The sequence below is a fragment of the Triticum aestivum genome, chromosome 2B (assembly GCF_018294505.1).
Source record: "Triticum aestivum cultivar Chinese Spring chromosome 2B, IWGSC CS RefSeq v2.1, whole genome shotgun sequence".
NCBI lineage: Eukaryota > Viridiplantae > Streptophyta > Magnoliopsida > Poales > Poaceae > Triticum > Triticum aestivum.
The window spans coordinates 609074329-609146417 of NC_057798.1; the positions used below are offsets into that span (position 1 = coordinate 609074329).

The 72089-nt window shown below is 43.2% G+C and overlaps 2 protein-coding genes and 1 long non-coding RNA gene across 5 annotated transcripts; all 3 read left to right on the forward strand.

The window, feature by feature from the left end:
• Window positions 1-26505: 26505 nt before the first annotated feature.
• Window positions 26506-28595, forward strand: LOC123046282 (60S ribosomal protein L19-3). The gene is made up of 3 exons (XM_044469599.1): window positions 26506-27182; window positions 27816-27938; window positions 28023-28595. The coding sequence occupies exons 1-3, from the start codon at window positions 26966-26968 to the stop codon at window positions 28205-28207; spliced, it is 525 nt and encodes a 174-aa protein (XP_044325534.1). The 5' UTR covers window positions 26506-26965; the 3' UTR covers window positions 28208-28595.
• A 1290-nt stretch (window positions 28596-29885) lies between these two features.
• On the forward strand, window positions 29886-31950 carry LOC123046283 (uncharacterized). 3 transcript variants are annotated; one of them, XR_006422097.1, is made up of 4 exons: window positions 29886-29946; window positions 30029-30141; window positions 30945-31035; window positions 31170-31950. It is a non-coding gene; the product is annotated as an uncharacterized lncRNA (long non-coding RNA). The 3 variants fall into 3 exon arrangements; XR_006422098.1 differs by having other exon boundaries at window positions 30029-30137; XR_006422096.1 differs by lacking the exons at window positions 29886-29946; window positions 30029-30141 and having other exon boundaries at window positions 30655-31035.
• Window positions 31951-49781: 17831 nt separating this feature from the next.
• On the forward strand, window positions 49782-50563 carry LOC123041768 (uncharacterized). Its single transcript, XM_044464330.1, has one exon. It carries the CDS (start codon window positions 49942-49944, stop codon window positions 50287-50289), a length of 348 nt encoding a protein of 115 aa, XP_044320265.1. The 5' UTR covers window positions 49782-49941; the 3' UTR covers window positions 50290-50563.
• The last annotated feature ends 21526 nt before the right edge of the window (window positions 50564-72089 follow it).

The following is a 72089-nucleotide window of genomic DNA, read 5'->3' on the forward strand; positions in this document are numbered from 1 at the left end:
GTAGCAGAAATTCAAAATTTTCTACGCATCACCAAGATCAATCTATGGAGATTCTCGCAACAAGAGAGAGGGGAGTGTATCTTCATACCCTTGAAGATCGAAGCGGAAGCGTTACAAGAACGCGGTCGGTGGAGTCGTTCATGAAGCGATTCAGATCGCGACCGAATCCGATCTAAGCACCTAACAACGGTGCCTCCGCGTTCAACACACGTACAGCCCGGGGACGTCTCCTCCTTCTTGATCCAGCAAGGGGAGAGGAGAAGTTGAGGGAAAACTCCAACAGCATGACGACATGGTGGTGATGGATCTCGTGGTTCTCCAGCAGGGCTTCGCCAAGCACAATGGAGGAGGAGGAGGTGTTGGAGGAGGGAGAGGGCTGCGCCAGGGGAAGAGTGCGGCTGCCCTCTCTCTCCCTCACTATATATAGGGGGAATGGAGGAGGGGGAGGCGCCCTAGGGTTCCCTAGGGGAGGGGCGGCGGCCACAGGGGAAACCCTAGATGGGTTTGGGCGCCCCCACCCCCTAGGAAACTTGCCCCCCAAGCCGGGAGGGGCGGCTGCCCTAGGGGTGGCGCCCCCACCTCTCCTGGTTACTTGAGATGGGGTGGGAGGGGCGCTCAGCCCCTTAGTGGGCTGATGTGCCCTCTCCACTTGGCCCATAAGGCCCCCCAACGCTTGCTGGGGCCTCCGAAACCCCTTTCGGACACGCTGGTCATCACCTGGTACCCCCGAAACAATTCCGGACTCCAATACCCTTTGTCCAATATACCTATCTTCACCTCCGGACCATTCTGGAGCTCCTCGTCATGTCCGAGATCTCATCCGGGACTCCGAACAACCTTCGGTAACCACATACTATTTCCCATAACAACTCTAGCGTCACTGAACCTTAAGTGTGTAGACCCTACGGGTTCGGGAACCATGCAGACATGACCGAGACGTTCTCCGGTCAATAACCAACAGTGGGATCTGGATACCCATGTTGGCTCCCACATGGTCCAAGATGATCTCATCGGATGAACCACGATGTCAAGGATTCAAGCAATCCTGTATGCAATTCCCTTTGTCAATCGGTATGTTACTTGCCCGAGATTCGATCGTTGGTATCCCAATACCTTGTTCAATCTCGTTACCGGCAAGTCACTTTACTCGTTCCATAATGCATGATCCCGTGACTAACTACTTAGTCACATTGAGCTCATTATGATGATGCATTACCGAGTGGGCCCAGAGATACCTCTCCGTCATACGGAGTGACAAATCCCAGTCTCGATTTGTGCCAACCCAACAGACACTTTCAGAGATACCCGTAGTGCACCTTTATAGCCACCCAGTTACGTTGTGACGTTTGGCACATCCAAAGCATTCCTACGGTATCCGAGAGTTGCACAATCTCATGGTCTAAGGAAATGATACTTGACATTAGAAAAGCTTTTAGCAAACGAACTACATGATCTTGTGCTATGCTTAGGATTGGGTCTTGTCCATCACATCATTCTCCTAATGATGTGATCCCATTATCAATGACATCCAATGTCCATGGTCAGGAAACCATAACCATCTATTGATCAACGAGCTAGTCAACTAGAGGCTCACTAGGGACATGTTGTGGTCTATGTATTCACACATGTATTACAGTTTCCAGTTAATACAATTATAGCATGAACAATAGACAATTATCATGAACAAGGAAATACAATAATAACCATTTTATTATTGCCTCTAGGGCATATTTCCAACAGTCTCCCACTTGCACTAGAGTCAATAATCTAGTTCACATCACTATGTGATTGTAATGAATTCAACACCCATGGGGTTTGATCATATCTCGCTTGTGAGAGAGGTTATTAGTCAACGGGTCTGAACCTTTCAGAACCATGTGTGCTTTATAAATCACTATGTCATCTTGTAGATGCAGCTACCACGCTTTATTTGGAGCTATTCCAAATAACTGTTCTACTATACGATCCCGGTTTACTACTCAGAATAATCCGAATTAGTGTCAAAGTTCGCATCGGTGTAACCCTTTACGACGAACTCTTTTACCACCTCCATAATCGAGAAAATTCCTTAGTCCACTAGCTACTAAGTATATGTTTGACCGATGTCTTGTTATCCATTCCTGGATCATTATTGTACCCCTTAACTGAGTCATGGCAAGGCATACTTCAGGTGTGGTACACAGCATAGCATACTGTAGAGCCTATGTCTGAAGCATAGGGGACGACCTTCGTCCATTCTCTCTCTTTTGCCGAGGTCATGTCTTGAGTCTTACTCAATACTCACACTTTATAACACAGCCAAGAACTCCTTCTTCGCCGATCTATTTTGAACTTCTTCAAAATCTTGTCACGGCATGTATTCATTTGAAAGTATTATTGAGCGTTTTTTATCCATCCTTATAGATATTGATGCTCAATGTTCAAGTAGCTTAATCCAGGTTTTCCATTGAAAACACCTTTTCAAATACCCTATATGCTTTCTAGAAATTCTATATAATTTCTGATCAACAATACATCAACAACATATACTCATCAGAAATTCTATAGTGCTCCCACTCACTTCTTTGGAAATACAAGTTTCTCATAAACTTTGTATAAATCCAAAATCTTTGATCATCTCATCAAAGCATATATTCCAACTCCAGATGCTTACTCCAGTCCTTAGAAGGATTGCTGGAGCTTTGCATACTTGTTAGCATCTTTTAGGATTATGAAAACCTTCTGGTTGTATCAGATACAACCTTTCCTCAAGAAAATCATCGAGGAAACTATATTTTGACATCCTATCTGCAAGATTTCATAAATAATGCAGTAGATGCTAATATAATTCTAACATACTCTTAGCATCGCTACGAGTGAGAAAGTATCATCGTAGTCAACTCCTTGAACTTGTCGGAAAACATCTCAGCAACAAGTCGAGCTTTGTTAATGGTGACACTTACCATCATTGTTCGTCTTCCCTTTTAAAATCCATCTGTACCCAACAGCCTTATGACCATCAAGTATTTCTTCCAAAGTCTACACTTTGTTTTATACATGGATCTTCTCTCGGATTTTATGGCCTCGAGCCATTTTTCGGAATCCGGGCCCTCCATCGCTTCTCCATAGCTCGTAGGTTCATTGTTGTCTAGCAACATGACCTCCAAGACAGGATTACCGTACCACTCTGAAGCAGTACACGTCCTTGTCGTCCTACGAGGTTCAGCAGTGACTTGATCCGAGGCTTCATGATCACTATCATCAGCTTCCACTTCAATTGGTGTAGGTGCCGAACAACTTCATGTGCCCTGCTACACACTATTTGTAGTGACGGCTCAATAACCATATCAAGTCTCCACCATCCTCCCACTCAATTCTTTTGAGAGAAACTTTTCCTCGAGAAAGGACCCGTTACTAGAAACAATCACTTTTGCTTCCGGATCTGAAATAGGAGGTATACCCAACTGTTTTGGGTGTCCTATGAATATGTATTTATCCGCTTTGGGTTCGAGCTTATCAGGATGAAACTTTTTTTCACATAAGCGTCGCAGCCCCAAACTCTCAAGAAACGATAGCTTAGGTTTCTCTAAACCATAGTTCATACGGTGTCATCTCAACGGAATTATGTGGTGCCCTATTTAAAGTGAATGTGGTTGTCTCTAATGCCTAACCCATGAACGATAGTGGTAATTTGATAAGAGACATCATGGTATGCCCCATATCCAATGGGGTGCATCTATGATGTTCGGACACACCATCACACTATGGTGTTCCAGGCGGTGTTAGTTGTGAAACAATTTCCACAATGTCTCAATTGTGTACCAAACTCGCAACTCAGATATTCATCTCTATGATCATATCATAGACATTTTATCCTCTTGTCACGATGATCTTCAACTTCACTCTGAAATTACTTGAACCTTTCAATAATTCAGACTTGTGTTTCATCAAGTAAATATACTCAGCATCTACTCAAATCATCTGTGAAGTAAGAACATAACGATATCCATTGCGTGCGTCAGCACTCATTGGACTGCATACATCAAAATGTATAACTTCCAACAAGTTGCTTTCTTGTTCCATCTTACTGAAAATGAGGCTTTTCAGTCATCTTGCCCATGTGGTATGATTTGCATGTCTCAAGTGATTCAAAATCAAGTGAGTCCAAACGATCCATCTGTATGGAGTTTCTTCATGCATATGTACCAATAGACATGGTTCACATGTCTCAATCTTTTCAAAAATGAGTGAGTCCAAAGATCCATCAACATGGAGCTTCTTCATGCGTTTTATACCAATATGACTCAAACAGCAGTGCCACAAGTATGTGGTACTATCATTACTATCTTTTATCTTTTGGCATGAACATGTGTATCACTATGATCAAGATTCAATAAACCATTTATTTTAGGTGCAAGACCATTGAAGGTATTATTCAAATAAACAGAGCAACCATTATTCTCCTTAAATCAATAACCGTATTGCGATAAACATAATCCAATCATGTATATGCTTAACGCAAACACCAAATAACAATTATTTAGGTTTAACACCAATCTCGATGGTAGAGGGAGCATGCGATGCTTGATCACATCAACCTTGGAAACACTTCCAACACACATCGTCATCTCACCTTTAGCTAGTCTCCGTTTATTCCGTAGCTCTTTTATTTCGAGTTAGTAACACTTAGCAACCGAACCGGTATCTTAATACCCTGGTGCTACTATGAGTACTAGTAAAGTACACATTAATATAATGTATATCTAATATACTTCTGTCGACCTTGCCAGCCTTCTCATCTACCAAGTATCTAGGGTGGTTCTGCTTCAGTGGCCATTCCCCTCATTACAGAATCACTTAGTCTTGGGTTTGGGTTCAACCTTGGGTTTCTATACTAAAGCAGCAACTGATTTGTTGTTTCATGAAGTATCCCTTCTTGCCCTTCCCTTCTTGAAACTAGTGGTTTCACTAACCATCAACAATTGATGCTCCTTCTTGATTTCTACTTTCGCGGTGTCAAACATCGCGAATATTTCAAGGATCATCATATCTATCCCTGATATGTTATAATTCATCACGAAGCTCTAGCAGCTTGGTGGCAATGACTTTGGAGAAACATCACTATCTCATCTGGAAGATTGATTCCCACTCGATTCAAGTGATTGTTGTACCCCAGACAATCTGAGTACAAGCTCAACGATTGAGCTTTTCTCCCTTAGTTTGTAGGCTAAGAAACTCGTCGGAGGTCTTATACCTCTTGACGTGGGCACGAGCCTGAAATTCCAATTTCAGCCCTCGGAACATCTCATATGTTCCGCGACGTTTCAAAAACGTCTTCGGTGCCTCAATTCTAAATTGTTTAACATTACTGAACTATCACGTAGTCATCAAAATGTGTATGTCAGATGTTCGCAACATCCACAGACGACGTTCGAGGTTTAGCACACCGAGCGGTGCATTAAGGACATAAGCCTTCTGCGCAGCAATGAGGACAATCCTCAGTTTACGAACCCAGTCCGCATAATTGCTACTATCAACTTTCAACTATATTTTCTCTAGGAACATATCTAAACAGTAGAACTAAAGCGTGAGCTTACGACATAATTTGTAAAGACCTTTTTGACTATGTTCATGATAATTAAGTTCATCTAATCACATTATTTGATGAACCCCCACTCAGATAGACATCCCTCTAGGCATCTAAGTGATACATGATCCGAGTCAACTAGGTCGTGTCCAATCATCACGTGAGATGGACTAGTCATCATCGGTGAACATCTTCATGTTGATCATATCTACTATACGACTCATGTTCGACCTTTCGGTCTCTTGTGTTCCGAGGCCATGTCTGTACATGCTAGGCTCGTCAAGTCAACCTAAGTGTTTCGCGTGTGTAAATCTGGCTTACACCCGTTGTATGTGAACGTCAGAATCTATCTGATACGTCTCCAACGTATCTATAATTTTTTATTTCTCCATGCTACTTTTATCTACTATTTTAGGAAATATTGGGCTTTATTATCCACTTTTATATTATTTTTGGGACTAACCTATTAACTGGAGGCCCAGCCCAGATTTGCTGTTTTATGCCTATTTCAGTGTTTCGAGGAAAAGGAATAACAGACGGAGTCAAAACGGAACGAAATCAACTGGAGAAGTTATTTTTGGAAGGAAAGCAACCTGATGGACTTGGAGTGCACGTCAGGGGAGTCCCAGGCTGCCCACGAGGGTGGGGGGCGCGCCCCCCTGGGCGCGCCCCCCTGGGCGCGCCCCCCCTGCCTCGTGAGCATCCCGGAGGTCCACCAACGTTCTCCTTTCACCCATATATACCTACGTACCCTAAAACTTCCAAAACAGAAGATAGATCGGGAGTTTCGCCGCCGCAAGCCTCTGTAGCCACCAAAAACCAATCGGGCCCCTGTTTCGGCACCCTGCCGGAGGGGGATCCCATCACCGGTGGCCATCTTCATCATCCCGGCGCTATCCATGACGAGGAGGGAGTAGTTCACCCTTGGGGCTGAGGGTATGTACCAGTAGCTATGTGTTTGATCTCTCTCTCTCGTGTTCTCTCTCGTGTTCCCTCTATGGCACGATCTTGGTGTATCACGAGCTTTGCTATTGTAGTTGGATCTTATGATGTTTCTCCCCCTCTACTCTCTTGTGATGAATTGAGTTTCCCCTTTGAAGTTATCTTATCAGATTGAGTCTTTATGAGAACACTTGATGTATGTCTTGCCGTGATTATCTGTGGTGACAATGGGATATCATGTGCCACTTGATGTATGTTTTGGTGATCAACTTGCGGGTTTCGTGACATTGGGAACCTATGCATAGGGGTTGGCACACGTTCTTGACTCTCCGGTAGAAACTTTGGGGCACTCTTTGAAGTACTTTTATGTTGGTTGGATGAATCTGAGATTGTGTGATGCATATCGTATAATCATGCCAACGGATACTTGAGGTGACAATGGAGTATCTAGGTGACATTAGGGTTTTGGTTGATTTGTGTCTTAAGGTGTTATTCTAGTATGAACTCTTTTATAGATCGATCCAAAAGAATAACTTTGTGGTGGTTTCGTACCCTACCATAATCTCTACGTTTGTTCTCCGCTATTAGTGGATTTGGAGTGACTCTTTGTTGCATGTTGAGGGCTTGTTATATGATCTATCTATGTTATTATCGTTGAGAGAACTTGCACTAGTGAAAGTATGAACCCTAGGCCTTGTTTCCTATCATTGCAATACCGTTTGCGCTCACTTTTACCACTTGTTACCTTGCTGTTTTTATAATTTCAGATTACAAAAATCTATATCTACTATCTATTTTGCACTTGTATCACCATCTCTTCGCCGAACTAGTGCACCTATACAATCTACCATTGTATTGGGTGTGTTGGGGACACAAGAGACTCTTTGTTATTTGGTTGCAGGGTTGTTTGAGAGAGACTATCTTCATCCTACGCCTCCTACGGATTGATAAACCTTAGGTCATCAACTTGAGGGAAATTTGCTACTGTCCTACAAACCTGTGCACTTGCAGGCCCAACAACATCTACAAGAAGAAGGTTGTGTAGTAGACATCAAGCTCTTTTCTAGCGCTGTTGCCGGGGAGGTGAGTGCTTGAAGGTATATCTTTAGATCTTGCAATCAAATCTTTTTGTTTCTTGTTTTAGCACTAGTCTAATTTATAAAAGAAAACTACAAAAAAATGGAGTTGAGTTTGTCTCATACGCTTCATCTTTTTAATGTCTTTCGTGAGTATGATGGAAAGGAAAATTGTGCTCAAGTGCTAGAAGAAGAATTACGTAGAATACTTGGCATGAAATATGTGAATGATGAGCATGATTGCAATGTTGTTAGTATTAATTCCTTGAATATCCATGATGCTAATGATATGCAAAGCCACAAGCTTGGGGAAGCTATGTTTGATGGAGATGATATTTTTTGTCCCCCAAGCTTTGATGAGCAAATTTACTATGATCAAAGCATGCCTCCTATCTATGATGATTATTGTGATGACACATATGCTTTAAAGAATAATGATAACCATGAAACGTGTTATCTTGATCTTAATTTTCAATCACATGATAGTTATTTTGTTGAGTTTGCTCCCACTACTATTCATGAGAAGAATTTTGCTTATGTGGAGAGTAGTAAATTTTCTATGCTTGTAGATCATGAAAAGAATGCTTTAGGTGATGGTTATATTGTTGAATTCATTCATGATGCTACTGAAAATTATTATGAGGGAGGAACATATGCTTGTAGGAATTGCAATAATATCAAGTTTCCTCTCTATGTGCTTAAAATCTTGAAGCTATGTTTGTTTTACCTTCCTATGCTTGTTGATTATTGTTCCCATAAGTTGTTTGCTCACAAAATCCCTATGCATAGGAAGTGGGTTAGACTTAAATGTGCTAGTCATATGCTTCATGATGCTCCCATTATGTTTCAATTCTTATCTTTTATGTGAGCATCATTGCCATCATCATGCCTAGCTAGAAAGGCATTAAAGAAAAGCGCTTGTTGGGAGACAACCCAATATTTACCCTTACTGTTTTTGTGTGTCCACATGATTATGCTACTGTAGTAATCATGTTTTATAGCTTTTGTTTCAATAAAGTGCCAAGTAGAACCTTTGGGAAGACTTGGGTGAAGTTTATATGATCTTGCTGTAAAAAACAGAAACTTTAGCGCTCACGAGATTAGCTGCCATTTTTTACTGGAGAGTGCTTTTAGGTTGATTATTTTTGCAGATGATTAATAGACAAATTAATCAGGTCTAGCAATTTATTTCATAATTTTTGGGGTTCAATAGTTATACGTTTGATACAGATTACTACAGACTGTTCTGTTTTTGACAGAATCTGTTTTCATTGTGTTGTTTGCTTATTTTGATGAATCTATGAGTAGTACCGGAGGGTATGAACCATAGAGAAGTTATAATACAGTATATATTACACCAATATGAATTTAGAATGAGTTCATTACAGTACCTAAGTGGTGGTTTTATTTTCTTATACTAACAGAGCTTACGAGTTTTGTTTTGAGTTTTGTCTGGTTGAAGTTTTCAAGTTTTGGGTAAAGATTCGATGGACTATGGAATAAGGAGTGGCAAGAGCCTAAGCTTGGGGATTCCCAAGGAATCCCAAGGTAATATTCAAGGACAACCAAGAGCCTAAGCTTGGGGATGCCCCGGAAGGCATCCCCTCTTTCGTCTTCGTTCATCGGTAACTTTACTTGGAGCTATATTTTTATTCACCACATGATATGTGTTTTGCTTGGAGCATCATTTTATTTTGTTAGTGTTTGCTTGATGTTAGTTAGAATAGTGTTTTGCATCTTTAGGTTCAATAAAAAAAAGTCAAGGATAGCCTTTGCCATGCTTATTTTGCTAGTTTGCATGTTGCTGTTTGAAAACAGAAAGTTTACCGCTGTTGCAAAAATTCCCTAGAAAAGTCAGAGAATGGTATAACGTTGAATCTTTTTGCATATTGAGATCTGATAAAATTGTTACAGTGGGAATTTTAGTTCATAATTTTTGGATTCAGGGAAGTGTTGATACTCTTGCATTCTTTACAGACTGTACTGTTTTGATAGATTGCTGTTATGGTTGCATTGTTTGCATATGTTTGCTTGTTTAATGATTCTATTTGAGGATAGGAGTATTAAATATACAGAGGCATTTAGTATGCAATGTTGAATAATAATTTTAGTGATTTGTTACAGTAGAAAATGATAAGGTTTTGCATTGGTTTATACTAACCTATCTCACGAGTTCTTATTGAGTTTGTTGTGAATGAAGCTTTTGATAAAAAGAGAAACCATGATATGAGAGGAATTAAGGAGACACAAAAGTTCAAGCTTGGGGATGCCCAAGGCACCCCAAGATAATATTTCAAGAAGTCTCAAGCATCTAAGCTTGGGGATGCCCCGGTAGGCATCCCACCTTTCTTCTTCAACAACTATCGGTTAGTATTGGTTGAGCCTAAGTTTTTGCTTCTTCACATGAGTTGTGCTATCCTTGCATTGTAGTTTTCTTTAGCTTTGCTTGCTGTTTTAATAAAGTATCAAGATATGAATTCTTTAATGAGAGAGAGTCTTTGCATAGTTGCATAATTATTTAGCTACTCATTGATCTTCACTTATATCTTTTGGAGTAGTTTGTCGGTTGCTCTAGTACTTCACTTATATCTTTTAGAGCACGGTGGTGGATTTGTTTTAAAGAAACTATTGATATCTCATGCTTCGCTTAGATTATTTTGAGAGTCATTAATAGCATGGTAGTTTGCTTAATGTTAATATACTTAGTGTTCAAGATATGTGAAACTTTCTTTTGAGTGAATTGAATACCAAGATAAGTTTGATGCTTGACAATTGTTTTGAGATATGGAGGTAATAATATCAAAGTCGTGCTAGTTGGGTGATTATGAATTTAAAGAATGCTTGTGTTGAAGTTAGCAAGTCCCGTAGCATGCACGTATGGTTAAAGTTGTGTAACAAATTTGAAACATGAAGTGTACCTGGCTTGTGCATCCTTATGACTGGCGGTCGGGGACGAGCGATGGTCTTTTCCTACCAATCTATCCCCCTAGGAGCATGCGCGTAGTACTTGATTTTTGATGACTTCTAAATTTTTGCAATAAGTATATGAGTTCTTTTGACTAATGATGAGTCCATGGATTATACGCACTCTCACCTTTCCGCCATTGCTAGCCTCTTCGGTACCGTGCATTGCCCTTTCTCACCTTGAGAGTTGGTGCAAACTTCGTCGGTGCATCCAAACCCCATGATACGGTACGCTCTATCACACATAAACCTCCTTATATCTTCCTCAAAACAGCCACCATACCTACCTATCATGGCATTTCCATAGCCATTCCGAGATATATTGCCATGCAACTTCCATCATCATCATCATGACATACATTACTTTCGTCATATTGCCATTGCATGATCATGTAGTTGACATCGTATTTGTGGCAAAGCCACCATGCATAATTTTTCATACATGTCACTCTTTATTCATTGCACCATCCCGGTACACCGCCGGAGGCATTCATATAGAGTCATATCTTTTTCTAAGTTTGGAGTTGTAATCCTTATGTTGTAATCAATAGAAGTGTGATGATCATCATTATTAGAGCATTGCCCAATCAAAAAAACGAAAGGCCAAAAAAAGGGAAGGCCCAAAAAAAAGAGAAAATAAAAAAAGGGCAATGCTACTATCTCTTTTTCCACACTTGTGCTTCAAAGTAGCACCATGCTTTTCATGGAGTGAGTCTCATAAGTTGTCTTTTTTGTACTAGTGGGAATTTTTCATTATAGAACTTGGCTTGTATATTCCTACGATGGGCTTCCTCAAATGCCCTAGGTATTCATGAGCAAGCAAGTTGGATGCACACCCACTAGTTTTCTTTTGTTGAGCATTCATAGCTCTAGTGCATCCGTTGCATGGCAATCCCTACTCCTCGTGTTGACATCAATTGATGGGCATCTCCATAGCCCATTGATTATCCTCGTCAATGTGAGACTTTCTCCTTTTTTGTCTTCTCCACACAATCCCTATTATCATATTCTATTCCACCCATAGTGCTATATCCATGGCTCACGCTCATGTATTGCGTGAAGGTTGAAAAAGTTTGAGATTATTTAAGTATGAAACAACTACTTGGCTTGTCATCGGGGGTATAGAAGTTGGGAACATCTTTGTGTGACGAAAATAAAGCATGGCCTAACTATATGATTTTTAGGGATGAACTTTCTTTTGCCATGTTATTTTGAGAAGACATGATTGCTTTGATTAGTATGCTGGAAGTATTATTATTTTTATGTCAATATGAACTTTTGTCTTGAATCTTTCGGATCTGAATATTCATATCACAAGTAAGAAGAATTACATTGAAATTATGCCAAAGTATCACTCCGCATCAAAAATTCTTTTTTATCATTTACCTACTTGAGGACGAGCAGGGATTAAGCTTGGGCATGCTTGATATGTCTCCAACGTATCTATAATTTTTTATTGCTCCATGCTACTTTTATCTACTGTTTTAGGCAATATTGGGCTTTATTATCCACTTTTATATTTTTTTTGGGACTAAGCTATTAACCGGAGGCCCAGCCCAGATTTGCTGTTTTATGCCTATTTCAGTGTTTCGAGGAAAAGGAATAACAGACGGAGTCAAAACGGAACGAAATCAACTAGAGAAGTTATTTTTGGAAGGAAAGCAACCTGATGGACTTGGAGTGCACGTCAGGATAGTCCCGGGCTGCCCATGAGGGTGGGGGCGCCCCCCCCCTTGGGCGCGCCCCCCTGCCTCGTGAGCATCCCGGAGGTCCACCGACGTTCTCCTTTCACCCATATATACCTATGTACCCTAAAACTTCCAGAACAGAAGATAGATCGGGAGTTCCGCCACCGCAAGCCTCTGTAGCCACCAAAAACCAATCGGGCCCCTGTTTCGGCACCCTGCCGGAGGGGAATCCCATCACCGGTGGCCATCTTCATCATCCCGGCGCTATCCATGATGAGGAGGGAGTAGTTCACCCTCGGGGCTGAGGGTATGTACCAGTAGCTATGTGTTTGATCTCTCTCTCTCTCGTGTTCTCTCTCGTGTTCCCTCTATGGCACGATCTTGATGTATCCCGAGCTTTGCTATTGTAGTTGGATCTTATGATGTTTCTCCCCCTCTACTCTCTTGTGATGAATTGAGTTTCCCCTTTGAAGTTATCTTATCAGATTGAGTCTTTATGAGAACACTTGATGTATGTCTTGCCGTGATTATCTGTGGTGACAATGGGATATCATGTGCCACTTGATGTATGTTTTGGTGATCAACTTGCGGGTTTCGTGACATTGGGAACCTATGCATAGGGGTTGGCACACATTCTTGACTCTCCGGTAGAAACTTTGGGGCACTCTTTGAAGTACTTTTATGTTGGTTGGATGAATCTGAGATTGTGTGATGCATATCGTATAATCATGCCCACGGATACTTGAGGTGACAATGGAGTATCTAGGTGACATTAGGGTTTTGGTTGATTTGTGTCTTAAGGTGTTATTCTAGTATGAACTCTTTTATAGATCGATCCGAAAGAATAACTTTGAGGTGGTTTCGTACCCTACCATAATCTCTACGTTTGTCCTCCGCTATTAGTGGCTTTGGAGTGACTCCTTGTTGCATGTTGAGGGCTTGTTATATGATCTATCTATGTTATTATCGTTGAGAGAACTTGCACTAGTGAAAGTATGAACCCTGGGCCTTGTTTCCTATCATTGCAATACCGTTTACGCTCACTTTTACCACTTGTTACCTTGCTGTTTTTATAATTTCAGATTACAAAAACCTATATCTACTATCTATTTTGCACTTGTATCACCATCTCTTCGCCGAACTAGTGCACCTATACAACCTACCATTGTATTGGGTGTGTTGGGGACACAAGAGACTCTTTGTTATTTGGTTGCAGGGTTGTTTGAGAGAGACCATCTTCATCCTACGCCTCCTACGGATTGATAAACCTTAGGTCATCCACTTGAGGGAAATTTGCTACTGTCCTACAAACATGTGCACTTGCAGGCCCAACAATATCTACAAGAAGAAGGTTGTGTAGTAGACATTATTATCGCACCCGATCATCACGTGGTGCTTCGAAGCAACGATCTTTCGCAATGGTGCACAGTTAGGGGGGGCACTTTCTTGAAATTATTATGAGGGATCATCTTATTTACTACCGTCGTTTTAAGCAAATAAGATGCATAAACATGATAAACATCACATGCAATCAAAAAGTGACATGATATGGCCAATATCATTTTGCTCCTTTTGATCTCCATCTTCGGGGCTCCATGATCATCATCGTCACCGGCATGACACCATGATCTCCATCATCATGATCTCCATCATCGTGTCTCCATGAAGTTGTCTCGCCAACTATTAATTCTACTACTATGGCTAACAGTTTAGCAATAAAGTAAAGTAATTACATGGCGTTGTTCAATGACACGCAGGTCATACAATAAATTAAGACAACTCCTATGGCTCCTACCGGTTGTCATACTCATCGACATGCAAGTCGTGATTCCTATTACAAGAACATGATCAATCTCATACATCACATATCATTCATCACATTCTTTTAGCCATATCACATCACATAGCATACCCTGCAAAAACAAGTTAGACGTCCTCTAATTGTTGTTTGCATGTTTTACGTGGCTGCTATGGGTTTCTAGCAAGAACGTTTCTTACCTACGCAAAAGCCACAACGTGATATGCCAATTGCTATTTACCCTTCATAAGGACCCTTTTCGTCAAATCCGATCTGACTAAAGTGGGAGAGACTGGCACCCGCTATCCACCTTTATGCAACAAGTGCATGTCAGTCGGTGGAACCTGTCTCACGTAAGTGTACGTGTAAGGTCGGTCCGGGCCGCTTCATCCCACAATACCGTCAAAACAAGATAGGACTAGTAACGGTAAGCATATTGAACAAAATCAACGCCCACAACAATTTGTGCTCTACTCGTGCATAGAATCTACGCAAAATACCTAGCTCATGATGCCACTGTTGGGGAACATAGCAGAAATTCAAAATTTTCTATGCATCACCAAGATCAATCTATGGAGATTCTAGCAACAAGAGAGAGGGGAGTGTATCTTCATACCCTTGAAGATCGCGAAGCGGAAGCGTTACAAGAACGCGGTCGGTGGAGTCGTTCACGAAGTGATTCAGATCGCGGCCGAATCCGATCTAAGCACCGAACAACGGTGCCTCCGCGTTCAACACACGTATAGCCCGGGGACGTCTCCTCCTTCTTGATCCAGCAAGGAGAGAGGAGAAGTTTAGGGAAAACTCTGACAGCACGACGGCATGGTGGTGATGGAGCTCGTGGTTCTCTGGCAGGGCTTCGCCAAGCACTACGGAGGAGGAGGAGGTGTTGGAGGAGGGAGAGGGTTGCGCCAGGGGAAGGGTGCGGCTGCCCTCTCTCTCCCTCACTATATATAGGGGGAAGGGAGGAGGGGGAGGCACCCTAGGGTTCCCTAGGGGAAGGGCGGCGGCCACAGGGGAAACCCTAGATGGGTTTGGGCGCCCCCACCCCCTAGGAAACTTGCCCCCCAAGCCGCGAGGGGCGGCTGCCCTAGGGGTGGTGCCCCCACCTCTACTGGTTACGTGATATGGGGTGGGAGGGGCGCTCAGCCCCTTAGTGGGCTGATGTGCCCTCTCCCCTTGGCCCATAAGGCCCCCCAACGCTTGCCGGGGCCTCCGAAACCCCTTTCGAACACGCTGGTCATCACCTGGTACCCCCAGAACAATTCCGGACTCCAATACCCTTCGTCCAATATACCGATCTTCACCTTTGGACCATTCTGGAGCTCCTCGTCATGTCAGGGATCTCATCCGGGACTCCGAACAACCTTCGGTAACCACATACTATTTCCCATAACAACTCTAGCGTCATCGAACCTTAAGTGTGTAGACCCTACGGGTTCGGGAACCATGCAGACATGACCGAGACGTTCTCCGGTCAATAACCAATAGCAGGATCTGGATACCCATGTTGGCTCCCACATGGTCCACGATGATCTCATCGGATGAACCACGATGTCAAGGATTCAAGCAATCCCGTGTGCAATTCCCTTTCTCAATCGGTATGTTACTTGCCCGAGATTCGATCGTCGGTATCCCAATACCTCGTTCAATCTTGTTACCGGCAAGTCACTTTACTCGTTCCATAATGCATGATCCCGTGACTAACTACTTAGTCACATTGAGCTCATTATTATGATGCATTACCGAGTGGGCCCAGAGATACCTCTCCGTCATACGGAGTGACAAATCCCAGTCTCGATTCGTGCCAACCCAACAGACACTTTCGGAGATACCCGTAGTGCACCTTTATAGCCACCCAGTTACGTTGTGACGTTTGGCACACCCAAAGCATTCCTATGGTATTTGGGAGTTGCACAATCTCATGGTCTAAGGAAATGATACTTGACATTAGAAAAGCTTTTAGCAAACGAACTACACGATCTTGTGCTAAGCTTAGGATTGGGTCTTGTCCATCACATCATTCTTTTTTTTGAGAACTGACGACAGTGGGGGAGGTCCCCACTGACTTTATATTAAATAGTTAAAGGGTTAGTACAGTCCCAAGAGTCCAGTCAAGTCAGCCTACAACCCTAATACACAATCACCACTACATGGAAAAGGAGGGGCAGGAAGAAGAGTTACAGAAGGTGATATCCCCCTAATTACAAGGCAGCTACTATGGACAGGATATAAGGAACATGCTCCTGCTTGGCCCTATGGACCAACATAGCAAAATCATGCTTGAATCTGTTCTTCCAGGAAGTGAAGGACGGCTGGATCCCTCTGAAGTGTTTATCATTCCTTTCCTTCCAGATCCCCCAGGCCACCACTGTGAACACCTCCATGAACATGTGTCCATTCCAAGTGTTTTTACCAGTGTGCAATAATGCGAGCCTGCAGTCCCCAACTGGCCACTGAATCCCAATACTGTCCCAGCATCGTTTACTAAAAGGACAGTTAAAGAAGAGGTGAGCAACATCCTCTTCAGGTGGGTTTTGACAGAGCAGGCAGGCATAATCATCATTCTGGATTTTATAGTGCCTCCTTCTCAGCATATTTCTGGTGTTCAAACGATCAGCCAGCAGCAACCACGCAAACATTTTCCATTGCATGGTACATTTGGTCTTCCAAATCCAGCAAAAGGCCTCATCCACCTGCACATCCTTGAAGCAATGCTCATAGAATTTTGTGGCTTTAAAACCACTCCCCCCCACACACACTTCCAAGCATCATCCCTGACAGTCAGAGAAACATCCGACGTGGCCAGCTGCAAGTTGGTCACCTCAAGCCGAGCTTCCAACGAGAGTGGGAGGTGAAACACATCTCCTAACCTCACCGAGGAAAGCAGCGACTGGACTGACACATCTTGATCTCTGGCAAAGGAAAAGGCTCTCAGGAATGTGTCCTGGAGCAGGCCATCTTTCCATTCATCCTTCCAGAAGAGGATCGAGTCACCCGACCCAACAATCGCCCTACTAACCCCTATGTAGACATCAGACAACTGCATGAGATCTTTCCAGCAGAACGAGCCACAAGGGTCCATTGCATGCGGGGTTTGATGGTTGTAGTACGAATTCCAGACAAGCTGAACCCATGGAACATCTTGCTTGTTGTAGAATTTATGAAGTTGTTTCAACAACAGGCCCTGATTCTGAATTTTGAGGTTTATGATTCCCAAGCCTCCTTTGTTCTTCGGCCTGCAAACCATGTCCCAAGCTGCTAGGGAATTGCCTTTGGTGCCGTCCTCAGTTTTTCTCAGCCACAGACAGGATCTTCGGAGTTTGTCCAGGTGTTCAATGATCCGGGGGTTTAACTTGATGGAACACATTGCATATATCGCGAGCGATGTCACAACTGAGTTCAGAAGAGTCAGCTTGGAACCATAGTCAAGCAAGGAAGCTGCTGCTGGAATTTTTCTCTGCACTGCGGTGACCATGGGCAACAAATCAGTAACCGTGGGGCGGGTTGTTCCCATAGGCAACCCAAGATACGTGAATGGCATTTGTCCAACGACGCATCCAAAAGTCTCTGCCAAGTCGCTCGTTTCCGCCGGCTCCAGGTTGATTGGGACAATCGTTGATTTGTGAAAATTGATTTTCAGGCCAACAGACGTAGCGTAGTCCAGCAGTATTTTCTTGAGGACACGAGGTTGATTCGGTCAAGCTGGGAAGACCAGGATCGTGTCATCGGCATACTGAATAACAGGGTAGTTGTTATCGTGTGATGGAATCGGCAGGTGTAGTTGCCCATCTCTGCAGGCCTCATTGATCGCCGCTTGTAAGAGGTCTGCAGCGAGAACGAAGATTAGAGGCGAGAGCGGATCTCCTTGTCTCACTCCACAGAGACAGGGGAATTGCTTCCCCGGGGTACCATTGAGCAACACGGAGGAAGTGCCCGAGGAGAAAATGCTTCTGATCCAACCAATCCACCTCTCATCAAAGCCCATGTGCCTCATGATCTCAATCATGAGTTCATGCTGGATTGTGTCAAAAGCTTTTGCAAAGTCTAACTTGAGCAGACAGCAAACACGGCCCGAAGCTTGACACTAATGGATGTATTCGAAGGCCCAAGCCAGGCAGTCCTGAATTGATCTCCCTTTAAGAAAACCGTATTGGTTTTTATGGATGATTTGGAGAATTACTTTCTGCAACCGATTAGCCAGGATTTTAGTTATCAACTTCATATAGCAGTTCAGGAGGGTAATGGGCCTGTAATCATTAGTAGTCTCAGGCGAGTAGGATTTCGGGATTAAGGTAATAAACCCCGAGTTTAGGCTCTGCAGGTCCAAATTTCCATCATAGAAATCTGCACAAAGGGTGTAAAAATCATGCTTTATGATATGCCAGCATGATTTTAAAAAGCACCCATTAAAACCATCTGGTCCAGGCGCACGGTCGGGAGGCATTTCTTGGACTACTTTATCGATCTCCTCATGTGTAAAAGGTTTTGTCAGATCCTCTAGCCCTTCCACTTTTTTAATTAATCGAGACAGATCAAACTTCATGTCATGTGGTTCCGCCCTGCCCAACCTATTTTTGTATGTCTGGTAAAGCTCAAGCGCTTTCCCTCCATGGTCAGAAACAATCGATCCATCAGATAATTTCAAAGAGGCGATCGAGTTTCTCCTGAAGCGCTCACTCGCTGCGGAGTGAAAGAATTTAGTGTTGTCCCCCCCCCCCACTAGAACCATCTAACCGTGTACCTCTTCCTCCAGTATTCTCGTTTATAACCAAGGAGGACAACCAAATGTTCCTTAAGAATAGCACGGAAGTTCTTCTCTAGGATCGTGAGAGGCCTCAAATCCTCAATCCCATCCAATTCAAGAAGAGCCCAATTGGAGTTATCAATACACAGATTCAGTCTGGAGATATTCTTGCTCCACTTCTTAAGAGCATATCTGAGATGCTTAAATGTTTTGCACAACATGGCATCCGAGTTATGTGCAAAGCAACTTTTGTTCCAACTGGACTGCACAACTTCAAAGAACCCAGGGTGTGATATCCAGAAGTTTTCAAAACGAAAGATTTTCGACTTAGGACAGAAGTCTCAATTGAGATCACACACGACACATGATCCGAGACAGGTTTTGGGAGAGGTGCAACAGTCGTGTTGGGGTAACTAGAGGTCCAATTGGCCGAGGTGAAGAACCAATCAAGCTGCTCTAGGAGTGGATCTGTCTGTATGTTACTCCATGTAAACCTCCTCCCTTTGATCGGCAGTTCAACTAGGTCTTGCGATTGGATGAAATCATTGAAGGTTAACATGTCATTAGCACTCCCACCTGGCTTGTTGCGATTTTTTGGGGCCCTTATATAGTTGAAATCTCCGCATAACAGCCAATCCTCATTGTGTGGAATATCTAGATCAAACGGCCAGGAGGTAAAGGTTGTCCTAACAGGGCCATCACATGGGCCATATATATTAAACAAGTTCCACGATTTGGCAGTTTGCAACGAAGTAAACTTAATACCCAAAGCAAAAGATTCAGAGCAGATAAGATCGCCAATAAAGATCGAGCTGTCCCATAAAGTGATCAGGCCCCCAGAAGCCCCTTGAGAGGGCACAACTTCAAATTTATCGAACCGTTTTGGACAGAAAGTTCTTACAAAAGACTTATCAAAAGAGACACGCTTAGTTTTAGATAACCGAGCACCCACTACTATCAATTGCATTGCGCAACGCCAAAAGTTTCTGATCGGAGTTGATCCCCCGCATGTTCCAGCACAGCACCTTCCACGCCTTATGCATCAGCCTTGAGATCGCCACGCTCCTGCGCCGCCAAGGACGCGAGCAGTTTCTGCTTGCTCAACTGATTTGGGCGTAAGCCACACATATTAGTACCAATAGATTGTATGGTAGAAATAGGTGTGGGAGGGGGGATCTCACTATGTACCTTGTTGTTCTTATCTGAAGCATATGGCACTGTGGCAGAAGAAGAGCATTGCACTTGAGGAACTTTGTGTGGTTTCACTTTGGACTGCACTGGCTTCTTGTCAGACATCGGCGGCACTTTAAAGCCGTCGTACTTGTTAGAACGCGCACTCCGGCGCAACAGAACAGTATCCACATGTGCAGGTTCATTAGCCAGCAGAGAGCTAATGTGATCAGCAATAGAACCAGATCTCTGCATGTTCCGCTCATCACTAGAAGAGGTTTCAACAGAAACAGAAACTTCCCCAACATCACTGCAGCAAACATCCATGAAGATACCCTCAAAGGAAGAAGCAAAAATGCGGCCAAGAACATCAGCTTCAGGAGAAATTGAGTCCATCAAAGCACGGGCAAACCCATGTAGTTGCTGCTGCAGGAAAGTAAACAGATTGAGCGGCAAATAGGCTCCATCAGGGTGGTCAGCAGGAAGTAGCGTCTTTGTATAGATCCTTTTGAGCATGCCTCCAATCCACCGCAGCAGTTCAATGTCTGCAGTTATAAGGAACGAGACAGATTCCCCCCCAGCCCGGACAAACGCAAACTGAGCCGAAGGGACCCCATTAATAAAGTTGTCAGCCAATTCTTCAACCTGAGAGAATTCAGACCAGACATCCGACAGATTGTCCACAATGTTATTCTCTTGGTGCACTCCATCCATGAGGGAGGGACCATCATACTCAAAGAACGTCCTGAAACTGAACCCAGTGAAAGGAGGTGGGACTACCGGCCAAACAGCCCAGCCATTTTCCTGAACTTCTTCTTACACGTGACCAACAGCATTCCATATCTGCTCATTGGCCGCATGTTGGGCCTCCATCTCATTTATCCTGGCTTGCTGCATCAGAGTATAATAAGGGAGTTGATAAGGGTGGGGAGATGCATTGAGGAGGGGTGGAACATCCTCATTGTCAACCAGCCCAGGCACTGTGTCTCTGCCATTCATAACATAAACTGGGACTGACCAAGAATGGCCCAAACCTGGGAGCATGCCAACTCTAGACACTACCAGACTGTGCGGCACCTACGCTATATCCTTAATGTGGCACTTAACTAAAACTCTGGCTTTGTTCTCATTGGGCCTTGGCCAAGCTATCAACTTCCCAAAGTTAGATACAGCCTTATGGACATAGTGCTCTGTCATGTAATCCATCGGAAAAGCTAAAATCATGACCCAAACTTCATACTGAAAAGCGGGCATCCTCATATTGATGCCTTCATCATGGGGAGTGAGGGTGAAATAGGAGTCCTCATCTATAGCATGAGGACCATCTCTAATGGCCTCATCTCTGCTTTGCATATCTTCAAAAGCAACGCAACCAATGCCAAACGGATATATAAACTCATCTGAAATCTGATACTCCAAGTCCTGTCTAATGATGCAGCAAATCTCTTCCAACCAGTAACTCTTCTGATGATCGGGAGGGGGAGGCTGAATCGAGATGATAGCGTACATGTCATGGTTTAATGGCGGGTCATCCACCACCATGACACTCCTCTGCAGCCGATGATTTGGCCCCCTCTCAATGTTGGCACCGAGCGGAGCAAACGTGAACGGTCGGACCGGAAAGTTCGCCATCTTGTCACCGGAGGAGGTCGCCGGCGTAGCAGAGTTCTTGGATGGAGATGGCGGAGCGAGTTTGGAAGGGGTAGAGGGGGTTTTGGAAACAGAGGAGACTAGACGGGATTGGGTCCCCCGGGCGGTGGAGTTGACAGCTGAAGCAGGGGGGAGTCGTATCGGCAGGCAATGAGAAGATGACACGTCAACACGTGGTGGGATTTTCTGTTTCACTTGCCAAACTGAACTCCGATTATATTCCCGTGCGTTACGATTTCCATGATTTTGTTTTTGGGCACAAGTCGGAACACACAAATCCATATCATTAACCCCAATGCTACCCGAGGCGGGTACGGGCAGCCATCTGAACTTGGGACAATGTTGCTGGTGTTGCAGCCCATGAGCTGTGTGCCCCAAAAAGCCACAGGAGGCACAACGAATAAGGCCGGGGCATTGGTTAACTTGGTGATCACTTCGACGGCATGCAGTGCATGCAGAGTTACGGCCCAGCAGGCATGCAGCCTCCATCGAACGTGTCACAAGGCAGGTGCACTCATGTAACAGGTTGATGCATCTTTCACAAAATTTACCTGGGCAATCCCCAACCAGATGACCATGGCGCAAGCAATTCAAGCATTTCAGAAGCCTGGCATCAATGTAGTCCTGAGTAGGCACATCTTTGATTTGCACCATAACTTTAACCTCATTATCCGAATACCCAGCTTGCCAACCATCCATAATATGAAATAATTTTTCATCCGGGAGAGACTGCCAGTATGATTCCTTGAATTGGGGGCCATGAAAAGAAGTACGAGCATTATGCCGGAAATCTTTCTGCTTGAGAACAAAATCCTCCAATCGAATATGCATATCCTGATTCGAAAAAATCGGGAATTCGAACTTGCCAAACGGGATACTCGGCCCGGCCGGTGGGGTATACATCCTCGCCGCCGGCAACTTTGTGGATCGAGAGTTAACCATTATTTGCTGCTCTCGAAGCCAATTAGATCGTATAGCGATCGGCCTAACCTTAGGAAGATGATCATCTACATGCCAGCTCATATCAGAATAATCCACAACAGAAAGATCACCACGATAGAGGTGGAAATGACAAATAAAGTCAGGCCAGATGCGGTCCCTAAGACCATAGATGAAATGACCAACTATCAATGACATCCAATGTCCATGGTCAGGAAACCATAACCATCTATTGATCAACGAGCTAGTCAACTAGAGGCTCACTAGGGACATGTTGTGGTCTATGTATTCACACGTGTATTACGGTTTCCAGTTAATACAATTATAGCATGAACAATAGACAATTATCATGAACAAGGAAATACAATAATAACCATTTTATTATTGCCTCTAGGGCATATTTCCAACATGAAGCACAAGTAGTATTTCTACTTGGTGCAAGGAATTTGGCTAGCATGAGGGGGAAAGGCAAGCTCAATATGTTTGGAAGGTCAATGACAATATACTTTAACTGAGACGCCGGAAAACATAAACCATTACGTTGTCTTCCTTGTCCAACGTCAACTCTTTTAGCATGTCATACTTAATGAGTGCTCCCAATTATAAAAGGTGTCCAAAATAATATATTTATATGTGAACCCCTCTTTCCTTATCACTTCCTATTAATTGCAACGATGACCAAGGCTAAGTTTATCAACTCTCAACATTTTTTATGCCTCATACTTTCTATATGTGAAGTTATCACTATCCATAAGATCAATATGAACTCTTTTATTCTTTCTACTTTCTCAAGATCATAGCAACATAGCAAAGCCCTTGACTCAACACTAATCTTTATTATAGATAGCTCGCGGACTCGGTTACATAAAGAGATCACAAAGCAAAACTCAAACTACTTGATATCAAAACTTCAATCTACTAGATCAAGATACTACTAAAAGGATCAAACTAAATAAAACGGTAAAGATAGGAGTGTGATGGTGATACGATACCGGGGCACCTCCCCCAAGCTTGGCAGTCGCCAAGGGGAGTGCCCATACCCATGTGATTATGTCCTCGGAGGTGATGGAGGTGGTGATGATGACGGTGGATAATCGCACATCGAGCGTAAAAGCTCCTCCAACTTGCAGATAATGCCCTTGAGTCCAGCGATATGATCCTTCAATAGAATATTCTCCTGTGTAAGATACTTGTTCTGTATGCGAGCTAACTCAATCATCTTAAAAGCTTCGATCTCTGTTGGAGTGAAAAGGTTAGGTAAAGGTTGAGGGATGTCTTCTTCTTTCACCGTCGGAGCTTGAACCTCCGTGGCCTTCTTGATCCCTTCATCCCTGTTGATCTCTTCTAGTTCTTCTCTTTTCAGCTCTATCTTCAATAGCCAAGCATCCTTGTCTTCGCTGTTGGTGGAGGGTGAAGTCATGGTGCTTTAGATCTGCAACGAAAACAGCTTGAAACGAAAACATGGGATATTTGCATGATACGGTGGTCAAAACCTTCGGGAGTATATATAATGAATTTTTACCGACCAAAATACGTAATGTGCAAGAAAACGGAGTCCGGGAGGCACACGAGGTGCCCACAAGACAGGGGGGCGCGCCCAGTAGGGGGGCGCCCTCCACTCTCGTGGGAGCCTCATGTCCCTTTCGGACTACTTCTTTCTTCCTAAAATTCTGAAATATTCCAAAACTGATAAAAATTGCCTTTGGAGTTGTTTTGTAGTCGGTTTACTTACCATACCACATACTATAACCTTTCGGAGTCTGGAACGTTCTGGAAAGTGTCCCTTATGTGTTCCTCAGGGGTTACGGTTTCAATAATATTAGTTTCAACATTGATAGGATGACCTGAAATATAATGTTTAATTCTTTGACAGTTTACCACCCTTGGACTCATGCCTTCGAAGTTGTTGATTTTTATGGCACCAGAATGATAGACCTCCTCAATAACGTAAGGACCTTCCCATTTCTAGAGAAGTTTTCCTGCAAAAAATCTCAAACGAGAGTTGAATAATAATACATAATCTCCTACGTTAAACTCACGCTTTTGTATCCTCTTATCATGCCAGCGTTTGACTTTTTCTTTGAATAGCTTGGCATTCTCATAGGCTTGAGCTCTCCATTCATCAAGTGAGCTAATATCAAATAACATCTTCTCACCAGCAAGTTCGAAGTCATAATTGAGCTCTTTAATAGCCCAATATGCCTTATGTTCAAGTTCAAGAGGTAAATGACACGCTTTTCCATAAACCATCTTATATGGAGATATACCCATAAGATTTTTGTATGCAGTTCTACAGGCCCATAAAGCATCATCAAGTTTTTTGGACCAATTCTTTCTAGATCTATTCACAGTCTTTTGCAAAATTAATTTGAGCTCTCTATTTCTCAACTCTACTTGACCACTAGACTGCGGATGATAAGGAAATGCGATTCTATGATTGACATCATACTTAGCAAGCATCTTACGGAAAGCACCATGAATAAAATGTTAACCACCATCAGCCATAAGATATCTAGGGACTTCAAACCTCGGAAAAATAACTTCTTTAAGCATTTTAATAGAAGTGTTATGATCATCACTACTAGTTGGAATAGCTTCTACCCACTTACTAACGTAATCAATAGCAACTAAAATATGTGTATAACCATTGGAGGCAGGAAAAGGTCCCATATAATCAAAGCCCCAAACATCAAACGGTTCAATAACAAGAGAGTAATTCATTGGCATTTCTTGTCGTCTACTAATGTTACCTATTCTTTGACATTCATCACAAGATAAGACAAACTTACGAGCATCTCTGAAGAGAGTATGCCAATAAAAACCAGATTGTAGTACCTTGTGTGCAGTTCTATCTCCAGCGTGGTGTCCTCCATAGGATTCAGAGTGACACTTATGTAGGATCTGTTACTATTCATGCTCAGGCACACAACGTCTGATAACACCATCTACTCCTTCTTTATAAAGGTGTGGGTCATCCCAGAAGTAATGTCTTAAATCATAAAAGAACTTTTTCTTTTGCTGGTATTTGAAACTAGGCGGTATAAATTTAGCAACAATGTAATTAGCATAATCAGCATGCCAAGGAGCAGTACAAGAGGCATTAACGATCGCTAATTGTTCATCAGGAAAGCTATCATTAATAGGTAGTGGGTCATCAAGAACATTCTCTAACCTAGACAAGTTATCTGCAACGGGGTTCTCAGCTCCCTTTCTATCAATAATATGCAAGTCAAATTCTTGGAGCAAGAGAACCCATCTAATGAGTCTAGGCTTAGAATCTTTCTTTTCCATAAGATATTTAATAACATCATGATCAATGCGAATAGTAACTTTGGAATCAACAATATAAGGTCTAAACTTATCACATGCAAACACAACTGCTAAGAACTCTTTTTCAGTAGTAGCATAATTTCTCTGGGCAGTATCAAGAGTCTTACTAGCATACTGGATAACATTTAATTTTTTATCGACTCTTTGCCCTAGAACGGCACCTACGGCAAAATCACTAGCATCACACATAATTTCAAAAGGTAAATTCCAATCAGATGGCTGAACAATAGGTGCAGTGATCAAAGTTTTCTTAAGTGTTTCAAATGCTTCTACACAATCATCATCAAAGACAAAAGGAATATCTTTTTGCAATAAATTAGTCAGAGGCCTGGAGATTTTAGAAAAGTCCTTAATGAACCTCCTATAAAAACCGTCATGACCAAGGAAACTTCTTATACCTTTTATGTCCTTGGGACATGGCATCTTTTCAATAGCATCAACTTTGGCTTTATCAACTTCAATACCTCTCTCGGAAATCTTGTGCCCTAAGATAATGCCTTCATCTCTACTCCTAATGGAGCAGTTGGTGAATAGTCCGCCGGTTATTTTTCGCTGTTTTTTTTCGTCCTCCACCTTCGCTGGTTTTTTTCGTCGGTTTTTATCATCCCACCTCCCCATACCTAGAAAAAAATGTACCCCGCCCCTCCTCTCGATCCGTCCCCTCCCACTGCGACCTCTCTCTTCCCCTCGTCTCCCGCTCCACCGCCGCCGCCCCATCTCCTGCTCCACCGCCGCCGCCCCATCTCCTGCTCCGTCGTCGAGAGGAGTTGCCCTTCGCCGCCGCCGAGATCCCGTGCCTCTCTACAGATCCCTCCCGCTCTCCTCTTCGTCCATCCACCTAATCAAAAATTGAAACCCGCCGCCCCTCTGTCTCTGCTGGTGCTCGAAGGAAGACGAGGGCTCCTCCTCCCGGCGATTCCCTGTGGTCCTCGGCGGCGGAGACAACTAGGTCAATCCTCTTTCTCTGGCTCTCCCAATTTGCCCGGGCCGGCGAGCTAGGGTTAGGGTTACCAGCTCGACGCCGCCGCCCCGTGATGTCCCAGGTGCTGCTATTACCCGCTGTCGACCCCGTGTGCTCGTGGTCGGCCCGTATCGATGTTGTTGTTCGTGGCTGACCCCCCTTGTGTTCGTGCTGCTTCTGCTTACTGTGCTCACATGCGGAGGTCGTGCGTCCGCCTTGATTTATACATCGCCTTTATTGCGGACCTCCAGGTCGTCGTCAGGCCACGTCGACGCCACTTGCATCAAACCCGAGGGCAGGGCTCTTCGAACCCCGTGGAAGGGCGGCCTGGGATGAGCGAACCACACAAAGGTACTAAACCTCGCTACGTTCATCTATTATAAGATCCCACATCTCTGTATACTTGTATTTGTAGTTTTGTACACATATGTTGAGATCACATGGCCGCTCGTCTGTACACATATGTTAAGATCACACATGCTGCCCTAGGACGAGGTGTTAAGATCCCACATCTGGAACCTGTGGAAGTAATACATTTTTGGTTAAATGTTGTGTCACTGGCTGGGCGCTGAGATCCCCATCAGTGAGCAGCCATTAACGCCTCTTCAAAAAGCAAAGCAGTGGACATGTTGTTAGACCTAGCTCCCAATTCTATTCCTCTTGTCTGTTAAGGCTCAATTGTCGCTTCATTTGTGAATGTCAACCTCATGGACCTAGCTCCCAATTCTGTTCCTCAGTTTGTATTAGTAAATATGTAGTTCACATGCACTTGAATGTCATGGTATTGCAATCACATCCATTCTTATGCTATATGTTGTTTGTTTACAATAGGCAGTTTTTGTGTTAGTTTAACTCATATTTCTGCATACTTTGTACCTGTTCTGTTGTTTCAATCCATTGGAGCCTCTTCAATCTTCACTATGTAGTGTCCATTGATCCATAACTGAGCATAACTATGATGCCTTGTTTGGTTAATACTTGCAGGGCAGAACATCCGGAAGCCGGTAAAGGATGGTTTAACCATCAGGAAGCCTCAGAAGATCCACTACAGGTTTCATGCAAGGAGGGCACATGAGGCCAAGCAGAAGGGCCATCACTCTGGATATGGTTTGTAGCTGCAACTTTAATTGGCACGAGGGTGTTCATTTGTGCATATATATGTTGTAACCTATGATTTTGTTCTCTGCACAGGTAAGCATATGGGTACTAGGGAGGCTAGGCTCCCCACCAAGATCATGTCGATGAAGAGAATGCGCATCCTGAGGCCTCTTCTGCGCAAGTACCGTGAGGCCAAGAAGATTGACACGCACATGTACCATGACATGTACCTAAAAGTCAATGTAACATGTTCAATCACAGGAGGTGTCTGCATGTAAAGTATCTACAAGTCCAAGGCTGAGAAGACAAGAGAGAAGACCCTCTCTAACCAGTTTGAGGCCATGTGCGCTAATACCAAGGTAATAGGGAGAGGAAGATTGCGAGGAAGGAGGAGAGATTGGCTCATGTTAAGTCCAAGGCTGAGAAGACAAGAGAGAAGACCCTCTCTAACCAGTTTGAGGCCATGATGTTTTCACTCGAGCCCTCTCATTTCCTCGCATAGTTAGATTTGTGTTGCATTATATTGGTACTGAAATACATAATGTGTGCACATGTCTCTTGTTGGATGTTTCAGAGATGCTTATGCAGTGTTTCTTTAAACATTTGGGTTCACAGAACCAGCTAATGAAATTTACGTGCTCTGATGATGAATTCGTGCCATGTCGAGTAAGATGATGCTTATCCATTCACTTGCAAGTTGCAATCATGAGAGGATTCCGGACCTTAAAATTTCAATGCATTTTGTTTAGCACTAAATGTCGGAAACTGAAAATCATAAGAGGATCGGATGCATCCGTCTGTAGTTTTTACCAGTAGATATGTGGAACAATACTTCTGCTTGTGTTTCCTACCATGTTTGTTTACATTCATTGATCCTTTGGTTTACTAAGAAATTCCTGAAACACAGCCATCTAAGTACTTTTACTATTGCATCAGGTGGTCGAACCAAGCATGCTATCAACAATACTTTAGTTAATACGATTGTGATTTCACATAATAAATACTGAAGTTCAGTACTAGCTCCAAGGTGAGTAGTTCAATTACTGATAATGGAGGTAATTAAGTGGTTAGCTAAAATGATAAGGAGTTGATGTATTCACTCCAGTCATGTGTCTGATTTCCTGAAAGTTGTTAATCTGTCGGATGCATATTTTTTCCTAGATGCCCCCACTCCTCCATCGCCAGGTTCTCCATCTTCTTAGATCCCTCCCTGCCATGACGAACATCTCCCTTGACGCCGGAAACTGCATTTTGTGTTCACTAACCTACCGATCCTCTAGAGGCCCACTATCCAGATTTGATGTGATAGGGTACAACATGTAAATATATATAATTCAGCTATCCATGATCTATCAATCTTACCAAGATGGTTTTTATCTTATAGGACATCATAAGTGCACATGTCTCCTGTTGGATGTTTCAGAGATGCTTATCCAGAGTTTCTTTAAACATTTGGGTTCACAGAACCAGCTAATGAAATTTAGGAGCTCTCATGATGAATTCGTGCCATGTCGAGTTAGATTGGCAGCGGCGTATTTTTCTTCTTCTGGTTTAGTCAAATTAGTGAGATGATTTGTTCTCTTCTTTATATGAACGTACGTGCTTATACAATGTAATTAGGTGCAGTACTTTTGGTCAGTCAAAGCAGAAGAAAGCTACATGTATGACCAGTATTGGGTCACGACGAGAGCATAATGTAGCTTCGTCCCTCCCTGATGCTGCTAATGCGAGATGCATAGGAATCTTATTCAAAATCAAAAACTGACATACCATGCAATCATGTCTAATGTCTTTCATTAAATCTACTCAGAGGTGCCGGCCGGTCGGTACATACGTCAGTGCATCATCTATCTCAGACTCTCAGTCACAGCTATGATAATTGGAGTATATTCATCTCCAGTTATAGCCTCGTATTTTTTTTGGACATTCATTTACAGCCCCATCTACATGGATGTGTAGACCTGGGAGTTGGAACAATTCACCAAGAGAAGCCACCAGTTCGTGTATAACAGAATAGGTGAGTAAAGCCGTGTCATACTCCACATCTCCATTCACATTTCAGAGAACAAGACAGTAATTATTGATATTTTGCTCTACAGGTGGAATTTATCGTGAGATCTTACCCAAATCCGAGTACTTCTCCAAGGCACTATAGATATTCCATCATGCCCAAAATGATCTCACCAAGGAGCGGTTCACTGCAGCAATGTAGGTACAATTCAAGCTAATTTGCTGACAATCTTGCTCACAGCCAAGAAAATTTTAGTTCTGATTCTTTGAAAAAAAATCAAGTTCTTGGCACAATTAATATTGCATGATCTGTGTTGGCTACAATTTATTCATGCTTGCTTTGAATTCTTGGTTCATGGGAATAATTTATAATTTTATCTCTGTACTACACATGTAATATAACTTGTACAAGGAGAAGAAGCTTGTCAAGTTTTACCTCTATACTAGACATGTAATATAACTTGTAGAAGACGAGTACTAGACATGTACTCCCTTCGTCCCAAAAATCTTGTCTTAGATTTATCTAGATACGGATATCTAACACTAAAATGTGGATAGATACATCCGTATGTAGACAAATCTAAGACAATTTACTTGTAGAGAAGAAGAAGCTTGTCCATTTCCTCTCAACGAATTTGCCAGGCTGGTCTCACAACTGAGCCATATCTACGATGCTCAATATCTTGTTGCTTTTCTCTCTGAACCCTTTGGTATGAGGCCCAAGCTTTGCCAAATTAGTAATCTGGCTTATCCATTCACTTGCAAGTTGCAATCATGAGAGGATTCCGGACCTTAAAATTTCAATGCATTTTGTTTAGCACTAAATGTCGGAAACTGAAAATCATAAGAGGATCGGATGCATCCGTCTGTAGTTTTTACCAGTAGATATGTGGAACAATACTTCTGCTTGTGTTTCCTACCATGTTTGTTTACATTCACTGATCCTTTGGTTTACTAAGAAATTCCTGAAACACAGCCATCTAAGTACTTTTACTATTGCATCAGGTGGTCGAATCAAGCATGCTATCAATAGTACTTTAGTTAATACGATTGTGATTTCACATAATAAATACTGAAGTTCAGTACTAGCTCCAAGGTGAGTAGTTCAATTACTGACAATGCAGGTAATTAAGTGGTTAGCTAAAATGATAAGGAGTTGATGTATTCACTCTAGTCATGTGTCTGATTTCCTGAAAGTTGTTAATCTGTCGGATGCATATTTTTTCCTAGATGCCCCCACTCCTCCATCGCCAGGTTCTCCATCTTCTTAGATCCCTCCCTGCCATGACGAACATCTCCCTTGACGCCGGAAACTGCATTTTGTGTTCACTAACCTACCGATCCTCTAGAGGCCCACTATCCAGATTTGATGTGATAGGGTACAACATGTAAATATATATAATTCAGCTATCCATGATCTATCAATCTTACCAAGATGGTTTTTATCTTATAGGACATCATAAGTGCAAATAGGAGTTGAAAGAAAGCATGTTCCAGCAGAAAAAAATGTTTATGTGCACACAACTTAAGTAGCGAACGCTGAATGTCAAGAGCTCGATGAGAAGGTTCGCAATATTTGGAATATCCTGAGTACATGCGGTGTACATCCGCTGAAAATTACAATCGAAACCAAACAACCAGGCTTATGTCGTAAGTTAACTATGATCAGAGGGTCGACCGGTCTGATCCCGCGTCTGGGCTCGCCCCACTCCTTGCCCGCCACCAGCAACGATGCGTCCTTCCCATCACTCCACCACCTTATAGCCAAGAGGACCAGACGCCTCTTTGCCTCATGTTCTACCAGCGCTCAAGGCAAAGATGTAGCCCTTCGAGACCTACAATGACAATATCAGATTTCTCCACACCTACAAGAACTTAAGTGGCTTTCTTGATTCCTAATGGTGAGATTCTCCATGTCCAGTACTGTACCATAAATAACTTCAATATGTATTAAATAGTGCTGATGAATGCGTGGGTGGGGAAATGTATAATTCAGCACATTTCTCAGTTCTATAGGAAGTTTTATCCTTGAGCTGGACCATCAGGTATCCACCTCTGAAACCACACTTCTGGTGTCCCCCTCTTTTTTTACCTCAAGTATGGATTACCCATGTGCTACGATTACTTAGATTTGCACATGAATTTAATATGAATACTTGCACTGAACTATTATTCATTGAGCTAAGTATTAAGTCTGGTTTGAAATCTTTATGTTTTTAGACCAGCGTATACCTGAAGTTCACTTTTTAGGACCCAAAGGGACGCTACTGGACAATGGGTTGCAGGACGTGGTTCCAGGGTCATATATGTTGAATGGTAAGTATGCATTTTTGTCTAATTCTAAGTTAGCGGTGGATGTATTCCATGCTACCATGTTGATCAGAATTGGGACTCTGATTTCAATCTTCGAGTCCGTGATTGATGCATACAAGAGTTATACATTGTATGGAAGATAGTATGAAGAAGTAAATAGAATATTGGTAAAAAGCATGGTGAGGAACAAGGTTTTCTTTATCAAGTCAACCTGTGGTCTGATTTGTATTTTCTCGTTGGTTATCATAAACAGTAGGTGTGTATATATGTGTCTGAGGATCATAAACGGTGTGTTAAACATGATTGATGTTGAACCACTAAATATGTGTACCCCCTAACAACGCACGGGCAATATCCTAATTTAGGGATGGAAATTTTAAACTTCGGTTTATGCTTTATTGGCCGTTTTTCTCTAATAAATATATTCCATGTAGTATAAACATCTCGAGGTATGATGGGTTTTTCTTTAATTCTGTATAAGACAACAACTGCGCGAAAATACAAAGGTGAACATGGGTGTGCTCGCACCAACGTGAATAGTAGATTCATAAAAAATACAAGAAAAAATAAAAAATTCTGAAATTTCGTGGTATGAACCTTAGTAGATCATTCTACTCATGTGTGAAGTTTCATGATGTATTGACACCCATGGTATTCTTAGTAATTAAATACACATGCGACCATACTATTCATTAAATAGTGCTTTTTTAATATAACTTCGATTAGCCCGAGCGAATGAGGAAGGAATGAGCTTCGACCTAGGATATGAGCTTAATCATTTTTTAATTCATTTATATGCATTGCAGCCCGTAGCAACTCACGGGCATTCTACTATATATTTAAGTTGCCATGGAAATGAAAATTGAGTTGCCATGGTGAAATGTTTATTGTTTTCAATGATGATGATGTAAAAATAAAATGTTATACAAGAAATTGCCATGTTGGAAATAATAAAATTGACATGCCATTTAAAAATAAAACTGTTGCCGTATATTTTCATTGTCATAGCAAAACATGACAAACAGGAAATTGCCATAATTGAAATAATGAAATTGCCATGCCATTTAAAATAAAACTAGCATGATTTAGATAAATTAATTTTGGTGTGAACTTATAAGAAAATTGATGAGGTATATATTTTCTTCGTCGTCACATAAAATCACACATAGAAATTTACCATGGTGGAAATAATAAAATTGCCATGGAATGTACAAAATAGTTGCCATGATACGTTCAATGAAAGTGCATGTCCTAAGATTGAAAATGGAACTACATAACATAAATTTGCCGCTAATAAACCTTTCACACAAAAAAATTGCATTCATGAAGCTGGAGCTCGCTGGAAGCCGAATAGAATAAACCGCTCTTTGGTGAAGCTGCAATTCATGAGTGCGACTGCTCCAAAGTTAATTTGGTGGAGTGAAGTTGTCCTAAAAATACTTCAACTCCTCTAAGGCAGCGGAGTCCATCAAAAATATTTTATACGATCAATAGGCACTATGCCACATTATAGAATCAGGCTAATTAATTTAGCCAGCATAGAGGATTTAGTATTTAAGCCTGAATAACACATTGTCACTATAGGAGTAGGATTGCATCCCCACCCCACCCCACGCACACAACTGGTTTGTGGAATGACAATGACACAGCTTTGTTCTGCGTTGTTGTACGTCTATTTATGATCCATAGGAATATAAAGTTAAGTGATGGAGGTGCCGAGGGAGAAAAGGACCATCTTATGTGGAGAAGAAGGCATAGCCCATGTGTAGGTTGGAGGCAAACAAAACATCATTCAAATGAGTCGCTAAATGAGGGTGTAGTGGAATGAATGTTTTCTTGCCGAGTCCCTTCTCTTATTTCACTTTTTAATTCATTTTCTTATGATTTGTACTAAGGTGAGGCGCCTTATGAATCACCATTCGGTGATGGTTTGAAATATATTAGAGAGCAACAAAACGACAAAGAAGCCACAAACATAGTCAAAGGGCAGTGAATTAAAAGATCAATGATGTAGGGACGTAGAAGGTGATTGATAACAACTTGGATGAAAAGGTCTGCCGGAGGGGTGAATGTTCTTTGTTAAAAATAGAGAGGAAGATGCTTGTGTTGTCTCGTGGAATATCACACACAATATACACACTCATGGTAAAAAACGAGCAATATTTACATTTAATTTTTGGCCAGTGGCAACGCACGGGCACTCTACTAGTTAACCATAAAGTGACACTTTTCCCAATTCAGGACGAGACTAGTGTCTTCGCATCTCTGCAAAACTCTATCAAGGTTGCTCAAACAATCATCAAAAGAGGATCCATAGACGGAGAAGTCATCCATGAATACCTCACAAATCTTTTCACAAAAATCAAAAAATATAACCATCATACATCTTTGAAAGGTAGCAGATGCACTACACAAACCAAAAGGCATACGTCTATAAGCAAAAGTACCAAAACGGCAAGTAAAAGTAGTTTTACATTGATCCTTTGCTGACACAGGTATCTGAGAGAAACCAGAATAACCATCTAAAAAGCAGAAATGTGTGTGTTTGGATAGTCTTTCTAGCATTTGATCAATAAAAGGTAAAGGGTAATGATCTTTCTTAGTAGCCTTATTTAACTTACGGAAATCAATTACCATCCTATAACCTGTAATAATTCTTTGCGGGATCAATTCATCTTTACCATTAGGAACAACGGTAATGCCTCCCTTTTTAGGAACACAATGGACATGGCTTACCCATTCACTATCACCAACGGGATAAATAATACCTGCCTCAAGGAGCTTTAGTATCTCCTTTCTTACCACTTCCTTCATCTTGGGATTTAATCGTCTTTGAGGATCTCTAACTGGTTTGGCATCGTCCTCCAATGTAATTTTGTGTTGACATAACGTGGGACTGACGCCCTTAAGATCATCCAGAGTATTTCCAATAGCTGCTCGGTGCTTCTTCAGAGTTTTCAATAATCTTTCTTCTTCTTTCTCTAAAAGGTTAGCACTAATAATAACAGAATATATTTCTTTTTCATCAAGATAAGCATACTTAAGATCGTCAGGTAAAGGTTTGAGTTCAAAAACAGGATCACCCTTGGGTGGAGGGGGATCCCCAAGAATTTCAACGGGAAGGTTATGTTTCAGCATAGGTTCCTGTTTAAGGGACACTTCATCTATTTCCTCTCTTTCCTTCATAAACATATCGTTTTCATGGTCTAGCAAGTATTGTTCTAACGGATCAGTTGGAGGAACAGCAATGGAAGCAAGAGCAGTAATTTCATCCTTACTAGGTGGTTCCCTTTCACGAGGTTGTCTACTAAACTTGGCGAAATTATACTCATGAGACATACCATCTATGCCAACAGTGACAATATTCTTTTCACAATTAATCTTAGCACTAGCTGTATTCAAGAAGGGTTTATCAAATACAATGGGACAAAAATCATCTTGTGGGGAACCAAGAACGAGGAAATCAGTAGGGTATTTAACCTTCCCACACAAAACTTTAACATCTCTAACAATCCCAAAGGGTTTAATGGTATCCCTATTAGCAAGCTTAATAGTAACATCAATGTCTTCTAATTCAACGGGTGCAATGTCATGCATAATTTCTTGATATAAAGAATAAGGTATTGCACTAGCACTAGCACCCATATCACATAAGCCGTGATAAAAATGATCTCCTATTTTAACAGAAATAACAGGCATGCCTACGACAGGTCTACGTGTCTTAGTATCTGGCCTAGCAATATTAGCAGTCTCACCATTGAAAGAAATAACATGCCCATCTAAATCCTCATCCAAGAGATCTTTAACCATAGCAATACTAGGTTCAACATTAATTTGCTCAGGAGGTGTATAAGTCCTAGTATTACTCTTACGAACAACAATCGAAGATTTAGCATGATCCTTTATCCTAACAGGAAAAGGAGGGTTTTCAACATAAGCAGTAGGAACAATAGGATCACTATAGGTAATAGTCTTTTCTTCAACTGTAATAGGTGCAACTACTTTCACTTCAACAGAAGGATTATATTTAAACCACTTCTCTTTAGGGAGATCAACGTGAGTAGGAAAAGATTGACAAAAAGTAGCTACTATCTCAGAGTCAAGTCCATATTTAGCGCTAAATCCACGAAAAGCATCGGTATCCATAAAAGATTTAACACAATCGAACTTAGCTGTCATACCTGACTCCTTACCATCGTCGTAACCCCAATCTCCAGAGTTGCGTTTAATTCTTTCCAATAAGTCCCATTTGAAATCAATAGTCTTCAGCATATAAGAACCAGCACAGGAAGTATCGAGCAGGTTGAGATTATCAAGAGAAAGCCAAGCATAAAAGCTCTAAATAATCATTTCCCGAGAGAGATCATGATTGGGGCATGAATATAACATTGACTTAAGCCTCCCCCAAGCTTGAGCGATGCTTTCTTCTTTGTGAGGCCAGAAATTATATATGTAATTACAATCACGATGAACAAGATGCATAGGATAGAACTTCTGGTGAAATTCCAACTTCAATCGCTTATAATTCCAAGATCTCATATCATCACATAGCCTATACCATGTCATTGCATCTCCCTTCAAAGATAAAGGAAATACCTTCATTTTGACAACATCATCGGGAATACCTGCAAGATTAAATAATCCACAAACTTCATCCACAAAGATAAGGTGTAAATCGGGATGCAATGTTCCATCTCCTGCAAATGGATTAGCTAGCAGTTTCTCTATCATACTCGAAGAAATCTCAAATTAAATATTTTCATAAAGTTCAGTAGGTTGAGGAGCAACTCTTTGCTCTTCTAGTTGGGGTGAAGATACCCAAAACAAGCCCCTCAAAGGATTAGTTTCCATAGTGACAAGTAACAGAAAATTTCAGCATACTATATAAATGTTTCCTTACCAAGTTCCACTCATCAAAAGCGCTACACTCCCCGGCAACGGCGCCAGAAAAGAGTCTTGATGACCCACAAGTGTAGGGGATCAATCGTAGTCCTTTCGATAAGTAAGAGTGTCGAACCCAACGAGGAGCAGAAGGAAATGATAAGCGGTTTTCAGTAAGGTTTTCTCTGCAAGCACTGAAATTGTAGGTGATAGATAGTTTTGTGATAAGATAAATAGTAACGAGCAACAAGTAAATAAAGTAAATAAAATGCAGCAAGGTGGCCCAATCCTTTATGTAGCAAAGGATAAGCCTGGACAATATCTAATAATGAGAAAGGAACTCCCGAGGACACATGGGAATTATCATCAAGCTAGTTTTCATCACATTCATATGATTCGCGTTCGGTACTTTGATAATTTGATATGTGGGTGGACCGGTACTTGGGTACTGCCCTTACTTGGACAAGCATCCCACTTATGATTAACCCCTATTGCAAGCGTCCGCAACTACAAAAGAAGTATTAAGGTAAACCTAACCACAACATTAAACATATGGATCCATATCAGCCCCTAACGAAGCAATGCATAAACTAGGGTTTAAGCTTTTGTCACTCTAGCAACCCATCATCTACTTATTACTTCCCCATGCCTTCCTCTAGGCCCAAATAATGGTGAAGTGTCATGTAGTCAACGTTCACATAACACCACTAGAGGAAAAGACAACATACATCTCATCAAAATATCGAACGAATACCAAATTCACATGACTACTAATAGCAAGACTTCACCCATGTCCTCAGGAACAAATGTAACTACTCACAAAGCATATTCATGTTCATAATCAGAGGAGTAATAATATGCATAAAGGATCTGAACATATGATCTTCCACCAAGTAAACCAATTAGCATCAACTACAAGGAGTAATCAACACTACTAGCAACCCACAGGTACCAATTTGTGGTTTTGATACAAGATTGGATACAAGACATGAACTAGGGTTTTGAGAGGATATGGTGCTGATGAAGATGTTGATGGAGATTGACCCCCTCCCGATGAGAGGATCATTGGTGATAACGTTGGTGATGATTTCCCCCTCCCGGAGGGAAGTGTCCCCGGCAGAACAGCTCCGCCAGAGCCCTAGATTGGTTCCGCCAAGGTTCCGCCTCGTGGCGGCGGAGTTTCGTCCTGTAAGCTTGCCCATGATTTTTTCCAGGGTAAAAGCAATGATATAGTAGAAGATGGACACCGAAGGCCCACCAGGGGGCCCAGGAGATAGGGGCGCCCCCCTGTCTCCTGGACAGGGTGTGGGCCCCCTGGTGTATTTCTTTTGCTCAGAAATTCTTATTAATTCCAAAAAGTTGTTCGCACTTGCCCCTTCGCTTCTCCGCTAAGCCAAGTCCGAGCGTGCCTTGGGCCCGGGGGCTACTGTCGGCGTTCTAGGAACGGGGTCCCCAGACTTGCCTGCTTGCGGCCTGCGGCGTGGCTCAAGTGGTGGCCCAGTACGACCCATCTTCATCAGCACAAGACTCAAGACCCTCGCGAGGGGCCAAGCCTCGCGGGGCGAACGACACGGGACTTCCTCAGGAACTGCCTCGCCAGGCAGGCTCGCGAGGAGGCGGAGAGATCAAGGCAGGGTACCTCGCGAGGTGCTCGTGACGCAAGCCATGACGATCAAGACCAGGCGGGCGCCAGGCGGGCGCCAGCCTGCGTAGTGTCCTTCTTTCCTCTTTGGTGCAAAGGGGGCAAGCACAGGCGTGGAGTACCAAGGCATCAGGCAAAGGTTGCCATTTCAGTGCAACAAGACCAAGACCAGCAGAGCGGCAGGATGGAGGTCACCGTGGAGCCCAAGACGGCGTCACCGCTAGTGCCTTTGGCAGCCGAAGACCAACTTTAGTCAGGATAACTTGTACTAGATGTTCCCCTTCAAAATGGCCGTTGTTGGCGCACTTCCCGCTCAATATTTGGGAAGAGGACAAGGGCCTCTATAAGGAGGACTAGCCACCACAGAGTGGAGGCAGATCAAGTACTCATTAGACCGAGAGGCGATTGAACTCACCCTTGCAGTTCATCGCACCAGCTCAAGAACACCTCTCACGAGGCTGTTCTTCCCTTGTATTGTTCATCATCAGCCCCAGAGGCAATCCACCACACCACACACTGGAGTAGGGTATTACACCACAACGGTGGCCTGAACCAGTATAAATCTTGTGTCCTTGTGTTGTTCATCGTTTAGCTTAGATTCTCACGAGGCGATCGAACATGGATCAGTAGGGGGAAGATCTTCATGCGCACCCCAGAGTTCGAACCTTGAGGGTCTGCCGGAACCCAACATCCGACACTCTTCAGCCCAATATCTTCGGATCCACTAAATCCGGTTCTTGCGTTGGTTGTAGTTTTCATCAAGGTCTGACTTGTATTGTTCATACAAGGTAGGAGGCAGATCAAGAGTTGTGTTGCCTCGGTGTTGCCTGCCACCCTTCCGAGCAGACTTTTCTGTAGCCATAAAATTTAAGCTGATTGGCTTTAGCACAGTGAATGGCTTCCGTCTGATTGGCTTCAAACAGGAACTGGCTTCAGGAGATTCAATGCGATGCTGTAAATATTCTGCAAATGAATGCAGACTATGAGAACCAAAGGATTCTCCCAAGGACATGTACCTGTGACAGCATTAGAGATGCGAGGGAAGGGGAAGAGGTCATATGCATTCTTAGAAGATTTTGAAGATAAATCAGTGTTGAAGACATTGACCTCATAATGCGAAGACATTCACTTATTTGGAGAGAGTTGGTTCCAGATTTGTACGAATCCATGAATAAGTACAAGTGAGGAATCTAACTAGTTATGAAGCATAAGTGAATATACTAAGCATGGTATGAGATGCAGAAGAGAACAAATCCAGATTCGGAAGTTTAGAAACCACTTTTTGAAAAAGTGGTCAGATTTGACAGATGTAAAAGACAGTAAAAAGTAAGATTTATTTACCCTTGACAAACTGCTAGATGGATGGGAAGAGAAGCCAAGCAGTTCGATCTCCCGCACCCTAACTTGGCGGCGGAAGACACCTACGGCGGCGGCGGAGAGGACAAGGTCCGCAACCGGTGTGAGGACGGTGTTGAATAGGTTGCGGCAGCTAAGCGCTTCTTCTCCGGCGACAACGGGAGCTAGCGGAGGCGCTAGGGTTTGTTGGAGGTGGCAAGGTCGAAGAACAGATAATGACCGCGCGGGTGAGAATTTACCAGGAAGAGGAGGGCGGCACAGTGCAATTATGCCGGTGCCCCTGGTGGTTCACATCTGAGAGACATGTGGCATACATGCAACTCATTGAGAGTTGTTCCATGTTCCCACGCACGCCTGGATTGTCGGGTGGTTGTTCCGGCTTCTCCAGTTTTCAGGCAATAAGGATGCAGCATTAAAAACAGATTAAATGTTTGTCAGATTGTCCTCTGCTGACAGGGATTCATAGAAGACAATCGTCAGGTTTCAATAGAATGCACATGATTTGGACAGATAGAGTTGAGGTATAAGCATAGAATAGGTTAGGGTCCGATCACATTCACTTAGATCAAAAGATTCAAGAGTGAAGACATAGCTATAAGTGAATGTTGTAGAGGATAGAACACAAATATATATATATATATATATATATATATATATATATATATATATATATATATATATATATACACATATACATATGAACTAGCTCAACATTTTGAAGATAAATCATGAAGACAAATCAATGTTGAAGACAAACCAAATGCAAAGACTTTGCAATTATAACGCCAAGAGAAACACTTCAATAAGAATTTGGTGGTGACGTTACCCACCGTATAGGAAGTATTAGACCCAGACAAGGCGCACAATTATCGTGGCACTCCGAAGTCAAATTCCACATTAATGTATTCACACTCAAAGGGCAAGTCTTCATTAATTGAAGATATACGTTACTTCATGTGTTGCACATCTAAGTCGTCAACATGCATAAGCGTTAGGATGTGTGTCCATTCACAGGACATTCGAGGATTCTAAGATATTTAGCTCACACCGCTTCAAAACCTCTTTTTATCCAAGGGCTTAGTGAAGATATCTGCCAATTGCTCTTCAGTGTTGACGTGAATGATATCAATGTCTTCCTTGTTGACATGATCTCTGAGAAAGTGATGACCGATCTGAATGTGCTTTGTCTTTGAGTGCTGAACTGGATTCTTGGAAAGCTTGATGGCGCTTTCATTGTCACAGAAGAGTGTCACATTCTTCGTGTTGATGCCATAGTCCTTGAGAGTTTGCTTCATCCATAGAAGCTGAGCACAGCACGATCTAGCAACAATGTATTCAGATTCAGAAGTGGAGAGTGACACACAATTTTGCTTCTTTCAAGACTAACAGACAAGTGAGTGACCGAGAAAGTGACATGTTCTAGAGGTGGATTTGCGTTCAACCTTGTCACCAGCATAATCAGCATCAGAATACCCAATCAGATCAAATGTCGAGCCCTTTGGATACCATGATCCTATCGTTGGGGTGTAAGCCAAATATCAAAGTATTCGCTTCACCGCTAGGTGATGCAACTCCTTTGGTGCCGCTTGGAATCGGGCACACATGCAAATGCTAAGCATTATATCTGGCCTAGATGCACATAAGTAAAGTAAGGAACCAATCATGGAGCGGTATACCTTTTGATCAAACTCTTTACCATTGTCGTCAGGACCCAGATGACTTTTGGTTGGAATTGGCATCGTGTAACCTTTGCAGTCTTGCATTCCAAACTTCTTCAGGCAATCTTTGAGGTATTTCTCTTGTGATATGAAGATCACATTCCTCTGTTGACGGATTTGAAGACCAAGGAAGAACTTCAGCTCACCCATCATGGACATCTGATATTGCTCTTGCATCATGTGCCTAAACTCATCGATGTATCTCTTGTCAGTGCAGCCGAAAATAATGTCATCCACATAGATTTGGCACACAAACAGTTCACCGTCGTATGACTTCGTGAAGAGTGTTGGATCTGGAGAACCAAGTTTGAAGCCTTTGCTCTTCAAGAAGTCTTTGAGCGTGTCATACCAAACGCGAAGAGCTTGTTTGAGGCCATACAGTGCCTTGTTGAGCTTGTACACCATATCAGGATGTTTTGGATCTTCAAAGCCAGGTGGTTGTGCAACATACACTTCTTCTTCAATCCTGCCATTGAGAAAGGCACTCTTCACATCCATTTGGTACAGAAGGATGTTGTGATGGTTGGCATATGCTAGCAGTATGCGAATGGCTTCAAGTCTTGCCACGGGAGCAAATGTTTCATCAAAGTCAATCCCTTCTATTTGAGTGTAACCTTGAGCAACCAGATGAGGCTTGTTTCTGACAACTTGACCATGTTCATCTTGTTTGTTGCGATAGATCAATTTGGTGCCAATGATATTATTCTTGCGAGGATCAGGACGCTTGACTAGTTCCCAGACGTTATTCAGCTCGAACTGATGAAGCTCTTCTTGCATGGATTGAATCTATTCAGGTTCCATAAAGGCTTCAGCAACTTTCTTGGGTTTAGATATAGAGACAAATGCAAAGTGCCCATAGAAATTTGCTAGTTGTGTTGCTCTTGAACGAGTGAGTGGACCAGGTGCATTGATGCTGTCAATTATCTTCTCAATCTGTACTTCATTTGCAACTCGGGGATGAACTGGACGAAGATTTTGCCCTTGCAGATCATTGTCTTCAGCTTCAGCATTGACTTTAGGCTGAGCATTGTCTTTAGGTTGATTTGGTGCAATGATGAGTTCGTTTTCAACCTGAGCTTCAGAAGGTATGATTTCTCCAGTACCCATGAGCTTGATAGATTCACTAGAAGGGACTTCATCTAGCACATTTGGCAAGTGCTCTCTTTGCGAGCCATTAGTCTCATCGAACCGCACATCCACAGTTTCAACCACTTTATAGTGAAAGAGGTTGAAGACTCTGTAGGAGTGCGAATCCTTTTCGTATCCAAGCACAAAACCTTCATGTGCTTTCGGTGCAAATTTTGAAGTGTGATGTGGATCCTTGATCCAGCACCTAGCACCAAATATTCTAAAGTAACTACTGTTTGGCTTCTTACCAGTTAGCAGCTCATATGATGTCTTCTTTAGAAGCTTGTGAAGATAAACACGATTGATGACATGGCATGCAGTGTCAATGGCTTCAGTCCAGAACTTCCTTGGAGTCTTGTACTCATCAAGCATCGTCCGAGCCATCTCAATGAGGGTTCTGTTCTTGCGCTCCACGATGCCAGTCCGCTGAGGTGTGTAGGGAGCAGAAAACTCATGAGTGATGCCGAGTGTATCAAGATAGGTGTCGAGGCCGTTGTTCTTGAATTCTGTGCCGTTGTCACTTCTGATGCGCTTGATCTTGATGCCATAGTTTGTCATGGCACGATTGGCGAAGCGTCTAAAGACATCCTGCACTTCAGTCTTATAGAGAATTATATGCACCCAGGTATATCTCAAGTAATGATCAACAATAACGAAACCATAGAGACAAGCAATGGTAGTAAGAGTAGAGTAGTGAGTAGGGCCGAATAAATTCATGTGAAGCAGCTCGAAGGGTTGAGATGTTGTCATGATTGTCTTCGAGGGATGCTTGGCCCTCGTCATCTTCCCACCTTCACAGGCACCACACAGATGGTCTTTCTTGAACTTGATGCCTTCAATGCCCACGACGTGCTTCTTCTTTGCAAGAGTGTACAAGTTCCTCATGCCCGCATGTCCTAGCCTCCGATGCCAGAGCCAACACTTTGAAGCTTTTGCTAGAAGACATACGGCAAGATGTGGTCCTACTGAGAAATCTACCATATACAAATCATCTTTTCGATACCCTTCAAAGACTAGAGATTTTTCAGATTCCATAAGGACAAGGCAACGATATTTTCCAAATATCACAATCATGTTCAAATCACATAGCATTGATACAGACATTAAGTTGAAACCAAGGGATTCAACAAGCATCACTTTATCCATGTGCTGATCCTTTGAGATTGCAACTCTACCAAGATCCAATACCTTACTTTTGCCAGTGTCACCAAATGTGATATGACTTTTATGAAACGGCCGAAGAGTTGAATCCATCAGAAGACTTCGATCACCAGTCATGTGGTTGGTGCAGCCACTATCCATAATCCATTCTGAAGCTTGAGGTGTCATAGCCTACAGTATAGTTTGGCGGATAGGCTTCACCAAGAGAGTTGTGAAGCAGAAACATTTGACAAACAAGCGGAACATAGAAGTTCAGATCTTGGTTAGGATAGATAGGATGAGTGTCAAGGAATCCCAAGACGAAATACATAGTAAGACCATTTGGACATTTTATCTTGCGTCCCACAAGATGTTTAAGGTCCCCAACATAAGTATCAGACTCCTTTGATTTCCAGCTGGAGACCTTTCCCTGCAAAAGAGAGTTAAGTTTTCTTAACCACCCACATCTTTAGGGGTGGCTTAGAAGCAATGAGTCTAAGTGCAGCATCTGAGAACTTTGACTTTGGAGCCCTAGCAAATAGCCTTGCAGGAGGAGAATAATACTCATAAGAATAAGCAAAAAAAGTTCTTAGACTTATGAACATAGCGGTTTGATGAAACACGCTCATATTCAAAGGTCTGAGTATGATTTCCCTGCAAAACATTGGCGTTAGGGTGACTCAGGTGAGTCCTCGGTGTGTATGAAGCCTTTGGTCTGGGGTTTGTCTTCTTTCCTGGTGGTGTCATGATGACATTCAAGGGAAGACTTTCTAGACAACGCTTGGGTACCCAGATCTTCTTAAGAGGTGGTCCATTCCTGCAGTTAGTACCAATGTACCTAGCAAACACTTCACCATTCTGATTCCTGAACATTTTATAGTTTGCATCAAAGGACTCATAAATGATAATTGGGTTAGCACTAGTGAAGCCAGATAAGGTAGATGGATCCACTAAAGGTCCCTTAGCAGCAACCCATGTGGTTTTGGGGTACTGCTCAAGCATCCAGTAAGAACCATCAACATTCATTTTCCTCTCGAACCCAACACCCTCTTTCCTAGGGTTTCAGTTCAGAATCTGCTTTTTAAGGACATCACATAGTGTCTGATGCCCTTTGAGAATTTTGTACATTCCTGTCTCAAGTAATGACTTCAACCTGGCATTCTCATCATCAATAGTAGTGGTATCCTCAGCTGAGGGGTTAGTTACCACATTGGCAGTTGAAGATATTGCAACAGTAGCAGCTGTTGAACATTCAGCAACAGAGACAGCATTATCACGCTCAATACATTTTAGACATGGTGGTTCAAATCCTTCCTGAGCGGAACTGATCTGTTGAGCGCGGAGTGACTTGTTTTCCTTTTGAAGATCTTCATGAGCCGATCTTAATTTCTCAAGTTCCTGCTTCCTTTGAAGGTAATCATAGGAAAGCTTTTCATGATAGGTTGAGAGCGATCCATGACGACTTTCAAGTTCCTCATACTTAACATGAATATTTTTAATGTCTTCAATTAAGGACTGAGATCGGGTCATTTCCGCGTCCAACAGGTCATCGCTTTTGTCTAACAATTTTTGAATATGTTCCATGGCATTCTATTGTTAAGTTGCAATTTTAGCAAGTGTTTTGTAGCTAGGTTTAGATTCACATTCAGAGTCGTCTTCACTTGATGTTTGAAAGTAAGAATCGCGTGAGTTTACCTTGGCACCAAGTGCCATGAGCAGTAGGTGGGAGCAGAGTCATCCTCATCCTTGGCATCAGCGTTGGTGATGAGGCCATTGTCTTTAGTGTTGAAGATGGACTTGGTGACGTATGCAGAAGCTAGAGCTAGGCTTGCTACTCCAGAATCATATTCCTCTTCGGACTCCACCTCTGCCTCCTCGGGTGCAGACTCCTCCTCTGAATCCATCTCCTTGCCAATAAAAGCACGAGCCTTGCTAGATGAGCTCTTCTTGTGTGATGAAGACTTTGATGAAGACTTGGAAGAAGACTTTGAGGATTTCCTCTTCTTCTTGTCATCAGAATCATATTCCTTGCTCTTCTTCTTCTTCTTTGTCTCATTGTCCCACTGTGGACACTCAGAGATATAGTGACCAGGTTTCTTGCACTTGTGACAGGTTCTCTTCTTGTGATCATGAGAGGAAGCTTCATCATTTCTTGAGCTGGATCTTGAAGACTTTCTGAAGTCTTTCTTCTTGGTGAACTTTTGGAACTTCTTCACAAGCATAGCAAGCTCCTTTCCAATGTCTTCAAGATCCCCAGAATTGCAGTCAGATTCTTCTTCGGACGAGGAGTTTTGCCTTCAAAGCATGAGTACGAACATAGTTGGGACCATAGATATCTCTTTTCTCAGATAGCTGGAACTCATGTGTGTTGAGCCTCTCAAGTATGTCAGACGGATCGAGAGTCTTGAAGTCAGGGCGCTCTTGAATCATCAGGGCCAGGGTGTCAAATGAGCTGTCAAGAGATCTCAGAAGTGTCTTGACGATTTCGTGCTTGGTGATCTCAGTGGCACCGAGTCCATGAAGCTCATTCGTGATATCAGTGAGGCAATAAAATGTGAGCTGGACATTCTCATTGTCATTTCTCTTGAAGCGGTTGAAGAGATTGCGAAGAACACTGATCCTTGAATCTCTCTGTGTTGAGACGCCTTCGTTAACCTTGGAGAGCCAGTCCCAGACTAGCTTCGTAGTTTCCAAAGCACTCACACGACCATACTGTCCCCTTGGTCAGATGACCACAGATGATGTTCTTGGCAGTTGAGTCCAGTTGTATGAACTTCTTGACATCAGCAGGAGTGACACCTTCACTAGTCTTGGGAACGCCGTTCTTGACGACATACCAGAGATCAACGTCAATGGCTTCAAGATGCATATGCATCTTATTTTTCCAGTAGGGATAATCAGTGCCATCGAAGACAGGGCACGCAATGGAGATTTGATTATCCCTGCAGTTGACATAGCTAAACTCCAGGTGGTTAAACCGAATCACACAGAACAAGGGAGCACCTTGCTCTACCAATTGAAAGTGCTAGTATTCGACTAGAGCGGGGGTGAATAGGCGATTTTTATGAAAGTCTTCAAAGTAGGGGTGTTTCAAAGACAAACAATAGAAATGAACCTATTGATATGCAACGGAAGGGTAGACTAAACTAGACAAGCCATAGTCAAGTAAGCAATGTAGTGAAAACACGAAGACTATGAGCAGCTAGGTAATATGGATCAGGATGGAAGAAGGTATGAAGCCAAATAGACAGCAGTCTTCACACAGTGAAGGCAATCAGATCAGGCAAGTAGACAAAGACTTCATGAAGACAAACTGTAAGTAAGGTGAGAGAGGTAGGATAGAACTAGTTGTTCGGAGAGGACAAGGGGTTTGTTGGATCAGTTCCAATTGTTGTGATAACTGTACGTCTGGTTAGGGAGGCTGAGATTCAACTCAGAAGACCGTGTCTTCACCTTATTCCCCTTGAGCCAAGAACACTTAGTCCTCGCCCAATCACTCTGGTAAGTCTTCAAGGGAGACTTCCAAACCTTCACAGACTTCGTTCACCGACAATCCACAATGACTCTTGGATGATCAGAACGTGACGCCTAACCGGCTGGAGGATTCACAGTCCTCAAGTGTAATAAGTCTTCAAATCACGCGGACAAAAAGACTTCAGTGATGCCTAACACTCTTTGGCTCTGGGTGTTTTGGGCTTTGTTCTCGCAAGGATTCTCTCACAAAGGCTTCGGAGGTGGCTTGCTCTCAAACGACAAAAGCCATGCACTAACTCTGAGCAGCCACCAATTTATGATGTAGGGGGTGGGCTATTTATAGCCAGGAGGCAACCCGACCTGATTTGTCCAAAATGACCCTGGGTCACTAAGGAACTAACACGTGTCCAATGGTCAGATTTCAAACACACGTGACAGCTTAGCTAACTCATCCAACTGGATAAGAGTTGCTCTCATTGTCTTCGCTCGAAGACATAGGATTTGGTTGAGCATCACATCAGTCACTCTGACTTTGTTCACTTGGACCCCACTTAACAGTACGGTGGTTCCTACGACTCAACAAAGAAGAAAAGGAAACTACGAAACAACTATGTCTTCGCACTCCATAGTCTTCGCGCGATGTCTTCTCCTGTCATAGTCTTCAATATGAATGTATTCACAGACCACCATTGTCTTCAATGTCTTCACACATTTTTAGGGGTCATCTCTAGTAGGTAAACCAAATCAATATGGGACTACTACCTGTGTTATCCTACCATTCTCACAAACACATTAGTCCATCAACCAAGTTTGTCGTCAATACTCCAAAACCAACTAGGGGTGGCACTAGATGCACTTACAGTTATAGACATGTTGTGGGAGTAGCTAGTATGTGAATATTGGACATGGAACATCAAATTAAAATTTGAATATAACTAACATCTTGAATATTATGTTAACTCAATTTCTGAACACCACTACCCGGGAGAGTTGAATTTTTGGTACTTCCCTAACTGAATTTGATTTTTAAGGCCAAATCAACTTCATAAAAACTATATATGTGGGACTACTTATATGTATTGCTCAGAAATTCAGATACTGTTGATTTTAATAGGTAACAGATCCAAATCCATTGTTTCCTTTCTTCTACCTTTAGCCACCACCTCTGCCCAACAATCTTCTTCCATAACCCGTTCTCATCTAAGGGCTACGAGTACTGGTCCCGCCATCGCCCCTTGGCCATCCCTTTAACCTCGGGGACGGTTTTACCCTTCAATTCATTCCCTTCACCACAAATTCCCTACCCTGAACTAACCCTTGCACCGCAACCATGAATCCCCATCGTCATCGGCACTCACTCTGAACCTCATCGTTCTCGTCTCCAACTTGGTTCACGCTCACATTTGCCATTTTGTTTGAATGAACATAAATCACCAAAACCAGACTATTAAGATACCGATTGTATTATCTAAAATTTGGCCACAAGAGCTTTAGCAATTCGTAAAAGATATTATAGTCAATATTTGACTGTTTCTGTTGCCATGCTTTGGCGAATGTTAACAAGGAAGACGAACCAAAATCAGCTAAGGATTTTGTACACAAAAATGGTAAACACATAGGGTTTTACAGGGTGTTCATAGACTCTGTCCAACTTAACAAACACCCCCCCCCCCCTAAATTTCATGAGGGTGCCCCCCAACTAACACCCAATCAAAAACTCCACCTCTAACAACCCTGTAAAGACTCCGTGTGTGTAGCATTGTTATTTTGTACACATGCCAAAATTGTGTGACGCCTCATGGTCAACAGGGCACCACTCACCATTCAATTTTTCTTTTGAGAGTACACTCACCATTCAACCTTTTTTTAATGACTTGCCATCCAAGTCTTTTCCAATGGAACTTACCATTCAACTTCCTTTTTAGACAAACTTAATTTTCAAATTTTTTTCTGAGACAAACTTAACATTCAACTGATTTAGATACTTCATTCAATAGCTTTTCTTTTTGAGAGAAACTTCATTCCATAGTTGAATAATATTTCAGGCCCAAGCCCAATTACACCTCCAAAGCCCGACAGCACTACCGGCCCAAGCCATGACCGAATTCCTCTAAAATGGAAAGAAAACGTACTGTAAGCCTACACATGCTTGATGGGGGAAAGCCGGCCCCGGCGGTCAGGGCGCCCACGTTTCTCGATCTTGGCCCGAGGCCTCGCATCTCGCGCACTCCCGCTCCATTAAAAGCCCAGCCGCGCCGTACCCAAAGCTCTCTCGAAACCCTAGCCGCCACCTTCCACCAAGGCACCAACCCACAGCACCCATCACACCTACGCGCCGACGGCGTACGCCATGCAGCGCGCCGCCGTAAGGTTTGCTTCCATGGCCACCCGCCGATTCGCTGCGTCGGCCACCCGCCCGGGGCTCCCAACTGGCGCGGCGCCTCTTCGGCCTGCCGCGGCGGTGGTCAACGGCACCTCGCGATTATCCCTCCAGCCAACTGTTGCTGCTGCCGCGGCGGCTGTGTGTGCCCGGCGCGGGTACGCCGGCACGTCTCGGGAGACGAAGACGGTCGGCGAGGAGGACGATGATGACGACGGCGACTTCTTCGACGATGTGTCCTGCGACGAGGACTCCGAAGGCGACTCCGACAGCGACGATTTGGAGGACGCTGATCTGTATGCTTCCGGAAGTGACTAGGAGGAACCAGTGAAGAAGCGCGGGAGGTGCTGACTGCTGAGAGGTCGGCTCGGTCGAGAAATTTTGTTGTTTCGTTACTTTCTCGAGATGGAGAACAAAATAAGCCATGCCATTTTACCACATTAAGTTGTATGCTACAGGAAAATTGTTTGTACTGTAGTGCCTAAATTACAGCTTGAATCGTCAATTTTAATTTCAGAGTGATATATAGTCTACAGTCTGTAGGAAAATTGGTACTTTGGCAATAAGAATTGAACGGGGAAAGGAAATTTAACTGTGCTCGTTGTGCAACAGACCAGCGGTGCTTCTTGCTTTTGTGTGCTGGTTCTCAGTGTGCTGCTCCCTGGCTCTCAGTGCTTAGGCTCCGCTCCACGCTCATTTGTGGTTGTGCACCTTCTTTTTTCTTTCGAGAATCTCATGTGGTTGTGCATCTTTGCCCTAGCTTTTGTGTGCTGGTTTGCGCACGGGATCCGGGCAAGGCGTTGCAGGATGCAAACTTGTGAAGGGAATGCAAGCTAGCGAGGCTGAAGCTCTACAATGGGCCGGGATCGGTGTATGTATAAAAAAAATCTCATGGGTTGGGCGGGCCACAGCACGATTTTACCCTCTTGAAGCTCCGCCGGTGGACATAGGGGCAGCAAAGCAAAGGATGACAACACGCGGTGGTAGAGATTTTTTTTTTTTTTGAAATGGAACACTATGATTCGATACATTAACCAGGTCCAGCCAGGCTGCTCGCCCGTCGAACACTTACATCATATGGGAGGGCTTCAAGTCATATCTCCCGAACAACGAGGCGCTTTGCTCCAAAAGCAGCGACAGCATGAACTAAATCATTACAACCCCTTGGGGCATATTACGCAATCCCGGGACCGCTATCACCAGCGTTTTCGACCCACATGCGTCAATCAGACCCAACCGGAGAGCAACACCGACTTATGACAGGCCTTGGGCCCTCTCCCCCCAAAAGACTAGCCTGTTAGGAGGGGACACCCCCGCCCTTATAAGTCGTGTTATTTCTCCCCCCACAACTGATGTGGGACTAAACCCAACAATCTCCCCCTCACACATCGGTCATCCATGGGCCCGCTAACACCAGCGTTTCCAGCCCACCAACCATGACTGACCACCCATGAGTCTACCGAGATTCATTCCGGGCACCTGGGCTCTGATACCACTTGTTACACAATCCCGGGTCCACTATCACCAGCGTTTCCGACCCACATGCGTCAACCAGACCCAACCGGAAAGCAACACCGACTTATGATAGGCCTTGGGCCCTCTCCCTCCAAAAGACTAGCCTGTTAGGAGGGGACACCCCCGCCCTTATAAGTCGTGTTATTTCTCCCCCCACAACCAATGTGGGACTAAACCCAACAATTGTTAGAGTTGCGTCGAATATTATTGTACAAGTTAGGTTACAGTTGGACTTGGAGTCATATTGTGTGTAGACAGGGTAGGTGTTGTGTGCTAATAGGACACTTGTATCCTATGCCTCTCATATATATCGGGGGTAGACACACGATGTAACCCATACCAACATAATAGCACGGACACGCGGGGGAGCCGGCGGCGTGTGCCGGCGCCCGGGCGGCCAGGGTGCGGTATTGTGACGGTGTCATGGGAAGGAGCGCCCGTAGTCAAGCCCCGGGGACGTAGCCATACTGGTGAACCTCGTTAACAAATCTCGATGTCGTGCCTCGTGTGATTGCTTAGTCCTCGGTAGATCGACGGAGTGCCTCGAATTTATTCTAACAAGTGGTATCAGAGCTTGGTTACTCGAAGGTCACGAACGTATTGATCTAGAGGATGGATCGTTCCGTTTAAAGACAACATGAGGAAGGATCGTATCGAAGCTAGTCGATTAGAAATGTCCTTTGGAAGTTGTCTGGTTGCGATCGGGCGAGATTGAAGAAAAGCAGTCAGAATCGGGCAGAAGATCGCGTGGATTTGTTAAAGGAAAAGAAAGGATCTCGAAGAGATCGAAGGCGGCAGTAGCAGCGGATCGGATCGGTTTGCCTCGTCGAGCGGTGGCTGCGCGGTGCGGCCGTAATCGATTCGAAGCCGAGCGTGATGGTGCAAGGCCGAGTTGGGGCGCCAGCGTGGCATCAGGCAGGAAGTGCGTGTCGTACGCGATGCGGTCCAGCGGGACATGCAGCATGCATGGCGGCGCCTGGACCAGGTACTGGTGAGGCCCAAGGGAGGCGGCGACTTTACGCGGAAGGCTAAGTGGGCTGCGATACGTCCGTGGAGGTCCAACGGTGGACGAGTTGGATCGTTTGTGATAAGGCGGGTGCGTTTGGTGTTGTTACGTTGCAAGGAGAAGCTGCTGGACATGGGATGAACCCGAAGCGTGCATGTATGTGAAGAAACAAAACAAAAGAAAGTGCAAGGAAGTCACGTGTGCTGTTATGGATTGGTCTTGAGCTTTATTGCTGATCATAGATCTCCAGTTTGGACACACAAGGAAGGCTACCAAGGCTATCTCTTTTAGGTTTTTCTTTTCTTTTCTTGGGTATGCAGATTGTTCGTCAAGATGTCAATATGGAAGCGACCTTGCTGTTCGTCAACACAGATTCGTAGCGCATCACACATGGATCATGCATACACAGGGCGTCAAGCAATGCACTGAGACGTGCGGGCGGACAAGATGCGGGGTGGAGCATGGTTGCAGTCGGATAACTTCGACTGGGTCGGACTGGACTGTCTGACGGATCGACGGGGATGTCGGTCAAAGGAGAAGACGGCGGTGTTTTCAGCGACGACGACGTAGGAGCGTGATGCTGATGGTGGCCGACTTCTGGGGCGTGGAAACACGTGGTGCAGGTCTGAGGGCTTGTGCGGCTTCGACAAGACTATGACGCAGGGTTGATTCAAGGCAGTGCACACATAAGAGTTTGAAATCGACGGAGCGCCGGGGGTAGCATAGCGCAACTACATGGAGTCATGTTGAAGGTGGAGCTGGAGTCTGATGGATGACTATGCTCTGTGCTGATGGAGGGGCTACGGTGTAAGATATCGGAGAATCGAAGCCTATTTCAGCGGGATAGCGAGACACGTGGATCGGACTGGGTACCAGTGGTCTGATGGAGACGTGATACTTGGCATCGGTCGGTGATGATCGATGGTTCTCTGCAGTGGGGGTTGAGGCAGTGGGGGCTAGCTACTCGGGAGACTCGACCAGGACAGCAGAGGCTCGACGTGGTGATAGCGGCGAGGCGTGCGGTAAGCATGGGACACAGCGACAGACCAAGGCACTGGTGGTCAGACATGTGGTCAGACAAAATGTGCAAGGGTGTTGAAGCAGTGTTGACAAGTACCAGATTTGAGTTGGTGACTGGGTCTATCGGTGCTAGTTGATGGACATGAGTTGACCATGGAAGAATCTGAGAAAGTGGCGGAAAGTCTGAAATTGTCAAAAGCTGAGAGAGTACATGGCCGTATATTCTGTGGTGTTCAGTGCACATGGCAAAGTGCAGATGACAAATACAGAAAGAGGCGGAGTGCTATAGCTGTGGGACATGCCAAAGACTATCCGAAAAAGGGGTGAGACAACTGCGAATTTGACTCAGGGTGACACAGGGCGACGGTGAAATTCCTTCAAGTTTCAGACAAGCAGTCAAGAAAGAGCGGTGACGTTGAGTTCAGGTAACTCTTATATGTGGCGTCCAATATGTGAATTGTTCATTTTCATGCAGACAGTGGTCGGTGTGTGATGGCGTTGAACGGATTCTCCAGAAGTTGGAAGCACAAGGTAGAGTAATGAGGAACTTAATTTTGCTCGAGTATTGATTGTGAAGAAGACAAGAAGAGACTACAGTTGCAGGTGGAGTCACATGAAGTCTGGGAGTAGCAGCGGTGCTCATGGCGTATCTCAAGTCCAATGTACATGGAGGTTCGATGCACGGACGAATTCAAGATGGTGGAGAATATTCGCCAAGGTGGAGTTTGTTAGAGTTGCGTCGAATATTATTGTACAAGTTAGGTTACAGTTGGACTTGGAGTCGTACTGTGTGTAGACAGGGTAGGTGTTGTGTCCTAATAGGACACTTGTATCCTAGGCCTCTCATATCTATCAGGGGTAGACACACGATGTAACCCATACCAACATAATAGCACGGGCACGCGGGGGAGCCGGCGCCCGGGCGGCCAGGGTGCGGTATTGTGATGGTGTCATGGGGAGGAGCGCCCGTAGTCAAGCCCCGGGGACGTAGCCATATCGGTGAACCTCGTTAACAAATCTCGGTGTCGTGCCTCGTGTGATTGCTTAGTCCTCGGTAGATCGACGGAGTGCCTCGGATTTATTCTAACAGGGCAAAGGAGAAAGAAATCTGGCTAAAATTCAACCGAGCAAACTCACGTATATCTCTGAATAGGATTCCTTCGGCCGCCAGGTCTGATTCCTTGCTAGTTAGTGCTTTTACCAACTCTTTACTGTCCAACTTGACCTGGACGCGCGTCATGCCCAGTCGGATGCCGCCTCAAGGGCCGCAACGCACGCTTCTGCTTCGGCTTGCAGTGCTGACGCCACATGTTTCAGATGGCCAGCTCCGGAACCCCTCACGTCCCCTGCTTGGTCTCGGATTGCGAAGCCCTAGCCCCCGGTGCCATGTCTTGCAGAGTAGGCCCCGTCGCTATTAATCTTCAGGATATCCCTCGGGCCTCCTCCACACCTACGCTGGCTGCCCTCCTTTTGTACTTCAAGGCTGTCGGCACAGTTCCATCGAGTCAGAGGCCCAATGGCTGATCTCGGCAGGCAGGCTGTCCAGGGAAACATGCTTCTCGCCCGCATTAAATTTGTTTCGCCAGGTCCACCACCTCCACAGCAGGCATGCAACAAATAGTTTTTTATCCTCTGGCAGCCGAAGCGTTTCATGCATAACCTCCATGGCTCCCCTGCAGGCAGTAAGTCGCTCTCTTAGGTTTTCTAGTTGCAGCGCTCGCCACATCCGCCTGACCTGCTTGCAGCGCAGAAACAAATGTGCCCCGTCCTCCTCGAGTCTCTTACAGCAAACGTGCAGGGTGTCACATTCAACTCCTCTCCGCTTGATGCTTCTCTTCAGAAGCAGACTGTTGTGTGCAAACCTCCATAGGAAATGTTGGATTTTTGGCTGGCAAGGCAGAGACCAAATCTCTTTCCATTCCCATCCATAGGGGATAGGTTCAGAGGCCCCCGGTCTTTCCAAATCATGCTCTTGCGCATACAATTTGTAGGCTGACTTTACCGAGAACTGGCCCTTGTTGTCATGGAACCATGCATAGAAATCCTCAAAGTCCTCCCGGAGTGGTGTTGCTAAGATAATTGTGGCCTCTTCCTCTTGGAAAATGTCTCGTACCAAGTCGTCATCCCATGTATGTGTATCTGGATCAACAAGCTCGCAAACTTTGGTAAGGAGGCAATTTCCGCGTGGGGTTCTAGGTATCCTTTGGTGAAAATGCAACTATCCCTAGGTGGTTTTGGTAATTCCTAACAACATATAGCTCATTGAGCTAACATCATTCCAAGATGAACATTTTAGGAAAAGCTCAATGAATGGCATGGCATGGATGAGAAAAGTGGATCCCTCAAAATGCTAAGGATAAAAGGATTGGCTCAAGCTCAAAAGCTCAAGACTCTACATTTTATATTTTAGTGATCCAAGATCACATTGAGTCTATAGGAAAAGCCAATACTATCAAGGAGGGATGAGGTGTTGCTTAATGAGTTTCTTGCTCCACAGTGCTTAGTGATATGCTCCAAAACCCTCAACTACTTTCTCACATCCACATATGACCTAAACCAAAAGTCAAACTCGACCCTACCGATTCTTTCTATCCGGCGCCACCGAGTTCAGATGTCATAGCCACTGCCACAAACCCTAGGCAAATCGGTCTCACCGATAGGGATCTCGGTCTCACCGAGATGGGATTGTAATCTCTCTATTTCCCTTCGTAACATTTCGGTACCACCGAGATGAGCGATCGGTCCCACCTAGATTGCAATGTAAACTCCCTGTTTCCTTTTCGTAACATTTCGGTCCCACCAAAATGAGCGAACCGGTCCCACCGAGTTTACCTGACCAACTCTCTGGTTAGCTTATTACCAAAATCGGTCTCACCGAGTTTGTGTAATCGGTCTCACCGACATTACGTTAAGCCCTAAACCCTAACCATATCGGTCCTACTGAGTTGCATGTCGGTCCCACCAAAATTCCTAATGGTCACTAGATTTGCTAAATTGGTCCGACCGAGTTTATCAATTCGGTCCCACTGAGTTTGGCAAGTTGTGTGTAACTGTTAGATTTTGTGTGGAGGCTATATAAACCCCTCCGCCTCCTCTTCATTCGTGGAGAGAGCCATCAAAACAAACCTACACTTCCAACTTGCTGTTTCTGAGAGAGAACCACCTACTCATGTGTTGAGGCCAAGATGTTCCATTCCTACCATATGAATCTTGATCTCTAGCCTTCCCCAAGTTGCTTTCCACTCAAATCTTCTTTCCACCAAATCCAAATCCTGTGAGAGAGAGTTGAGTGTCGGGGAGACTATCATTTGAAGCACAAGAGCAAGGAGTTCATCATCAACACACCATTTGTTACTTCTTGGAGAGTGCTGTCTCCTAGATTGGCTAGGTGTCACTTGGGAGCCTCCGACAAGATTGTGGAGTTGAACCAAGGAGTTTGTAAGGGCAAGGAGATTGCCTACTTCGTGAAGATCTACCGCTAGTGAGGCAAGTCCTTCGTGGGTGATGGCCATGGTGGGATATACAAGGTTGCTTCTTCGTGGACCCTTCGTGGGTGGAGCCCTCCGTGGACTCGCGCAACCGTTACCCTTCGTGGATTGAAGTCTCCATCAACGTGGATGCACGATAGCACCACTATCGGAACCACGACAAAAACATCCGTGTCTCCAATTGCGTTTGAATCGTCCAAACCTTTCCCTTTACATTCTTGCAAGTTGCATGCTTTACTTTCCGCTGCACATATACTCTTTGCATGCTTGCTTGAATTGTGTTAAGATTGCTTGACTTGTGCTAAGATAGCTAAAATCTGCCAAAGACTAAAATTGGGAAAAGGATAAGTTTGTATTTGGTCAAGCAGTCTAATCACCCCCTCTAGACATACTTTTGATCCTACAAGTGGTATCAGAGCTTTGGTCTCCATTTGCTTTGATTTCCATAGCTTTTGGTGGTCATAGCCTTGGTTTCACAACCTAGGAGAGTATGGCGTCTAGTGAGGGAAATTATCACCGTAGAGGTCCTTACTTTGATGGTACTAATTTTGCTAGTTGGAAGCATAAGACGAAAATGCATATTCTTGGACATAACCCCGCCGTTTGGGCTATTGTGTGTATTGTCTTGCAAGGTGAATTCTTTGATGGGAGAGAACCGAACCGTGAAGCTAGCGCGGAAGATTTGAAGATGCTGCAATACAACGCTCAAGCTTGTGATATCCTCTTCAACGGATTGTGCCCCGAAGAATTCAACAAAATCAGCCGTCTTGAGAATGCAAAGGAAATTTGGGATACTTTGATTGATATGCATGAAGGTACCGACTCCATCAAGGAATCCAAGTTGGATGTGCTCCAAAGTCAACTTAACAAGTTCAAAATGAAGGATGGTGAAGGTGTCGCTGAAATGTACTCTAGGCTTGCTCTTATCACAAATGAGATTGCCGGCTTAGGTAGTGAAGAGATGACCGACAAATTCATCATCAAGAAGATCCTAAGAGCTTTGGACGGAAAATATGATACCGTGTGCACATTGATCCAAATGATGCCCAATTACAAAGATCTCAAGCCAACAGAAGTCATTGGAAGAATTGTTGCTCATGAGATGTCACTCAAGGATAAGGAGGAACTTCACAACAAGTCAGTGGTGCTTACAAAGCCTCATTTGAATCTCCTACATCATCAAGTGAGAAACAAACCTTCAATGAAGAACTGAGCTTAATGGTGAAGAACTTCAACAAGTTCTACAAGAATAGAAGCAAAGAGAGAAGCTCCAAGTCAAGGTCCTACAATGACAAAAGATCTTCTAGTCGAGAGCGCAATTGCTACAATTGTGGGAGACCCGGACACTATTACAATGAGTGTACGGCGCCCTACAAAAGAAGAGAAGAACTACCCAAGAGGAGAAGTAGAAGAGAAGAATCACCACCAAGAGAGAGGAGGAGTAGAGATGATCATTATGAACGAAGAACATCCCGGAGAAGCAAGGATTCGGAAAGGAAGGACAAGTCATCAAGGAGCTACACAAAACGAAGACATCAAGCTCATGCTGGTGAATGGGTATCCAGCTCCGACTCCGACAATCACTCCGAGAGAAGCTATCACTCTGACTCCGAATATACTCAAGATGAAGGTGTTGCCGGTCTAGCACTTGTGTCAACCAACTCCTACGACATATTTGATTCACCAAATGAAGGACTTGGAAGATGCTTCATGGCTAAAGGGCCCAAGGTAACACACCCCGAGTATGTTGATTTCAATAGTGATGAAGATGACTTGCTAGGTGATGATGATTTACTTGTTGACAACTCTAGTGATGAATACTATGATGAAACGTCAATTAATCATGCTAATCAAGATAAAACGAATGACACTGATAAGGAGAAGATTGAGCTTCTAACTAAAGAACTAAACACTCTTAAGTTAGCTCATGAAACTATCTTAGAAGATCATCGAGAACTTTTAAGGACTCATGAGAAGTTACGCTTTGAAAAGCTCAACCTTGAGCAAGAGCATGAGTTCTTAAAGGCAATCAATGATGATCTCCGTAAGAAAAGTTCTTCTTACATTGCCAAGCGTTTACTTTTATCTACTTACATGCCTCAAGTCAAGTCCATTAACAAGAACAAGAAGGATTCTTCCTCTCGTAGTAACAATAATCATGCTAAATCCAATGTTGTTGCTTCTAGTAGTTCTCTTGATTCCACTAATGATTCTCTTAGCCAAGTTACACTTGAGCAAGAAAATAGCTGATTGAAGGGAATTATAGAGAAAGGTGTTTACAAGAGCCTTGCCGGGAGTAAGCAATTTGAGGAAGCTGTACACAAGCAAGGAAGGCACCGGAAGAACCAAGGTGTTGGTTTTGAACGAAAGTTCAATGCCAATGGAGTTGAGTGGGAAGAAGATCAATACCCCAAGACGAAGTTTGTTCCTCAACAAGAGAAGTATGATCCTACTTCCTTCAAGGGAACACAAGCTCAAGATGATCTTCCACCACAAGACCACAAGCAAAAAGGCAAGGACAAGCTTCAAGAGGAGATTGATGCATTTGAAGAAGCTCCTAAGGCCTTGGTCAAGTGGGTTCCCAAGACTACATCAAGTTCTACTTCATCAAGTACAACTAAAGCTCCAAGGATTCCCATCAAGATGATGTGGATCCCGAAGAAGAAGAACTAGAGAGTTCTTGAGGGTGACTCCGCCAACATATTTCACTCATATCATTTTGGCAACAACAAGTGCAATCAACTTCCACATTGCACTAGTTTAAGGAGTCACAAACCCTCTTGTTGGTAAGACAAGGGACAAGGTAACCTAATGCTTTCATAGACATCATCTTGTGTGTGCATCACTCTATGTCTATGGATATCCTTGTTTGTTCCTTGTGGGACTAACCCGTGTAGGTATTGAAAGTGCAACTCACTCCAAGGGATTGCTCCAAATGATCTACATCAATATTGAGCATCCACATCTTCAACACCTACATGAGGTCATCATCGACAAAACCCAAGGTTAGTTCATCCCTCTAAGGGGGGATCTCACATCTAGGGGGAGCTTAACTCTAAGAATTGAGTCAAAGCAACTCTAATGGTGTGAACACATCAATGCACTATGTAAAAGTGGCAAGCCCACTTGAGCTTAAACAATGAGTATGACCTATGATCAAATGTTCTCATTTGACTCCTAAGTCAATATACTCATATATAGATGACCTAGTCATCGCAAATTGTTTGCTAGACGCTAGAATTGGTTGTGCATGCTTTGCCACATATTTCATTTGCCATTTTATTGTGTGAGCATGTTGGTTGCATATTTCACTCATTCGAGGACATCCACTTGTTGCTTTGATAGATTGGTTTCTTTTTCTTTTGCCAAGTGGATGGACAAGAATTCCTAAGAACCTTCTCTAGCTATCTATGCTTTTCTTGTCTCAAACTCTATTCATGCTACATCACAAAATTTGATCAAGTCAGATTCGAACCACTCTGTGTGAGGAGCACTCGGAGTCCCCGATTCGTCATAGACTTAAATTTTCCAAAACTTCTTTGTGCGTTTCAGTCTGACCGATTCTTCCATTTCGGTCATACCGAGATCACTAAGTCGATCTAGGTTTTCAATCTCGGTGCAACCGATTTGAACTTTTCGATCACATCGAGTTGCTGTAACTGTCAACAGTTATGCATCTCGGTGCCACCGAGTTGTTCCACTCGATCACACCGACAGGGTCGGGCTATATATACCCACGGGCAAAAATTTGGAAACTTTCTCCGAACTCTTTCGCCCGCGCGTAGCTCGCTCTGCCTCCAGGGTCTCCGGATCATCCTCCTTGTCGCCAGCCGCCTCCAGTCACTGGTCTCCGCCGCCGTCAGCGGAAATCATCCCCGCCGTTGCCACCGTAGGGAGTTCATCACCAAACTAGGGTATGGACTTGATCACTTTGCTATCCCCGTCCGATTCCTAGCACATTGTGTTCATCATGAATCTTGCCACGATTGAAACTATTCTATCCAGTCAAAACACTCCATAGATTAGAGGTGAATTGAAAATTTAGGGTTAGGTTTCCGCCGAAACCATCTCGGACCCACCGAGTTGTAGAACTCGGTTCCACCGATTCGGCTAAGACCATTGCACAAGTGATTCTCGGCCTGACAGAGAATTGCAAATCTGTGTGACCGAGTTCAGGACTTTGTGACCCTAGCAGTCTCGGTGCCACCGAACTGTGACTCGGTCTGACCGAGTTCACTAGTTTAGGTTCCAAAAGCTACTTCGGTATCACCGAGTTTACAAATCGGTTGATCCAAATGCTTTCTGTGGAAAACTAAAACTAAGTTTTTGACTCATTCTTTTGCAAAAACCTCTGTATTTTGTGATGCTCATCCACTCTATCTCATCTATATCTATTCACAGGGTCTGCAGTCAGTGTTTGCAACATGTCTGATCAAAGTGACAGCCAGAACAGGGAAGAGGAGCAAATTCAGATGAGTGAGGGCACTAGTCCCTCTAGCACCTCTGATGATGGTAGCAGGAGCACCCCAAGCAACTTACCCAAAGCTGCCACCAGGGCCAGAAAGAAGAAAACCTCAGAATCTGAGGATGAAGACTATGTGGCAGTTGAGGATGAGGCCACTTCCAAGAAGAAAGTGCTCAAAAAGGAGTATGGCACAACTGCTGCCATTAAGCCTAGTATGAAGACCAAAGTACCTGCAAAGAGAACTCCCATGTCTAAAGCCAGAGCCTCTACTCAAGTACCTTTGGAATCTCAACCCAAAGAGGCTGCTGTAGAAGGGAAGAAGAGGAAGGAAAGGGTCAAGAAGACCATGGCCAGAGTTGTTGGAAAGCCTTCCATGATGGAAGAGGAAGAAGAAGAAGAGGTTGCTGCACGAGCACCCAAGGCTCAGAAGTTTATGGGTGATGCTATTAGGTCAGGGGCTGCATCATCAAAGCCCAAAGAAGCACCCAAAGCTGCCTCCAAGCCCAAGATTTCACCAAAGAGGAATACCAGAAACATATCTGGTGCTGAGAAGAACAAGGCCCCAGTGCCTGAAACTGTTGCTGAAGAGGAAGAAGATGAAGAGCATGTCTTGAGAAAGTTGAAGCCAAAAATTCCAGATCATAATGATGCTCATCTTGTGGCTGAGAACATGAAACTGAGAAAGGATGCAGGACTCAGATAGTGGAGGTTGTCTGATCCTTATGCTATCAGGATAAGGACTGATGTTGATTACAGGTTCCATACTAAGGAACAGCAGGATTTCTATGAGACAGTGTTGTTGGACAAGAAGCCTATAGTGTGTGACATGAGGTGGGTGGACTGGACCTACATGAAGGAGAACAAGGTGTGTATGACCGTTTTAGTGCTTGTGGAGTTGCAGACTTTGTTGGGCAGAAGCTCACAAAGTGGAATGATGAGCTCATAATGCAATTCTACTCCACATCACACTTCTATCCAGATGGCAGGATAGTATGGATGTCTGAAGGTACTAGGTACCAATCAACAATTTAAGAATGGGCAAATTTGATCAATGCACCTAAGGGGAAAGAAGATGACTTGGATGTCTATGCCAAGAAGAAGATGGATCACAACACTATGGCACATATGTACAAGGAGATCCCAGATGCTGCAGTTGAGACACATAAGTTTGGATCAGTACATTACCTTCTGTCAGGACTGCCAACCATCAACTGGATCCTCAGGCATACTCTCTTGCCCAAGTCAGGTTACCACAACATGATCAGAGGCCATGCAATAAACTTGCTACACTTATTTGATGTGCCACAGAAGTTCAAGGTCATGAGCCTCATAGTTGAGACTATCAAGAGGACAACAGCTGACCAGAAGAGAAGTTGTGGGTATGCCCCACAGATCCAGGAGCTGATTAACTCAAAGATGGGCATAGGCACATACTTGTTGGACAAGGATCACATGCCTATCTATCCAGACTTTGAGGACAACCAAGTGGTTATGGATGAAGATGAACCATCTTCTGTGCATGCTCAAGCAAAGAAGGAGAAGGCAAGGACAGAGAAGGCTACCAAGATGCTAACAATGGAAGAGGCATCTCAGTACTTTCTAAAGAGCAAACAAGATCAGCTAGGCTACTTGATTGCATCCACTCTGAGGATTGAGAAGGGGCTGGCCACCTTGACTCAAAACCAGGAGAGCCTGGAGAGGATCATGGAGCAGATGTTCTATGACTTGGATGTGAAGGTAACTGAGATCCAGTCTATTGTTGAGCAGCTTCAGGATGATATGCAGGAGAGGAAGGGCAATAAACCACTGATGCATTTGCCAGAGTGCCTAGAGCTCAGAGATCAGCTGCAGTGCCAGTGACAGACACCAGAGCCACTTCATCTGCACCAGCTACAGCTCCTATAGCTCCATTGCAACCAGTGATACGGCTCCAATCTATCTATTATTTTTGATTGTTCCATGCTACTATATTACCCTTTTTGAATGCTTATGGGCTTTATTTTACATATTTATATCATTTTTGGGACTAACCTACTAACCGGAGGCCCATCCCATATTGCCGTTTTATTGCCTATTTCAGTATTTCGAAGAAAAGGAATATCAAACGGAGTCCAAAGGGAATGAAACCTTCGGAATCGTGATTTTTTGGAAGAATATCATCCTGGGGGCTTGGAGATCAAGTCAAAAGACCCTCAAGGAGCCCAGGAGATAGGGGGCGCCCCCCCTATAGGGCGTGGCCCCCTGTCTTGTGGACCCCTCGAGCACCTCCCGACCGACTTCTTTCACCTATATATGCCTACGTCCCTAAAACCATCGAATATCAAGATAGATCGGGAGTTCCGCCGCCGCAAGCCTCTGTAGCCACCAAAAACCTCTCGGGAGCCCGTTCTGGCACCCTGCCGGAGGGGGAACCCATCACCGGTGGCCATATTCATCATCCCGACGCTCTCCATGACGAGGAGGAGTAGTTCACCCTCGGGGCTGAGGGTATGTACCAGTAGCTATGTGTTTGATCTCTCTCTCTCTCTCTCGTGTTCTCTCTATGGCACGATCTTGATGTATCGCGAGCTTTGTTATTATAGTTGGATCTTATGATGTTTCTTCCCCTCTACTCTCTTGTGATGAATTGAGTTTCCCCTTTGAAGTTATCTTATCGGATTGAGTCTTTTATGAGAACACTTGATGTATGTCTTGCTGTGCTTATCTGTGGTGACAATGGGATATCATGTGCCACTTGATGTATGTTTTGGTGACCGACTTGCGGGTTCCACCCATGAACCTATGCATAGGGGTTGGCACACGTTTTCTTGACTCTCCGGTAGAAACTTTGGGGCACTCTTTGAAGTACTTTTATGTTGTTTGGATGAATCTGAGATTGTGTGATGCATATCGTATAATCATGCCCACGGATACTTGAGGTGACAATGGAGTATCTAGGTGACAGTAGGGTTTTGGTTGATTTGTCTCTTAAGGTGTTATTCTAGTACGAACTCTTGAATAGATCGATCCGAAGGAATAACTTTGAGGTGGTTTCGTACCCTACCATAATCTCTATGTTTGTTCTCCGCTATTAGTGGCTTTGGAGTGACTCTTTGTTGCATGTTGAGGGCTTGTTATATGATCTATCTATGTTATTATTGTTGAGAGAACTTGCACTGGTGAAAGTATGAACCCTAGGCCTTGTTTCCTATCATTGCAACACCGTTTACGCTCTATTTTATCATTAATTACCTTGCTGTTTTTATATTTTCAGATTACAAAAACCTATATCTACTATCCACATTGCACTTGTATCACCATCTCTTCGCCGAACTAGTGCACCTATACAATTTGCCATTGTATTGGGTGTATTGGGGACACAAGAGACTCTTTGTTATTTGGTTGCAGGGTTGCTTGAGAGAGACCATCGTCATCCTACGCCTCCTACGGATTGATAAACCTTAGGTCATCCACTTGAGGGAAATTTGCTACTGTCCTACAAACCTGTGCACTTGCAGGCCCAACAACGTCTACAAGAAGAAGGTTGTGTAGTAGACATCAAGCTCTTTTCTGGCGCCGTTGTCGGGGAGGTGAGTGCTTGAAGGTATATCTTTAGATCTTGCAATCGAATCTTTTTGTTTCTTGTTTTATCACTAGTTTAGTTTATAAAATAAAACTAAAAAAATGGAGTTAAGTTTGTCTCATACGCTTCGTCTTTTTAATATCTTTCGTGAGTATGATGAAAAGGAAAATTGTGCTCAAGTGCCAGAAGAAGAATGCATTAAAATGATTGGTAGTAGATCTTTGTATGATGAGCATGATTGCAATGTTGTTAGTATGAATTCCTTGAATATCCATGATGCTAATGATATGCAAAGCCACAAGCTTGGGGAAGCTATGTTTGATGAATACGATATTTTTTGTCCCCCAAGTCTTGATGAGCAAATTTATTATGATGATAGCATGCCTCCTATCTATGATGATTATATTGATGAAAGTGGGTTTGGAAGAGTGTCAACTTTAGGAAGTAGTGATCCCACTATTTTGGAGGATGTTGAATCTTATTGTGATGAATATGAAAGTGGATTTGGAAGAGTGTCAACTTTATTTAGTAATGATTCCACTATTTCGGAAGAGGTTCCAATTGATTATGAGAACAAAGTTGCTATCTATGATGATTATTGTGATGACTTGTATGCTATTAGGAATAATGATAACCATGAAACTTGTCATCATGATTTTAGTTTTCAATTGGATTATGCCTCACATGATAATTATTTTGTTGAGTTTGCTCCCACTACTATTCATGAGAACAATATTGCTTATGTGGAGAGTAGTAAATTTTCTATGCTTGTAGATCATGAAAAAAATGCTTTAGGTGCTGGTTATATTGTTGAATTCATTCATGATGCTACTCAAAATTATTATGAGGGAGGAATATATGCTTGTAGGAATTGCAATAATGTCAAGTTTCCTCTCTATGTGCTTAAATTTTTGAAGCTATGCTTGTTTACCTTCCTATGCTAGTTGATTATTGTTCCCATAAGTTGTTTGTTCACAAAATCCCTATGCATAGGAAGTGGGTTAGACTTAAATGTGCTAGTCATATGCTTCATGATGCTCCCGTTATGTTTCAATTCTTATCTTTTATGTGAGCATCATTATCATCATCATGCCTAGCTAAAAAGGCATTAAAGAAAAGCGCTTGTTGGGTGACAACCCAATATTTATCCTTACTGTTTTTGTGTGTTCACATGATTATGCTACTCTATTAATCATGTTTTATAGCTTTTGTTTCAATAAAGTGCCAAGTAAGACCTTTAGGATAGCTTACGGTGATAGTTGTGTTGATCCTGCTGAAAATCAGAAACTTTTGCACCCAGTAAATTAGTTTTTTTAATTCACATAAATGTGCTTATGATCTGATTATTTTTGATATGGATTGGTACACCAATTACTTAGGACTTCCTAATTTGGTAGGATTGTTGGAGTTCCAGAAGTATACGTTTGATACAGATTACTAAAGACTGTTCTGTTTTTGACAGATTCTGTTTTCTATGTGTTGTTTGCTTATTTTGATGAATCTATGGGTAGTATCGGAGGGTATGAACCATAGAGAAGTTGGAATACAGTATATATTACACCAATATGAATTTAGAATGAGTTCATTACATTACCTAAGTGGAGATTTTATTTTCTTATACAAACGGAGCTTACGAGTTTTCTGTTGAGTTTTGTGTTGTGGAGTTTTCAAGTTTTGGGTAAAGATTCGATGGACTATGAAATAAGGAGTGGTAAGAGCCTAAGCTTGGGGATGCCCAAGGCATCCCAAGGTAATATTCAAGGACAACCAAGAGCCTAATCTTGGGGATGCCCCGGAAGGCATCCCCTCTTTCGTCTTCGTTCATCGGTAACTTTACTTGGAGCTATATTTTTATTCACCACATGATATGTGTTTTGCTTGGAGCGTCATGTTATTTTCTTTTGTTATTTTTTGCTTGCCGTTATTTAGAATAATTTTTTGCATATTTAGTTTCAATAAAAATGTCAAGGATAGCCTTTGTCATGCTTATTTTGCTAGTATACATGTTGCTGTTTGAAAACAGAAAGTTTACCGCTGTTGCAAAAATTCCCTAGAAAATTAAGAGAATGGTATAATGTTGAAACCTTTTGCATAACGAGCTCTGGTAAATTTACTACAGTGGGAATTTTATTTCATAATTTTTGGAGTTAGGGAAGTATGATGAATCTTGCATTCTTTACAGACTGTACTGTTTTGGCAGATTGCTGTTATGTTTGCATTGTTTGCATATGTTTGCTTGTTTAATGATTTTATTTGAGGATAGGAGTATTAAATATGCATAGGCATTTAGTATTCAATGTTGAATAATAATTTTAGTGATTTGTTACAGTAGGAAATGATAAGGTTTTGCATTGGTTTATACTAACCTATCTCACGAGTTCTTGTTGAGTTTGGTGTGGATGAAGCTTTTGATAAAAAGAGAAACCATGATATGAGAGGAATTAAGAAGACACAAAAGTTCAAGCTTGGGGATGCCCAAGGCACCCCAAGATAATATTTCAAGAAGTATCAAGCATCTAAGCTTGGGGATGCCCCGTTGGGCATCCCACCCTTCTTCTTCAACAACTATCTGTTAGTATCGGTTGAACCTAAGTTTTTGCTTCTTCACATGAGTTGTGATATCCTTGCAATGTCATTTTATTTTGTTTTTCTTGCTGCTTGATTAGAATACCAAGATCTTAAATTCCTTAATGTTACAGAGTCTTCACATAGTTGCACAATATTCGACTACTCATTGATCTTCACTTATATCTTTTGGAGTAGTTTGTCATTTGCTCTAGTGCATCACTTATATCTTTTAGAGCACGGCCGTGGTTATATTTTTGTAGAAATTGCTAGTCTCTCATGCTTCACTTATATTATTTTGAGAGTCTTTTAGAACAGCATGGTATTTGCTATGGTTACAAAATTGGTCCTAGAATGGTAGGCATCCAAGTTGGGTATAATAAAAACTATCATAGGAAGTGAATTGGATGCTATGATCAATTTGATACTTGATAATTGTTTTGAGATATGGAGGTAGTGATATTAAAGTCATGCTATATGTGTGATTATGAATTTAAAGAATGCTTGTGTTCAAGTTAGTAAATCCCATATTATGCACGTATGGTTAAAGTTGTGTAACAAATTTGAAACATGAAGTGTACCTGGCTTGTGCATCCTTATGAGTGGCGGCCGGGCACAAGCGATGGTCTTTTCCTACCAATCTATCCCCCTAGGAGCATGCGCGTAGTACTTGATTTTTGATGACTTCTAATTTTTTGCAATAAGTATATGAGTTCTTTTGACTAATGTTGAGTCCATGGATTATACGCACTTTTAGCTTTCCGCCATTGGTAGCCTCTTCGGTACCGTGCATTGCCCTTTCTCACCTTGAGAGTTGGTGAAAACTTCGCTGGTGCATCCAAACCCCGTGATACGATACGCTCTATCGCACATAAATCTCCTTATATCTTCCTCAAAACAACCACCATACCTACCTATTATGGCATTTCCATAGCCATTCTGAGATATATTGCCATGCAACTTTCCACTGTTCCGTTTATCATCATCATGACATACTTTACTTTTGTCATATTGCCATTGCATGATCATGTAGTTGACATCGTATTTGTGGCAAAGCCACCATGCATTATTTTTCATACATGTCACTCTTGATTCATTGCACCATCCCGGTACACCGCCGGAGGCATTGATATAGAGTCACATCTTGTTCTAATTTCGAGTTGTAATTCATATGTTGTAATCAATAAAAGTGTGATGATCATCATTATTAGAGCATTGCCCAAAGAAAAAAAAGAAAAAAAGGAAAAAAAGAAGAAGAAAGGCCAAAAAAGGCCCAAAAAATGGAAAAAGAAAAAAAAGGAAAAAGAAGAAAATAAATGAAAAGGGCAATGCTACTATCTCTTTTCCACACTTGTGCTTCAAAGTAGCACCTTGCTCTTCATGTAGTGAGTCCCATATATTGTGCTTCAAAGTAGCACCATGTTTTTCATATAGTGAGTCTCATAAGTTGTCTTTTTCATACTAGTGGGAATTTTTCATTATAGAACTTGGCTTGTATATTCCTACAATGGGCTTCCTCAAATGCTTTAGGTCTTCGTGAGCAAGCAAGTTGGATGCACACCCACTAGTTTTCTTTTGTTGAGCATTCATTTATAGCTCTAGTGCATCCGTTGCATGGCAATCCCTACTCCTCATGTTGACATCAATTGATGGGCATCTCCATAGCCCGTTGATTATCCTCGTAAATGTGAGACTTTCTCCTTTTTTGTCTTCTCCACACAATCCCCATCATCATATTCTATTCCACCCATAGTGCTATATCCATGGCTCACGCTCATGTATTGCGTGAAGGTTGAAAAAGTTTGAGATTATTTAAGTATGAAACAATTGCTTGGCTTGTCATCGGGGGTATAGAAGTTGGGAACATCTTTGTGCGACGAAGATGAAGCATAGCTTAACTATATGATTTTGTAGGGATGAACTTTCTTTTGCCATGTTATTTTCAGAAGACATGATTACTTTGATTAGTATGCTTGAAGTGTTACTATTTCTTTTATCAATATGAACTTTTATTTTGAATCATTTGGATCTGAACATTCATGCCACAATAATGAAAATTGCATTATAAATTATGCTAGGTAGCATTCCACATCAAAAATTCTGTTTTTATCATTTACCTACTCGAGGACGAGCAGGAATTAAGCTTGGGGATGCTTGATACGTCTCCAACATATCTATAATTTTTTATTGTTCCATGCTACTATATTACCCTTTTTGGATGTTTATGGGCTTTTTTTTTTACATATTTATATCATTTTTGGGACTAACCTACTAACCGGAGGCCCAGCCCATATTGTTGTTTTATTGCCTGTTTCAGTATTTCGAAGAAAAGGAATATCAAATGGAGTCCAAACGGAATGAAACCTTCGGAATCGTGATTTTTTGGAAGAATATCATCCTGGTGGCTTGGAGATCAAGTCAGAAGACCCTCGACGAGCCCAGGAGATAGCCCCCCTACAGGGCGCGGCCCCCTGTCTCGTGGACCCCTCGAGCACCTTCCGACCGACTTCTTTCGCCTATATATGCCTACGTACCCTAAAACCATCGAATATCAAGATAGATCGGGAGTTCCGCCGCCGCAAGCCTCTGTAGCCACCAAAAACCTCTCGGGAGCCCGTTCCGGCACCCTGCCGGAGGGGGAACCCATCACTGGTGGCCATCTTCATCATCCCGGCGCTCTCCATGACGAGGAGGGAGTAGTTCACCCTCAGGGCTGAGGGTATGTACCAGTAGCTATGTGTTTGATCTCTCTCTCTCTCTCTCTCTCTCTCTCGTGTTCTCTCTATGGCACGATCTTGATGTATCGCGAGCTTTGTTATTATAGTTGGATCTTATGATGTTTCTCCCCTCTACTCTCTTGTGATGAATTGAGTTTCCCCTTTGAAGTTATCTTATCAGATTGAGTCTTTTATGAGAACACTTGATGTATGTCTTGCCGTGCTTATCTGTGGTGACAATGGGATATCATGTGCCACTTGATGTATGTTTTGGTGACCAACTTGCGGGTTCCACCCATGAACCAATGCATAGGGGTTGGCACACGTTTTCTTGACTCTCCGGTAGAAACTTCGGGGCACTCTTTGAAGTACTTTTATGTTGGTTGGATGAATCTGAGATTGTGTGATGCATATCGTATAATCATGCCCACGGATACTTGAGGTGACAATGGAGTATCTAGGTGACATTAGGGTTTTGGTTGATTTGTGTCTTAAGGTGTTATTCTAGTACGAACTCTTGAATAGATCGATCTGAAAGAATAACTTTGAGGTGGTTTCGTACCCTACCATAATCTCTACGTTTGTTCTCCGCTATTAGTGGCTTTGGAGTGACTCTTTGTTGCATGTTGAGGGCTTGTTATATGATCTATCTATTCTATTATTGTTGAGAGAACTTGAACTAGTGAAAGTATGAACCCTAGGCCTTGTTTCCTATCATTGCAACACCATTTACGCTCACTTTTATCATTAGTTACCTTGCTGTTTTTATATTTTCAGATTACAAAAACCTATATCTACTATCCATATTGCAGTTGTATCACCATCTCTTCGCCGAACTAGTGCACCTATACAATTTGCCATTGTATTGGGTGTGTTGGGGACACAAGAGACTCTTTGTTATTTTGTTGCAGGGTTGCTCGAGAGAGACCATCTTCATCCTACGCCTTCGACGGATTGATAAACCTTAGGTCATCCACTTGAGGGAAATTTGCTACTGTCCTACAAACCTGTGCACTTGCAGGCCCAACAACGTCTACAAGAAGAAGGTTGTGTAGTAGACATCAACCAGCTCCAGCACCTACACCTCCAACTCCATCCACATCTACTGAAGTCTTCGTCCAAGGAGCCATCTCTACACCACCACCTGAAGATCAAGCCTGAGAGTCGATCTAGTGCTATGCATTTTCTATGAACTTTTTGGTAACTTGTTGCCAAAGGGGGAGAAAAATGTATAGATCATAGGCTTCGAGAGAGAGTGTTGCTTTTTTTATTCTCTCTTGCTTTGGTGGTTGAACTTTATTTGCTTGTTTGAGATACTTTATGTCTGTGTGATACTTGGATGATCATGTGTTTGATCATATGCTACATTTATGCTTGTTGGGTGACATTATCCTTTTATCTCTATATGATTATTCACTTTGCTTGGTGATGAGTGCATGTATTATATTATTATCATTTTGAGCGCTCCACCAAGATGTATGTGACATGGAAGAGTAACCCATGAGCCTAACTCTTTGTGCATTTGCAGTCCAAAGCAAATCTTAAACTATGCACAAATTTAGGGGGAGCTCTTGCTTATCACATACTTCTCAAAGCGACAATGTTTTTCACTCTTATTATCATTTGTCGAAGCTTTGATCTATATGTTGTCATCAATTACCAAAAAGGGGGAGATTGAAAATGCAACTATTCCTAGGTGGTTTTGGTAATTCCTAACAACATATAGCTCATTGAGCTAACATCATTCCAAGATGAACATTTCAGGAAAAGCTCAATGAAT

Bases quoted from the DNA above. Each gene is read 5' to 3' on its own strand.
- LOC123046282 (XM_044469599.1), top strand. From the start codon at position 26,966: ATGTTGTTGTTCGTGGCTGACCCCCCTTGTGTTCGTGCTGCTTCTGCT. The intron at 27,183-27,815 runs GTACTAAACCTC...TAATACTTGCAG, and splicing joins GATGAGCGAACCACACAAAG to GGCAGAACATCCGGAAGCCG. The intron at 27,939-28,022 runs GTTTGTAGCTGC...TTCTCTGCACAG, and splicing joins GGGCCATCACTCTGGATATG to GTAAGCATATGGGTACTAGG.
- LOC123041768 (XM_044464330.1), top strand. From the start codon at position 49,942: ATGCAGCGCGCCGCCGTAAGGTTTGCTTCCATGGCCACCCGCCGATTC.